Source organism: Buteo buteo, chromosome 18 (genome assembly GCF_964188355.1).
Source record: "Buteo buteo chromosome 18, bButBut1.hap1.1, whole genome shotgun sequence".
Taxonomy (NCBI): domain Eukaryota; kingdom Metazoa; phylum Chordata; class Aves; order Accipitriformes; family Accipitridae; genus Buteo; species Buteo buteo.
The window spans coordinates 28,820,546-28,889,498 of NC_134188.1; the positions used below are offsets into that span (position 1 = coordinate 28,820,546).

Genomic DNA, 68,953 nt, shown 5'->3' on the forward strand with positions numbered 1-68,953 from the left:
CTGCTCAGCCTGGAGAATGGAGAAGAGAAAGCTCAGGGGGATCTCCTCCATGTACATCAATAGCTGCAGGGAGGGTGCCAAGAGGATGGGGTCAAGCTCTTCCCCATGCTGCCCAGTGCCAGGACCAGAGGCCATGGGCACACACTGGAACGCAGGAGGGTCCCTCTGAACATCAGGAAACACTTTTCCCTGTGAGGGTGACCGAGCACTGACACAGATTGCCCAGGGAGTTGGTGGAGTCTCCATCCTTGGAGATACTCAAGAGTCACCTTGACATGGTCTTAGGCATGTGGCTTTAGGTGGCCCTCCTTGACCAGGGGGTTGGAACAGAGGACCTCCAGAGATCTCTTCCCACCTCAACCAGGTACAGCACATCCCCAGAGGATTTTTCTGCTTTGCTGATTATTTTCTACCTTTAAGGGGTTAAGAATCACTTGGAGATGAGCAGCCCCTTGCAGAAGGTTTTATTTTGTAGGGAAGTTGGGGGTTTCTGCCCCCACCAGGGAACCTGGGCGTAAGCCCAGGGCCTTGGGGCAAAGACGCTTTCTTACTTCATCACATGGACAAAGCTGCATTATTATTGTACCCAATTTATCAGCCTTTCTCTAGTGGCTGACATCTAACTTATTTCATACCTCCTGGCTACCCTCACCAGTGTGTTCTCATCCTGGGAAGAGTCACTGCTTCTACCGCTTCTCACATCAGCCATTTCCTTTGATTCTTCCCCTGACATCTCTGTTTTGCTTAATTTAAGCTGTTTTGTTTTGCAACTTAGCTAGCATTTCTATTTCGAAGACCTACAGAAGCCTGTCAACGTTACTCCATCCCCTCCAGCAGTCTCTGTACATGGTTGTTCCTCCTTTATGCTTGAATAGTCATTACTTTCTGTCTCTTACCCTCCTAAAAAATCCAAAAAAGGAACAAAGCTACCATGGGTTAAAAGAAGACGTCTCCTGTAAATAAATACCTGGTTAATAGAGATGATATTCATAAGGGTGGAAATTAAAGGGGAGACAGCCAGGGACTGGTTTGAGTCCCACGTATTTTGTCATGCTTTTGCAAGGGAGAGAAAAGGAGTAAGCAGAGAAGCAGCAAAGTTTCCCATGATACAAATTATGAAGGGTAGTAAACATCATTTGGGAAGAGCCACAGAGACATGCTGCGATCCTGAATCACTGGGTGATGGAGAAGTCGCGTGTTGGTGCTGACGAATGCAGGGTAATGCACGTGGAGAAAGACAAACCGACACGCACTAATGAGTTGGAAATTAGGTGTTACCACTCGCAAAAGGGCACGAAGACAACTATGGTAGGTCTCTGAAAACAGCAACTCGGCACCATCAGCTGCCTCCGAAATGGAGCAGAATAATCATGAACATGGGGAAGCAAACAGAGCAAAAGCAAAAGCATCATTATCCCACACAGTGCCCTGAATCCTCAGATACTGCACCCAACGATTTTTATCTTGTCATCCACCTCAAAACAGATTATTTGGTGTTTCTCCTGCCACAAACACACCTGCAGAAGCTTTCCTCTGGCCCGGGCTGGCCCTGACCCTTCGTGTGTTGCTCCGATTTTGCTCCTGCAGTCTCACACCATGCTCATCGCGCTTTGTGTCCTCTGCTGGGGATCACCGAAGGGCTCCCACAGGGCTGATCTCTCCCTGCATTTTTTATCTTCCCTCTACATTTCAGTACATTGCCTCTGCTGTGCAGCCATGCCCTCAAAGCCATTTCTCTAAGGACCCACCAGCCCTTAGTCGAGGAGTCACAGGCGACCGAGGTAGCTGGGAGCCTCCATCCCAGGGGAAGCCACAACATGCCTGGGTGACACGTCCCGGAGAAGAGCCTCGTGCCATGGGCAGGAGATGGGCTGAGCTTGGCCCTGACCCCCCCCGCCCAGCGCCGTGCCCCTGGGGGGAAGGAGAGACGGCAAGCATGGGTGATGCAGCATTTTCTGTTTAAATGTTCCGATGGAAGAAAGACAATTTCAGCATTAACGGGCCCCTGATTTCTGGAATTCATTTATGTGCTGCTGGGAAAGGCACAGGATGAGCGGTGAGTTGGGGGCGGGGGGGGCTGGGTGCCAGTGGGAGGGCAGAGAAGTGGACCCAGGTGGTAGGTGGTGGGACAGGACAGGGTGGGAGAGTACGGGTGGCAGCTGGAAGTGGGACTGGGGTGCTGGGAGGTGGCCGAACAGCCCAGGTGGCAGTTGGAGAAGGGATGGGTTGGGATGGCATGGCATGGCATGGGTTGGCATGGCATGGCGTGGCATGGGTTGGCATGGCATGGCATGGCATGGGTTGGCATGGCATGGCGTGGCATGGGATGGGATGACATGGGATGACATGGGGATGGGATTAGATGGGATGGGAAAGGATGGGTGGCAGTTGGAGGAGGGATGGCGTGGCGTGGCACGAGACGAGTGGCAGTTGGAGCAGGGAGGGGAGGGATGGCAGGTCGGAGGGGGTTGGGTGGGTGGGAGGTGGCAGATGGAGCCAGGCGGCAGTTGGAAGATGGCAGGGCAGGGCTGGGTGACAGCGGGGTGAGGGGCTGGGGTAGGGGCAGGATGGGATGGGGGGGACAGGACATGGAGCCCCCAGTGCCAGCTGGTGGTGCAGGAGTGGAGCTGGATAAGGGCAAGAGCAGGGGCTTGGGCGCAGGTTGGAGCTGGAGGGTCTGGTGGCAGTTGGGGGGGGGCCCAAAAAGGGTCTGAGGGAGATGGGGAGTGGGGCCCAGTGGGTGCTGGGAGGGGTGGGATGGGACCACAACCAAGCAAGGTGGTGGGGATGGAAACAGGGTGACAACCCCCCCAGGGTGGGCTGAGGCCAGGGGAGGTTGAGGTGAGGGCTGTGGCTGATGGAGTGTCCCCACAGGGCTGGACCGGTCTGGAGGGACACAGAGATGGGGACGGGGGGCTGGCCACCCCCGAGGGGCGCGTGGGTCAGGGCACTGATCCTGCTCCTCTGCCCAGGTGAGGGGCAGGGAGATGGGAGGATGGAGCAGGGCTGGGGTACCCCGAAGGGCAGGGTGGAGGGGCACAGGGGGGTGCGGGTGGGATGGGAAGCGGGCGGGGGGGGGTTGCATGGGGGGACATGGGATGGGGGACACGCCCGGGGGGATGTGGGTGGAGGATGGGGATGGGGGATGCAAGGGCAGGGATGAGGGTGGAGGATCCAGACCGGGAGACACGGGCAGGGGATGCGGGGTGGGGACAGGCATGGAGGGACACGGGCTGGGGAACGTGGGCTGGGGAGGCGAGCAGGGGGATGATGCACGCTGGGCTCAGTTTCTTGTAATTACTGAAGTCATCTCTTTTTTCCCCTTTTTAAAAAATGTTCTCTGGAGTTTCTTGTATCCTAAGCTTCATTAGAAGCCAGCATTAACAGCAAAGAGCTGCTCAACCACCTCCTCTACACCTCTCATTGAAGACAGATGGACTGGCAAAATTTAAACATACCAAATTTTTCAAACATCCACTTAAAATCCTCCTTCTGCACTGCAGGGGTGGGAAATCCTTCGTTGCCTGTTGTGATTAATGCCCTTTTTTCCCTAAATGCAGAATTCCTTACAGGTTTTACTGAAGCATCAAGAATCATCTACTCTGAAGTTACAGTGCCCAGGCGGCTGGAGGCAAAGGATGGGGTCTTCACAGAGGTCATTTGCTTTTTAGGAAATGCTGTTTCGACCATGGGTCTAGACCATGGCCTCTGCAGGGGCCATGGGTGGGTGCTGAAGGGAGAGTGGGGCAAGGGGACAGATCCAGCTTCCCAGCCAAAATCAGCCTGTAAATAGCATTTCCACTGTTGGATTAATTTCTGAAGTTAATCAGTGCCTCGGCTGTTCCAGGGGGACACGTCCTATTTAATAACAGCAGAAGGAAACCACCATGTCGTCCATCTGGTGCGGGCAAAGTAAGGCTCTTCCCCAGTTTTCCTTCCTCTGTTTATTTTTTGCACGGGGCCATTACAGGGAATTAATAGACCCGCACTGAGGATTTTTGCTTTGCTCTTCAGAAATCTGATAGCCAAGGATATCCCGGTTTTCACATACAGTCCGGAAGGAGACCTGATAACCGAGTTTCCATATATTCAAGTAAGTTTAGGCATCTGTCAAGGATGCATCAACAGCCAGAACTAAATGACCCTCCTCCTCCTCGCAGGCTTATTTGAATATACCAGTGGATCTAAGCAAAGGATGGCTTTCTGTTTCCAAAAAAATTTGTTATTTTTACACTGTTTGTTTAAAAAAAGGAAGGAAATTGTATAGAGACTGATAAAAACTAGAAAAACAATTTCAGATTGATCAGCACACTTGATTTCCCTTTCAAATTTTTCAAGTTTTTAAAATAATTTTACTGAATCAAAAGAAAAATCGAGAAATCACAAAATACCCCCCCGAAAATTCATCATTATCCAGTGATGAGCTCTCAGGCTCCTGTTTTTTCCCTATTTACCTTCTATGCCTTCACTTTTGTTTTGCATGTGAAATACCCCTTTCAAAGTGGTAAAACCTGGATTTGGGGAGGTTTTTATGTGTCCCGTTACTGATGCGGGGGTTTTTTGACCCGGGCATGGGAGCTTTTCCCGAAGCCTGAAGCCACATTCGCACCTTGCAGGACGACTGCTACTACAAGGGGTTTGTGGAAGGCTCCCCGGGATCCGTTGTCTCCCTCAGCACGTGCTTCGGGATCAGGTAGGGCTCTTCCCAGGGAAGAATGGGGGGTTCAGTATCAAATTAACTGGGATGGGCGTATAGCCTCTCTTATAAGACCAGGCATGACACTGAGTTTTGGTAGACCTACCTGCACCTTCTTTCTCAAACAAGCACCCCAAAAGGTCTCTGAATTAAGTGAGGTTTTTTAGAATGCAAACTTACTAGCAGATGCAGCCTATTTAGCTGCAGTGTCTATGCGAGGATAAACAGATCTTAAAGACAGATGCTCCTTGGAAGAGCCGTAGCACAGAGCTTTTATTGCCTTCTCACTTTCCTTTAATATATAGCATTTATCTGCAACTTCTTTACTTTTTTCCAAAGCTGCACGATTGCTCTCTCAAGGCTCTCTTATGTATCATAAACCTTGGGCATGACACTTCTTTTCCATAAAAGATCTTTTAGGTGAGCTCCTTGTATCTTCTCAGGGGATCCCTACCCACAGGAGCAGTGGTATGCAAGAGCTAAATCTTTCCATACCCCCCCCCCCCTTCAAACAAAAAAAACATAAAATATGGGTTGATCCCAATAGCCCTGAACCCCAGAGGCGGCTCCTGGAGCTTCTACCTGTTGGCAAGATGCACAGGGCTGCCCTGCCTCTCCTGCTATGATAAGCACCCTGCACCTTGTTTATTTTTGTATTTACTAAATAATTTAAGAAGTCATTTAGTTCGCATCTCTTACTGACTCCTCTGTTGGAAAATTCGCAGTGGAGTTTTGCAAATTGGAGATCTGAGGTACGAAATCGAGCCCGTGCAGAACTCCTCAACGTTTCAGCACCTCATTTACCGAAGGGCGTTGGAAGGCGGCTCACATCAGCTATGCCAAGTGCCCGAAGAGCACAAGGACCACCTGCCTGAATTCGGAGAACTTGCCAACAGGAGTCATAAAATCCTTGTTATCGAAGTAAGGACTCCCCACCTGCTTGTGTCAATGTTGCACATTTGTGTGTGTACATACAGGTTATGTTAAATGCTGGGAGTGATCCAACCATAGGGAAAATTCCTATTGCATTCATAAAAGCATGACAGGGGTTTCACGCGGTAAAGCATCTGCAGGTCTGGAAGCAAACAGGTTTTCTGTATAGTGACAGTGAGCAAAGCACCCTCACATGATATGGAAACCATACCTACAGGCATGCCTAAGCATCACACCGTGAAATGAAGACCCCATTCTGTTTCTGAGGAGTGTTAGGTAGCGCTTTGTCAGGTGCAGATCATCCTGCCCTGGGTTTGCTTCTCTCTTGAGATCCTTTCCCGCTTGCCAGTTCGTCTCACAAACCCTGAAAAAAATATTCAGGTCTTAAAAATGGGGGTTGAAATGAAAGTGGAAGTAGCAAACAAGAATTTTTTTAAGATGGCGATAAAGAGCGGAGTTGACATGTCTGTCAGCTCCAGAGGTAAAAGCAGCTGAAGATTTCAATAAACAAATCTGAAACGATTAATTATTTTTAAAGACAGTTAGAGAACATTTCTAAATAAGCTGTGATCAGAAGCTGTAGAAGCAATGATTTCAATCGTTGCTGCCTTTCTATTATAGATAATCTATCGACAATCCAGTATTTTACTGCCTGGCTCCAGAAAGAAAAGTGTAGACTCGTGGACCAGGTGTCTGCATCCAGAGCTCTTCCCTCCAGACCCTCTTTTGTAGGGCTGCCCGGGCAAAGAGCCTGGGAAGGACACAGCTTGGGGGTGGGATGTGTTCCTGGGATGTGGGTGCTATCAGCCCCTCTGACAACCGTCTTGAGCTCCATCTCATGGGGTCACAGGATGGCCCAGGTTGGAAGGGACCTCAGGAGGTCTTTGGTTCAGCTTCCTCCTCCACACAGGGTCGACTCTGAGGTCAAACCAGGTTGCTCAGGGCTTTATCCAGTGGGATCTTGAAGACCTCCAAGGATGGAGACTGCACAACCCCTGTGGGCAACTCCCTGCAATGCTTGAATCGTCTTCCTTATTAATGTGTCAGGAATGGAGGCTCTGGGGTTGTAATTCGTCTTGTGTGGAGAAACCTCTGAACGCCTCTCAGTGCTCTGTCTGTGCTGCCTCTCCCGTACCTCCAGAGGGACCTGGAGGTGCAAGTCCTCGGGGCCACGGCTGGGTGCCTCTCTCCCCACCATCGTTTTTGCTGAAGTCCTGTGAGCACCGAGTAAGGGGGAAGGTTACATCGCCTGTCTTACTGACGCGACTCCTGCTCCTACACCCTATTTGTTTGCCTTCCTTTTCCCTCATTGGGCAGCAGAATAATTTCGAGTCTCATCACTGTTCATCGTGCCTCTCTGATGGAGTTGTCCGCAAATCTGCCAGCACGCTGTGTTAACCGCAGGCTGCTGGGATTGATGTTGAACAGCTTCTCTTCTGGGTCTGACTCTCCTGGGACTCCACTTAATGCATCTTTACATCTAGGCAATAAAGATCAACAACTTCTCCCTCTGTGTCTTTAGTTAGTATTCACCTTATGGTAAGAAAATCTAAACTCTACTCCCCAGTTTGCTCAAATTACACACACCAAAAAAGCTTTAGCTATGCCAAAATGCACACTTCTGTTGATTCTTTTCTGTTCAGAAACAGTTTCCATATTTTCAAAGGAAATTAGTTTGTTCTGACATCATTTGATATTGGATATTACTGATGCAGTTGTTATCAGAAACACCTTGGTTAGAAAAATAGTTTATTTGCTTTGATTTGTGAAAGCTTTTAGAGCTTGTGAGGACTTTTGTCATTGCTGTTCCTGCTTTCAAAAGAACTGAGATAAAGTGTTATTTTTGTACCTATGAGTGTGGATTATTTATAGCGACAGCCTGGCCTATGCCAGCGTACTGTGACTGCATTCACTGAAAGAAATAGAGTGACATTCAGAGATGCTGTCTTCTGATAATAATATGAAGCATTTAGATGAAAGAATTACTTATCAGCTCCCATGGGAGAAATATTGTTTTATAAATTGCTACAATTTCACTGAATTTACTGAGAACCTGCCAGGGAAAGGGGGTAATTTAGAATAATAATAAAGTGGTATTTGTTCACCGGAGAGGAGAGATGAGTCCCCATGCTTAAAATTATTTAAGCAATAGCATTTTTTTAGCCATGCATACTTCTGCAAGAGCTAAACCATTTAGAAAGTTGTCTTTCTCAGAGATAGAGACTCATCCTCCTCTCTTCTACCACCAAAACTCGTGGGAACTACTCAAGAGAAAAGCTAACGTGTCTTCCTCACCCCCACCTGAGCCAATGCCAAAGCTACCAGCCAGGTTGTTGTAGGGTCAGCTGCTTTTAATCCTCGCCGCTTCACCAAACCTGCAGATCCTGCGTGCCCTCACAGTCTCACCGTGCGCTCACTCCGTCAGAGATGGGACGTTGCTGCCAACGAGCAATACCTGCTGCGAGGAGAAGACTAACCCCCCAGATTACCCATTAACCAATTGCTACCAGCAATTAATGTGCTGGATGTACATAGAAGAAGTCAATGAGCTCTACCCAGCCCAAGACTGAGTGCATCCCACCTAGAGCAGATTTTCTTCCACCTATGGAGCTGCCCATGCACAAGTAAACACGCAAAGGGCACAGTACCAAACCCCTTATTTCCAGAGGCTGATGGATCCCAGGCACGGCCCACGGTGCCTCTCACTGCCTGGGTCTATCGGTGGGCACGCTCCCATTTGCTGTATTACGCAGGTGTGCTGGGCAAAATGGAGAAAAACTAAGTAAGAGTTCTTTTCGTGGTTTTCGTATGGCTTGAACAATTTTACTTCAGGACCAGTTTTTATCTGCAATTATCTGTTCACCCTCCTGGTTTCTAGCATTGAGCTGCTTGATGCAGGCAGCTCGTGTTGACCCCACTCGATTCTCCCTTTGACACAGTTTTTGTGGTGCCAAATCTAAGGATTAAAAAATGGTCTGAGCACGTGCAAAAGTCTGCAGCTCATAGTGAGCTGATTTAACATGAGCAATGCCAGGTAATCCCCCTCCTACCAAGAAAACCCGACCTACAACTGTGTTCTGTCTCTGAATGTCTCTGCTCTCGCCCTGATTACTCATTATGCTCATTAATCCTTCTCTAATGCATAATTGCTCTGTGTTCTTGTACTTAAGGGAAATTCTGGATTAGTTTGAGTAACACCACTTTGGTTTTTTACAGTGCGGTGTAAGCTTTAAAGCTCCTGAACATATCTCAATAACCACAGTGTCATTTGTTCACTACCAGGAGGTTCCTGGTCTTCAGATGCTGCCTGTGCCCACCAGATACTTGGAGCTGGCCCTGGTCACAAACAAAGAGCTGGTAAGCATCAGAAATTATCACCGTGCTACGGCCGTCGTGTTCTATTGGAGGGAATCCTTGGCGTTCAGCATTGTAACGTAGCCCTTCTCCCCTTTCAGTTTAAAGTTAAGAACTACAATGAAACCCTGATGCTACATCTGTTCATTTCCATAAGCAACCTCCTGAACATGGTGAGTTTTAATGACGTGGTAATTACAACTGCCGTTCCTCTCCCTCAGCTGGCTGTCTAACCCGCGACCCTGGGAAAGAGATGAATGATCTGTGCCTGACTGCAGCTACTCTACCAGGAACCAACGTGTTCCTCGATGCTATAAAACCCACCTCAACTATTAAGAAGTTGCTTCAAATATGAGTGAAGCCCGTTTAAAAATAATTTTGAAATCATCCCTATAAAATGGTTGACTTAGAATAGGCATTATTATTACTAAATGCTTTCTGGTAGCTCATTACGACCTCCCTTTCTCTCCTTTACGATCATCCCCCTTACGAGCCTCTTCTTGCTCCGAACCCTCCAAAACAGCACAAGAGTTTTCCTCTTCTGCTCTGTGAATACACCAACAAGGAGCCAGTGCATCAGCCACCAGCTCAGCCGTAAGGCACTCAAAAATGAGCTACACAGAAAGCTCCATTAAATTAGTACAATGCACAAAAATAAACGGCGTGCTCAGCTCTTTCAGCTTTAGCAAGAAACTGGTCCTTGCACGAATAAATCACGGCGGCGGGCGCAGTGAAGCTGCGCGCCCCGTGGGCTGCAGGGGATGCAACCCTCACCGCCTTCCAGGTGTACAGGCGCATGAAGCTGCAGATCGTCGTCAGCGCGGTGGAGATGTGGACCAGGACCGACCAGGTGACGGCCGCCCGCAGCCTGGCCCGGACGCTGCAGGTTTTTGCCGCGTGGTGTCAGAGGGATGCCGTCGGTCGCATTAATTATGACCATATCCAGTTACTGCTGTAAGAGCGCTGCGGTTTAATCGCTCAGCTCACGTGCCGGCTGTGGGGAGATAAGCAGGGAGCGAGAATATTTTCATCTCTTTCTTCTTCTAATTTTTACATATATATGCTGATAAGTCTTTCGTCCTGGTGATATCTCGTGGAAAAAAATGTAACAGCTTAATCGGTTCTTGTACTAATCAGCACATACTTGTCATGTAAATTGGTACAAGAATTCTCTTTTGCGTTTCATTGTCCTCTTTTATATTTTTCCACACACGTACACACACAGAGCATACAGCTTATTTCCAATTTTGATACAGTTGTCTGTAACTGAATTATTTCAATCTCATTTTTAGTTTTTACTTATTTTTATATATACAAGCCACTCATTTTTTAGATAGAATAATTCATTGTTATATGGTTTACAACTCTATATTTCTGTTAAACCTTTTTGCTAGGACAAGGGAGTTAGATCTCAAACTGCAAGATGTTTAATCACTTATTTCACTCATTTGCTTTTTAAGACCTAGCACCTTGTTTCTGTTTTGTCTGTTCCTTTTTCCTTTATTTTGGGGGAAAGAAACCTTCAACATATTATATTGCCAAATCTTTTAAAAATCATTTTGAATAATTATTTTTTATTGAAATAGCCTATAGGCCACTCTTCCCTTTAAAGTAGGGAGGATGCCAATGAGTTTATAAACCGTGGCCCTGCCTCCTTAGCATGATGCATCGCTGGTGCTTGCACACCTGATCTGTGGGTACCAGCCCAGCTGCATACAGGGCTCCCATAGGAGAAATGGGTGATGCTGGGCTTTTCTTCAAGAAAGGAGCCCCTCATTACCCAAAACCATTATTTTCCAGCTGTAATTCAGGCGATGCATCCCATTATTGACACAAAGTGGTTCTGCATTTCTTTAATGTTCAAACTTTCCCGCTGCAGTGGCCAGCACTACAAGGAACGGGGATTTGCCTGGAAGGGGACGATGTGCCAGACGAACTCCATGGGTGTCATCTCGGTAAGGGGAGACCTCGCGGGTTTGCACTGAAAGGAAAAATAAACCTTTCATATTCACAGTGAACCTTGGGAGTTAATTCTACATAACTCCTGGGCTCAGGCTTTTACCAATTAGCAGGTAACACCTAAACTGGGCATCTAAAGGAGTTGATGTTGGTCTTGGTTTTGCCATTTCTTAAAGAAGACGAGACGGTGAAGGAACAATTCTCCAGTGCTTCCCCAGACCAACTCTTTAGGGGTCCTTTGGTTTCCCTAATTGGTTTTTTGCCAGTGCAAGTCCCTAGTGAGCACAAATTGCACAATCACTGAGCAAAACATTGGAAGTCTGGATCTGAATTTCTCCACATCAACATACACTGACTTGAGAAAATGTGGACCTGTGGTTTTTCTTCCCACCTGCAGTTCCCTGGCCACGACACCATCAGCGACATGATGATGCTTGCCCACGAGATAGGCCACAGTTTAGGCTTCAGCCATGATGACGCAAAACAATTTCAAAACAAATATTGCAATTGCAACTGCACCCAGAGAGGATGCATCATGCGAACATCCCCGGGGTAAGTGAAGCTTGGCTTTCCCTACATCACTGAGGGTGAGATTTGGGTCATTGCCTTCAGCTGTCCACCTCTGAGCAAACGCTGTGTTTCTGTAGGGGGGGTGTATGCCCTTTCCTCCACAGCATCTTTTAATCTTCCAGCTCACCTTGGCAGAGGAATGGGAGTCTAAGCTGCCCCTGCTTTGTGCAGGTGGTTGGACTAGGGACTTCCAGAGGTACCTTCCAACCTAAATTACTCTACGATGCTTTATCAAGTGAAAATAGTTATTTAGATAAGACAAGAGATACCAGTTCTCCCTGAGACACAAATCCACAGAAAACTTGGCTTCCTTGGATCCACTGGCCACAGAATATTTATTTTCCATCTGCTTTCTTCAAGCGCTGCTTGGTTTTGGCTTCCTCATAGCAGGAACTGCTCCTCATACCTGCTCTCTCGATGTAGGATCATCATGAAGAAAAAGAATTCCACTAATTAACTAATGTCTCCTGAAACCTGTGAAAAATATTTGGTAGACATCAGCTTCTGTTGTTTTAGCATCAAAGAAACCATATGATATTGCAGGAGCATCCTTGCATTGGTCAGCTCCACGTACTGCTGATAATACAATGTCTTTAAAAAAGACTCATTCCTCTTAGCTCTAGAGGTCTGCCCAACACACAGTGGACTTCAGCAGGCAGTGAAGGTTTCTTCATTGCAGATTGGTTTGCTTCCAAGTCCTAAGATCCCTTTTTTGGTGTGAAGAAGTCCTCATCTCTGTTCCACTCTCTGCAATGCACACACTGCAGCAATGAGAAAGACACAGGCTCCATGCTTCATATTAGACCCTTATCTTTACTAGAGACCAGCTAAGCCTCCCTGAAGACATTAAGGATTGGAGAAACTGAAGTCTCCTAGCAGATTTGTCTGTTCTTCCAAGAACATCAGGATTGAAACCGCCATTTCAGTGGGGTCACCAGCAGACCTGCTTCACCCTGTGATGTCCCTCCCATCCCGTCCACCTGGAAGTCACCTCTATGGTGACCTCAAGGGGACTGTGACCCAGCACACAAGGGCTGGGGTGAGAACCTCAGCAAGTCAGAGCACCATGTTTCATGGCTCTTTGATCCCTCAGCTTTTGCTGCCATCCATTCCAATAGTAACCTCATTATCCTAACGTACTCATTAAATTGATCTGTTTCCAAACCGCTCACTTTAGCCAATAGTTCTTCCAGAATTCCTAAACGGCGATTAATCAATATGTTCAGCTGAGTTGTTTCCAATTTGGCCACAGTAATTTCCATGCCCGTATTTACACATGAAAAAAGGAGAGAAAAAAGACTTATTCCTACTAAAACTGTCCATGTTCCTCTTTGCTAGTTAATCTATTTGTTCTTTAAGTCCATCAATTAATTTATAAATATGGTATGGTCATATATAATTTTTTTTTCTTACAGATCTTGCTTGGCATTCAGTAATTGCACTATGGGAGAATATTACGATGAAGTAATAAGAAAAAATCTACCTTGTCTACTCAACATACCATCTTTAAAACCATTTCTTCTTGAACTCTGCGGCAATGGTGTCTTGGAAAAAGAGGAAGAATGTGATTGTGGCAGTGACGAGGTTAGCAACTAAAAATTTCACTGCAATCTACATGTTAGAGTAGTGTTCATAAAACTGTGGTGGTTTTGCAACTATGAAAGCTCACTGACTCATGGGAAGAACTGGTCTTTGAAGTGTTACACATTCAAATGAGCCCACTGGCTTCTACTTCTGTGAATTCTGTGAAGTGGGGTTTTTCCCAAATATGGCTTTATTTGTGGGCAAAATATGCATGATCTGTGTAAACATATGCAGAGCATATCTAGAGGTAAATTCAGGGTTTTTTTCCATGACTATGGAGGGACCTTTCGTGGCAGACTCTGTGCAGAGCTGACGGTGAACTCTGCAAGTGTCTGATAAAGAGTCACGCTGCTAGGACAGAGATGAGACCTCTCCATACCTTGTCCAAATGGAAAGGTGTTTTCCTTCTGGTTGTACTAATGTTCCTAAAAATGAGGGGTCTGAAGAAAACAGAAGTATCTGAGCAGTGCTGCAGACAAAGAGGAGACTCTTCAGAAGGGACATGTCTTTGCCTCCAAGCCGCTCTATATACAAGCAAGTTATGAGCACTTGCATCTTCTTGTCTGTAAAATGAGAGTTTTTCTATTTCTGTTCTTTCTTATATTTACTCTGAAGCCCATGAAAGAAGTGCTTTTCTGAAGCACTTGCAATTTGGTATCTTTGCAGCTCTCATGCCAGGATCCATGCAGTTGTGACACGTTGGAAAGTTTGAGTTTTCCAGTGGAAACTCTCATTTGTGTTTTGTGTAATCATTATTTGTACAAAGATTCTGCAGCTTTGTCAAAACCCAGCCATTGCACTGACACCTCCCACACAGAGCAATCTGCATGTGTATTATATCCAGGCTTGGGTTGAACATCATGCACCTTGCTGGTAAAGAGGATTCACCTGCTTTAAGAAATTATGCTAGGAAAAACCAAATCCTACCACCTACAGCCCCCAGAACCTTGCTCTCTCCAACCACTCGTCCCAGATTTCTTCTCCTTAATCAGGCACAGGGCTCAGCCATACAAGTGCCCTGACCAGGAGACCCTTTTTATCACCCTCTTTTATCCCCCCTCTTTTCAATTTTCCCACACTTGTTCCTCCCCAATCCACCTTAATCTCCCCCTGCCTTTTGTCTTTCCCCTCACCATCCCCAACAAAGCTTTGCACATCCCCACATTTGCCCCAAAACATCCCACAATAAGTTTTACGCAACCCTACATTCCCTCTCAAATACCACATTATAAGTTTGAGTCCTCTTCAGGAGAACCAAGGAAATCTTGTTTTCCACCAGTGACCCAAGAGCTCTGGTCTTTGCTAATGTTCCTATTATCTCCTCTTCATCAGCATTGTGTGATCAATTCATTCCTGTTCCTGTCTCCTTTCCTTGTTTTTATGCTAAAAAAACATTAACCAGCTCTCCTTCCAAGGCAGATACCTTTACATCCCAGGTATTCTTAAAATTTGGGTAATTAATTGTGTTTATGTGCCAGAGTTGAGAAATCCATCAGCTCTAGCACCTTGAATGGTTTGGGATTGGGAATTTCAACTTTAAAGGAAATGGTGGATCATTGCTGAAAGAGTTGAAAAAGGGAAGGAAGGAAGGAAAGTACAAAAGAAGGAAGAATGGATAGAAAGGGAGAATAATATCTCCTGCTGTGCTCAGAAGGGTTTCCAAGTACTTTGGAAACATTAATGGGCCTATTCTTAGAGCACCCCTGTGAAGCAGGTAGGTTGGCTGATTAACAGAGGAGATGAGATGGAAGCACTAGTGTTTAAAGAAAAATGTGAATTGTTTTAAAAGTGTCTACACAAGGCATAGTTCCCCTTGACACAGAACTCCAGAAAGTCCAGAGTCTGAGGAGCAGCAGAAAACAGCAGATTTTTTTCCCCCTTTATTTCCTTTAATTCTGTGTCTCTTAAGCTAGGGAAGCTGATCCAAATAAAGAAACTCTTAACACTGAGAAGGTGCAACATTATTTACTTCCAGGCATGCCTCCAAGAAGGATGCTGCTTCTCCTCCAGCTGCCTGCTCACACCAGGGGCTTCTTGTTACAGAGGTGAATGCTGTCACAAATGTCAGGTAAGTCACAACAGCAACAACCACTATTGGCTTTGTCATCTAGGGCAAACTAATGATTTAATTGTTCTTCAGAGCTGTCGGTTAGGTGCTATAGTGTTTATTTCCTGTATTTCTCAGTATATTTGGTCTGAAAATATCCATAAACTTGATTGGAAACTGCTCAAGCTGAGGTAGAAAACAAATAGCTTAGATACACTGAACTTATGTCAGACAAAAAACCATCAGCAGGAGCAGCAAGGCAAGGGTGTAAGGACAGGACCAACTAACCCAACACAAGCAACAGTGTCATGGACCAAACATCCAACTATCACAAGTCTGGCTGAAAGGAAAGAGATTTTAAAACCTCATTTACATTCCTGCTGATTTTGAGCTTTTAGGGAAAATCCAGCAACACTATTTGTAGAGGCATTTCAGATTCAATCTGAAATGCACAAATAAAACCACGAGTTTCTCTGCTGGAGTATCAGTGATCATCATTTGCAATGCCTCAATTTCCATAGGACAGCAAGGACTTTAGTCCCTTATACCTTCCTTCAGTCCTTATTCTGTCCGACTTTTTGCAAATTCAAGTTGCTGTTCTTCATCTTACACTTTTGGGGCATTCCCTAAGATTTTGTCACATGAGTTTCAGTTATTTGGGCCAGCCACTCCAGAAAAAAAAAAAAAATCCATTCGAAACTAATTTTGTGGGCTTTTCTTTACAGTTTCAGCCAGCAGGAAAAATCTGCAGAGAAGATAGGAACATATGTGATCTCCCCGAGTACTGCAATGGCTCTTCAGAGAGCTGCCCCATGGATGTATTTAAGCAAGATGGAACCCTGTGTGGTGACAACGACCGCTGCTACGATGGACACTGCCACAGCCACGAGGCACAATGCAAAGCTTTATTTGGCAGAGGCAAGATACCTCATCCAAGGAACAGCCAGATCATCTCATAGGGAATTAGCCCTCACCTTCAGATAACACTTCGTCTCGTGTCTCCTCCCCCTTCCCTGCCCTCTGCTTTAAAAAAGTCTGGTTTTTCCACAGTCACTGAAGATTCGCTGTTTACTCTTTATAAGGCAGGCAGGCTTCAATAGATGGGCCAGTTACTTAAGAATATAAGTACTTGCATGAAAAATACTAAAGAATACTTCTTAAATACCCCATGATTTTATAACAACAGCTATATAACTACACACATATATATATTAATGTGTATATAAAACATAGTATTGGACTTGATGATCTTAAGGGTCTTTTCCAACCTAAATGATTCGATGATTCTATATATTTATAGTAGTTAGGGTAACGGAAAAGGGGTTTTCTCTGGCAGTGGTTGTTGCAGTGCTGTTTAGGAACATCCCATGCCCGTTGTGCAATGGGAACAGCAGACGTGGCCACCCTCATCCATTTGCCAGTAGACGGTCCCAGAAACAAAGACGTGCTGGAGACAGTCATTGAGATCACTTTTATGCCTTTGAAAGCAACCCCAACCTATAACTCAGGCACCTAAATTTCCCCCAGTTCAAACTTGAAGCATGCATGTGATTTTTTTGAATACCCGCCCACATCCTCTTTCAGATTATTTCAGTTCTGTAGGAAGTAACCAAACTTCCCCAGTGCACGTGTCCTGAAGCTGCAGCAGAGCAGATCTGTTCTGCACTCCCTTCTTAGTGATAGCAGTGATGCCCATCATGATCTGAGACCTAGGTTTCTTTATGAACATATGAAAGTCTTCTGCAAGTATGGCCACAGTTCCTCTGTGATCTACCACATTTATGAGAAGTTTGGAGTCTCTGGGAACGCCTGCACATGAAGACAGTAGCATTTCTCATGAAAGGCATTGCTGGGAAAGGCAAGGATATTGATCAGGCAGAATATTTTTGTCATTATTTCGATGTGGGGCACCAAAGGAATTGTCACGCGAGTATTAAATGGTGCTAACACAGCCAGCAGTGATCTCAGCCACCTCTGCAGGACAGCTGGGAAGTCTGGCGGTTGGTCTTACCTTGAGAACATTTTGGATGCTTGAAAACTTCTAAAAATGCCTGATGGGAGTCCTGCATTGACCACAGGCTCTCCCTCTTTTCCCTCAGTGGTCTGTTACTCTTATACAACACTCTGTGAATATAAAAATGTTCTGAAAAAACTGGGAGTCCCCTGGGTTAGAAATGGTTTTGCTTTACTGAAATCCAGATCTCTGAGCTGTTTCTGACATCTAACAGAAATTAGTGTTGCTAATACTGAATATAATGTTGGTGATTCTGGTTTCATGATAAATGTAAGATACATTAACCTGTGTCACCCAGCAAGTTAGAATTAAAGAAAAAAATAGGTTTGGGAAAGATTTTAGGCTTTTAATCCAATTTTATGCTCCATGTTGTTCTGGATAAATGACCATAGACCATTCTGATCATTGGTTGATCTCTTGGTGGCAAATCTGTTCATTTAGCCACTTTAGTCTCACATTGACTATTTTGGTCCAAAAGAGGACCAGAACCAAAAGGGGCGGGGGGGGGGGGGGAATGCCCATAAAACATGGCAGGTCAAATGCAAGCTGTGGTTGACTGGAACTTCATTTCAGAAAAACCACAAATATCATCTGGAGGGATTATGGGGGTGCAGATAGTCCCTGCCTCTCCGTGAACATCTCCTTCTGCTCTCTCGCTCTGCAGCCGCCCACCGTGCCCCGCTGAGCTGCTTTAGGGAAGTGAATGTTCGAGGCGACCGGTGTGGGAACTGTGGCTGGAACGGGACACACTACACTAAATGCCTGGAAGAGTAAGTGCTGGTTACTGGTGGTTACTGGTGTCCCACTCCTGCCAGTAGCCAGGCAGGACTGGGACAGCACTCTTGTGCGTTGTTATACAAGGCATACAAACAGAGCACTGCTTCTAAGGGGTTTTCAACTTGAATTTTTTTTGTTGGGATTAAGCACAAGAGAGGCAAAAGCAAAAACAGTGTCGGGAAAAGGAGTGCAGCTTTTTTGTATGACCTGGATGCTCTGCTAGGCTTTTCTGGTTGGTTTTCATAGGTGAAGGTGATGTACAAGCATTGCTGAGAGCCTACCTGTATAACGGTCAAAGTAAGGGAAAAAAGCACATGGCAATAGAAGGAATTTGAGGCAGCGTTTCTTCAGGTTGGGTTCTTCTTGCACTTTCAACCCAGAAAGTTAAGTGAGGACGGTCTTCTTTTTACAGGAACTTACAGATTTTTCTTCTTTGCTTGTCCAGAACAGCCTTAAATCTTATCTCCCAGCATGAATGGAAGTTTAGCACATGATACTTTCCAGCTTTCCCACAGTAAGGGGTCATCCCATCACCAGGCGAGGGCTGAGTTTTCCTGTTCAGTTTGATAACAGGTTCTCTAACCCTTTTTCTCCTTTAGCATGAATTCTTTTCATGTTGCTGTCATGCACAGCAGTCACCAGTCAGTACATCTTAAAAAACATGCCTAGATGAGACATTGTCGTAGAGTGCTGTCCCTTAACCTTTGAACTCATCACTCTCCAAGCCCTCCTCTGTGCTCCTGTCCTGAGAGCAGGACCTGCTGAGAATGACCCACATCTGAGTGCGGATACGGATAATCATTGAAAAGGGAGGAGATTGTTTACTGGGACCATCCCTATGCATATTAACATTCACTCAAAAATATGCAGTTGCTGGTACCTAACCTTCATGCTTGCACTTTGGCAGTTCACCAAGGAGGGGGACATTGCTGTCATTAGAGGAGATACTAGGTTGCACATTCACAACTTGAGTTTATTTCCTATTTTCCTACTGAGCACTACACAGGCAGCACCTGAGCTTCACTGTTGCCATCTCTGGGCACAGAGACAGTTTCTGAATAACTACACTCAATTCTTCCTGGCATAAACAGCAGTATTTCTCATACAGTATATAAAATGGGCAAAACACATGAAAAGTGAGGGTCAAATAGTCAAATGGAAGTAGCTCTGCAGCTTCTGGAGAGATACACCAAATGGCTGTGTCTATGTGTACTGATACCAACAGGCATAAAAAGAGCCCGTGTCAATACTAGTTAAATGACTTAACCTCAGAAAAGGGGTGGTTGGGTGCAAACTGCCTAAAGGATTGGTCCTGGACAGTGGGAACCTCTGACCATGCCCAGGGTTGTTCCCAGTGTCCCAGCACCACGGATCACCACATCTTCAGATGTCTCCATAGACCCTGCAGCAGGCTGTTTGTCTACCCCAGGAATGTCCTGTGTGGAAGAGTGCAATGTGCTAACATTAAAAGAGTACCAGTCAGGCAAGACGGCGAGACCGTGGTTCAGACTACCATGAACGATCAGCTCTGCTGGGGACTCGAGTTTCACCTGGCTCCAGACACTCCTGACGAGGGATCCGTGAAAGACGGCACATCGTGCGGTAGAAACAAGGTACTCTTAGTGAGCTAGGAGGAGATATGAATAGTACAGGACAGAGATTAAGTGAAAGGATTTTGTTCCTAAAGGAGATGTTCTTGGTCTCTGACATAAACCCCATAGTGCCTTCTGTTAAAGCCTCCTTTAACAGCTGAAAAATAGCAACATATTGTATTGGTTTCGGGGGGGGGTGTTTACCTCAGACTGAGTGGCTAACACAATAGCTGGTATTTTTTTCTATTAGAAGGGAAAAGAAATAGATTGTACTCTTCTTTTGAAGCTACTAATCAAAGTCAACGTTTATTTGTTGTATATACAAAAGAATTTGAAGTGTTTTTCCAAGAATAGGACTCACTTCTTCCCTTTGACCCACACAGAAGACCAAACTCCTGCCAAGCTGATGACACACTAAAGGATGAGTTTCCTGCTATTACATGGCAGGGAAAATATTTCTAAGAAAAACAGAGGCGCTGAGTTCCACCAAAAGGGAAGGAGTTGCTCAGTGTTGGCTTTGGTAGAGTTCTCCTTTCAGGAGACATGGGTTTCACATCAACAAATGCAAACATTAATTCCAAAAATAACTAATTTGCAAGGCAAAAAGTTGAAAACATACCTTCTTCATTCTCCTTCTGCACAGAAGAGATGTGTTTGTGTCTCCTAGAGCTAGGAAAATGCTCCAAGTTATTCACTGCACAAACAAACCATCTTCTGGAGTTCCAAGGTCTTGTTCACGTCAGGGACTGGACAAGACAAGACCAGAGTTCCTGAGCCATAAAGTGCCAGGAGCGGGAGAGCATGCTGGGGAAATAGTGTTGCATTTATGTACAGAGATCAGGATGGTTGTGCAGGGTCAGTCCAAGAGTCCATCCAGCCCAGAATCCTCCACCAGTTGTGGGCAGGTACCTAGGGAAGGGTATGAGCGGAGCAGGCACATACGGTACTTCCTACTAATACTGGCACTACCTTCAATTTTCAGCTCTTAAGTACTCAGTTCCTGAGGTAGAAGTGGGGTTTGTGCATTTCGTAACCCTCAAGGGTTTGTTCAGTCTCCTCTTTTGTTTGCCTTGAACCCAGAACTTGAGATCTTCATTTTATGCTCCCCTAGTGCTTGCTTGGAGAAAGAAAATTAAATGAAACTTTTCATGACTGAAAAGACTTGGCCTGCTATTTCTCACTACTTTTATCCCTACTCACTGGTCAGTGCCCTTTCCTAGTATCTGTCATTTTATCATTTCACTAATATAAATCTGCCTCTTTCTGCAGATATGTATGAACAGGACATGTGTCAACGCGGCTTTTCTCAACAGTGATTGTAGGGAGAAAAAATGCAATGGCAGAGGGGTAAGTAGAAAACATCTAAGTATCCTTTGAACAGTAGAGTATATGAAGTGTAAATTTGTCTCTCAAAAGCAGCATTAGAAGTCCAGAATCATTCCTGGTTCAGCAGCACAGAGATTATTTTTGGTTTCACCCATGACTCTCCTCCCAGATTCTGCTCTGGCCCTCCACAGCTCTTCATAGCAGTTTTGTTGGTTACTTTACCATTCTTCTTATTTGTTCCCTCAAATATTTTGAAAACCAACTTCCTCATCATAACACTTCATCCTTCATCGCACCTGCCAGTGCTACTGAATTTAAATGAGGTGGAGTTGGAGAGATCTTCTAAAAAATGCATGCTCAGTTCTGCAACTTCGCTTTCTTTACAAATACTACAGAAATGGCAGATTTTGTACAATATTGGCTGGACTTATAAAACCTACATTCCAGACATTAATACTGGCAGAATTATTTCACATGTGGCCTTTTTTTATGACATCACTTCCAAGGTACCTGCCCCTTTCCAGACAGATATTATTGTAGATGAGCAGAAGATCTGTCTGGGTGTTAGTGTGGATGCTAAGGGAGAATATTAGGAAGATTTGCCATCATCTGTCTTTTATCTGTAGTATTGCCAAGGACCAGTAAGAAGTTACTGGCAGTCTGTCAACCTGTAACTGGCAGTCTGTCAACCAGGACAGAAGGGTCTGAGGTCTGGTTTTCTTCTGCTCTGTCACCAGCTGCAGGTGGCCGAGTCCTTCAGAAGTTATGTTCTTGGCAACACTGGTCTCAAAGTAGTTGGAATAACCATGTCGTTGTACTGTGTTCAGAGAGAAATGTTATAACCCAAAAAATGCACACTTTTTTCTTGGGAAGCCATTCTCCAAACTAAATAGACATCCTTGAAAATTAATAATTACTGCTCTATGTGGTTTGGGCTGCATAAATGAGTGAAGAAAGCTAGCCTCAACCCTGTGTCCCCAGAAGAGAGAAAATGTTACTCAAAGCGGACCCGCTATATTTGGGTGGGAAACTGTCACTACCTACACGGGTGTGCAAATTTGAGATGCAGGGAGCGGAGCTATGGGTCCATACTACCAAGCAGTAACACAAACCTAGACTAACAACATATAATAGGAAATCAGCCGACAAGCCTCTAAAGAGCATCAACTCGGTGCGTGCCACTGACACGGGCTGACCGCAGACCCACACTGCAGCATGACCCAAAATCGGGGCAGTAGTCCCAGGGGAGCTCTTCCCTCTGCTCCTGGTCGACAGTGAGGATACTCAGGCTGCTTGGCAGCCCTCACTGCGCCCCATGAGAGGTTCAGCTGTTAGGGACCGTGAGTGAGAACCGAGGAACGCAGGAGCTGAGTAATCCAGCCTGGACGGGACAAATAAATGTGCAACCAAGGGAGTTATGGTCCTATCTTGCAGGAAAACCCATAATTTTTGAATCACATGAAGGTGACAAATTCATTTTGGACATATTTGTGAAATATGTAGTCACAACAGAAACAGTCAAAGCATTCAAAAGGGCAGGGTAGCTCTGCAATTAATAAAGACTGCAAAAAGGCTTTCCAACTTTCAGATTAAAAATGGCTTGAGAAGTGCAAAAAGCACTCCTACTAAGTTGGAAAAGGCAAATGTAACCATCTCTCGCCTTCTGTATGCTGTCATCTCTTCCCTGCGGTGTTTGTCGCACCTCTTCCAACAGGACCATCACCTCAGCGATGGATGGGGAACTCCCACTGCCCTCCCTGCACAAACATAGCAGACATCTAACGATCGGTACAAGCCACGCAGCCCACGACAGCCTGTGACCAGGGGCACCAGCCTATCTATCACCTTTGCACAAAACAGGCTGAACATTTCCACAATGGCAGCTAAAGCAGAGTAACAAATTTATCTTAGGACACGCATTCCACCCAGCCTGTCTCTGCAGTGCCTGCCAATAAACTGTGCTAGCAGCCTATTCCCCAGGGAAACACAGGGCCACCTCATGATTCCTTTATTTTTCATGCCATAAAGTGTTTTCTTTTAGGTGTGCAACAATAAGAAAAACTGTCACTGTGATTTTGGATGGGCCCCTCCGGACTGCAAGCTGGAAGGCTTTGGAGGCAGCGTTGACAGCGGACCACCTCCTCCTTCGCACAGTGAGTGCCGTGGGGTGGGACCTCTCTGCACGTCGCACTGCCTGGCTTAGCTTTACTTTTTCTTCAACGAGTTCAGCAGTTCTCCATCTATATTTTCAGATCACTTTAGACTTTGTTCAGGCGTCTCTTTGTCCCTTGCTATTTAGCCATGTCAGGTGTTTTTTTTTCTCTTACCTCACCTTCTTTTTTTATCATGCTAGTTGTGCTTGCCTTGCCTGACTCTCTCAGACCATTCTCAGGGCACCCACACGATCTGCAGATCGATTCCACTAAGCACAGGGGCCAAGCAGCCAGCACACATTCATTAAGATGGTTTATGAGGTGTGTCATTCTGAGCATTCAAAACCCTCTTAGGAGAATCTTCCTCTCCTCTTAACAGAGATCTCCAGCAGAGCTCCAACCCAGAGAGGACAGGACATAAATAAATATGATCCCGGCAAGTACCTCTGAGAGGTGTACTTTTGCCTTCCTATACATTCGCTGTTCTAACTGGCTGATTAAGAAATACCACACAGTCACTCAGCAGTACTCCACAAACCCATCAGCACCCGACAGCTGACAGCCTTCAAGCTCTTCCCCAACCCTCTTTGCTCATTAGTTCTGCTACTGACAAAGAGCTAATAGATCCTTCTGCTCTTTATTCGACCAGGCAAATGGCAAGTCACTCAGGCAGTAAAGGGCCCACGGCACCGCAGAAATATAACTCTTTTGAGCAGATAACTGTTTATATGTCAAATCAGCTGCTCTTCAAATATCAACCCACTCTAACATTTCACCTGCCTGTGAGGAGGGGAAGGTACCCAAGTGGTAACGTTCTGCTCCTCTCAATTCACAGAGAAAGGCCGATGCCAAGTTTTAGGCTTCTCCTAGGGTCTCCTTAACAGTTGCTTATGTGTGCTGGAAGAAGCCAACCCTTTTACACTTTCCCTACGAAAAATCTCTCATACCTACTTATCCATACACTACCTACACATTGGAGCCTCAGCCATTAGCTGAAGTAGGTGTTCAGCTCACATTACTCATCCTTCAGTGCTATACTTGGGTATTTCTTCATCTGCGTGTCCTTATCAGGGAACCCCATTGGAAGCCTTCCTGCTCATTCATTATGTCCTCAAACTCCTTACCATGCCAGCCCAAAGACTCCCGTTTCCAGGCCTATATAGCATTACTTTAGCCTCTACACGGTATACCTCAAGGCTTTTTATTGTTTCTCAGAAAGCTAAGAATGCTGGTAGCTCCCAAGTCGCAGTGGTGGAGGTGCCTTGGAGACCCAGCCCGAGAGCAGAAGGAAGGCAGCATGCAAGTGAGCATCTGCTCGCTTGGGGTTGAGTGTGTGCAGTAATGAATATCCGAACATACGTGACAAACTGCTTGTTTCCACTAGCGTTCTGTTGTGCCAGAAACGCCTGGTGTGCACAGAGCATAATGTTCTTTCTCTCTCTTCCATTCCAAGTGTCGAGAGTTGCAAGTATTATGGGAAAAGCTACCGGAATGCTCCTTTTACTCTTCTTGATTTTGGCCTTTCTGCTGCACAAGAGGGTTGCCATTGCTCAGTGGATCCAAAGGTAGGTAAAGCTCCACTAATCTTTGCATCGCTTGGCAAAACTCAAGCACATTTAACAATTTCTAACCAAGGTTCTCAGCATCCCTTTCCATGAAGGGCCTTCCTGTGAGTTCATGGTGCAATGCCGGCCACCTTTCTTGCAAACCAAGATCATCTTGCTTCAGAGACAACCTGCAGGTCTGATCGACGGCCAGAGCTTTGTCACAACTGCCTCTTCTCCAGAAACGGCAGCTAGAGCTTAATAGTTTTTAATCCTTTCTGGCACTTTTAAAAAGTTTTCCATAGAAATTTTGAAACTAAAATTTTTGTCTAACTTCAGGATAATTTTTCATAAAATTTGGCTTTTTCCTAAATCACTCTTCCTTTTTTCTCCTTTGGAATGCTTAACCCTTTTTTTTTTTTTTTACTTTTTCCTTTGATTTTCACTTTTTTCATTCACTGAAAAATGTGAACAAAAGTTGAAAAAAGAAAGATTTTTAAATGGTGTGCAGAGGATAAACACTCTCTTATCCTCTTACTGTTTTTTCCACATATTTCCCAGGTCAAATGGGTTTATAAGCTTAACTGAAAGAATATGGGAATGTGACTGCAGGGGGGGGAGAATGTTCAAAATCCCAAACCAGAAAATGAACGATGACATTCCCCTCGATGATCTCTGCACATCCACATGCTTCAGATTTGCTGGGCTAATTTATTGTGCCAAGAAGTAGGAAAAACCACACGGTTTGTTCTGCTCTTTGCAGCAAGACTGTCTAGTACCCAGCTACCTCATGTACTACCAATTTAAGTACCTCTACCCTATGCTACAGTCTTCAGAGCAGATACAATAAATGCTTTCCCCTTACCACGGTGATCTGTGGTATCTCTGGAACTCAGGTAAGAGACAGGATTTAACTCGCTTCATAGTTTCATTTTCTTGTCATTTTACATATCCATGTCAGAGGAGACAGTTTCAAAAAGACACCCAATATTTCTCATAAGGTACTTGTCCATAAACTAGACCACCTTATTTTGCATGAAATCACTGTCCAAAGTTCATGTTCACTGAGCACTTTGTTATAGGTGGCGACTTAGAAGACAGGAAAAAAATAATAGTACCACTCCTCCTCCTCCAAAAGAAGTAAGTATATTCTCCCATCTCTAATATAAAAATGATGTTCTTGAAGGGGTTTGGAAAACTTTAACATCTCAGTATTTTCCAAACATCTTTTTCCTTTCTCTGTAATTCATGCTCCCCCAGTTATTTCAGTGCAAGTCAAAAGCTGCCAGTGAGGACATACCCAAAGAGTGTGTGCAGCATACCTGCAGAAAATTGTTTTGGTTTATGTCAAAAGACAGTTTAGGGTAAAAATACCAAGTTCCTATAAATAGAAGTGCATTCAGATTGACTGCTTCAAGAGCTGGCATTAGCATGATGACACAGCTGAAGAAAGCACAAACAAAACACTAGTCAGAAAATAAGAATTTTGTCTACATTGGGACAAATATGAGATCTCGCCCAAAATTGGCAGTATGAGGTGGCAGACATCATAGTGTCCTTGCAGGGAGCCGCCAGGCAGGAGGGACAAGTTCAAGCCTCTGCTCTCATCCTGGCCATGGGGCTTTTCTGCGGTGTCTGCCGCTGTTCAGCAAGGCTGCTCTATCCTCCAGGAATCTGGCTAATCTAAACTACGTCAAAGCTGATGCAGTTTCATCAGATCAACTTTTCCAAGGAAAAGCTCCCTGGAAAAAAAAAAAAAAAATCCTGCCTCTTCCAGTTAGAAAAGCAGGAGAAAACAGATAAGGAACCAGAAAACAGAAAGCATAGTAAGAAAGAAGAGCACCTAAGGTCTCACCTCACACCACATGCACAGGCATCACCCATCCATGAGGCCCAGGGAAGAGCCCCGGGGTCAGAAATTCATGGTCTTTAGGGAAAAACTGGAAGACATGAGTTCTATAATTTGAGGTGACTGAGGGGATATTGGATAATAACACCCCAATACAGTCAAGGCAACCATAAATTCAAACCTTGCTTTTTAGGTTTATTGCAGGCAGAACAAAAAAATTATGAGACTAAACTGCAACACAAGAGATTTTCGCTAAGAAGTGAAAAAAAGCTGTGCTGCTTTTTATATAGCACTGAGGAGGTCCACCACATCTCATAGAACAAGTGAACCTAAAGAGACAGATGGGGAAAGTTACTTTTTTCTGTCAATAGTTAATTCAAGTATGGCAGTCATTGTCACAAGATGCTGATGAAATCAAGCACTGAACATAATGTAAAGAAGATTAATCACATGGAGAGATAACAAGATTAATCAAAATGTTAACAGAGTATTAGCATAACCCACAAAATAAGTAAGAGGAGAGCAGAAGAGGTAGTCTAGGAAAAGTATGTCAAGTCTGCCACCTTTGCTCTTAATACATTACGTGTGGTCTCTAAACACCACAGGAGTCTAGAAATGACAGATTTGATAAAATGCATGTAAATTAATTCCATTGAAGCAATGCAGTTTAAGAATTTTACTACAATTTTTCAAACATTATAAATGAAAAAAGCCACTGAAGACTGAAAACATACATTAATTAAGAAACCGAGGAAGCGCTGAGACACCAGGGCAGAGGTTGGAAACTCCAGCCCAGGGAAAAGGAGCAAAGAGAGGAGGTGCCTTGGTTACATTTGCAGGCAATATGCCTAGAAATGTAATATATCGTGACAACTAAAGGAGTTATAAACAGAACATAAACTGGGCCAGATCAAGACCCATCCAAAGCAGCATCTCCTCTACAGCGTGCAGTAGCAGACTGGGGAAAGCATCATCACCAGGACACGGTGAGCTGATCCTGGTCTCCTGAAGTTCTGCTGATGGCCAGTTTGCATCCAGGCCACTGTATTTAAAGGTCCTGTTGGACTCACCCTCCACAAATGCGTCTAATCCCTCTGAACCTACTTATCCTACTGCCTCCCCAGGATTCTGTGACTCTGAATTTCACCAGAAAAGAGTCTTCATCCTCTGTAAATGCATCCTTCCAAACAGTTCCGCTGTTCCAGTATACATTCCTTAAAATTGTAAACACTGGACTCTGCCACCAGCATGCTAACAAAATAACCTCTGTTTAAGTAGAATATGCTGTACTAACCTTAGCATTTTATTTTTCAGGAGAACCTAGCAGAGGAAGAGGAAAGTCCTTCTAAGGATTAAGCCAGAGCAGTGCCTCTTTGCAGGACACAAGACCTCAGAGGGCTGAAAAAAACCTAGGCATGGCTCTGAGAGCAGCCTCACACATCGCTGGCTCTGCGGGAACCGTAGGAAGCCCTGCTTCCCAAATCTGTTACATTAGTTTCGGTGGCATTCAGCTTTAAATAGGAATGTTACCTTCACTGAAATAAAACAGGTTTTCTTCCTATTTCTGTTTACAGCAAATATCTTGCTTTCCAGGAGGAAGCTGGACTCTGCTCCTGCAAGGGTTTCCATCTCCGCTTCCTAGGCACTTTATGTCTGCTGCCCGGGTCATCACTTTACGGGCCTTGCAAACTCTGTAGGCAGGCACACAGCAGGCTGTATCTCGACATTCTGAATTTTTTAGGCTGAGTGTTTTGATCTGTGAGTCCAGAGCAACTGACTACAACACACAACCCTAAGAATGCAGACCTTGCCTGTGGCCAGAGCAAGCTCAACACTACAAGCCAGTGTGTACCTGAAAGGATGCATGGATTGCGGGATGAGTGGTTTAGAGTTCTTAGGATTCCTCAGTCTCCTTTTTTAGACTGACTGATGGAAAGTCCACCTCCCAGTTCCCCACTGTCTGCTTGGTAGACCAAAGAGCAGACACATTGTTTCTTTGGCTTCTCAGATATAAAAGAGAAAAAAAAATTGCATTTCTGTTTGAAATACTCATCCCTGAACATACTGAGCCATGCCGTTGCCTTGTATGGGTCTGGATTTCAGAGTCACAGCAGAGGACAGGGCTGGATGGGCTCTGTGGCCATAGGAATGTCCACAAGGTCTGCTGCTTTCAAAAACTGAGTGAGAACAAAGAACGGGAAAAAATATTGTATCAGTGTGTTTGCCACAAATGGTCTGAGACCAATTCTTGGTATCCATTCCTGTTCTAAATATCAGCTGATCTTCCCCCAAAGAGTACAGCAGACCCTTGTGACTCAAAACAGCTAACTCGAAGACACAGTTTTGAAGAAATGGCCTTCCCAACTCTTCCTGAAGATAAGCAATGACTACAAGGGAAATACAATAGTCCCAAAATTACATTTTTCTTGCCGGGCGGTCCTGAAAACAACACTGTCCACCACCTTCTCCCTCATTTTCATCAACATGTCACAGTGACTGGCACCGTCTTGGCCAGAGTGAAACACTCTGGCTTGGTCCAAAAGATAGGCTCTTCAGGGCAATGAGCCTGCAAGAAAGGCAGGTCTACCAAACTGTCCAAGAATTCATCTACATCACTTTGAAGTTTACTACAAATGTACAAGGGGTGATCACTCTTGGCGTGTGTCGTGGTTTCAGCCCAGCCAGCAACAAAGCACCAGACAGCCACTCGCTCACTCCCTCCTCCCCGGCCATGATGGGATGAGGACAAAATATAAAGAAAGGCTCATGGGTCAAGACAAGGACTGGGAGGGATCACTCACCACTTATAGTCATGGGCAAAAGACAGGCTCAACTTGGGGAAGAAACAAAATCAATTTATTTTACTACAAATCAAATCAAAACAAAGATATTAGGAAGTAAAACCAAACCTGAGCCTCTGAGGGTGGCTCAGCTATAGAAATAGCAACTGGAAATACTCTTTTTATCCTTGTGAGTAGCTACTGTGTAACATTCAGACCGCAGACTGCTCAGACATCCAGTAGGCAAATACCATTTCGTTTCACTTAAAGAGTATACCAGTTCTCACAGTGACTATTTCCATTCCTAGCTCCTTCACAGTTTCCTTTCCCAATGTACATGTCTCCAAGGCTGCCCAAGACCAGACACAGTGCAAAGCCAGCCGGCAGAGAGAAGCAACTAAGGTTGTAGGTACTCTCAGTCTCCTTCACTTTGCCAGGCTTTCTGCATGCACAGAACCTGCTGGGAAAAAAAAACCAAAAAAACACCCTACATCGAACAAATGGGTTTTTGTATTTTTGTAATATATATATGGCAAAGCCACACACCAAGGCATAACAAAACAGCTTAGCCTGTTCCTATTATTCTAATTCTGTAACAAATGTTACCAATTTTATTCTTTCCTCTTCAAAATTTTGAGATTAAAATATTTCTTTTCCAGAGAGATTTTGAAAAAGCCTTAAAATCTTTATTTTGTTACAACTTCAATGGTCATTTCAGTTGTTATCTTCATTCAAGCCTTGGTACTTCAGAAACACCCTGCACTGTGTGTAGTACTGGAGGGCTTTTTCTCCTTTCCCCCCCCACTTATGCACTTAGTACACTCAAAAGATAAAGAGAAGATAAAATAAAAGGCAAGAATGTGCAGAGAAAACTGTTTTCAGGCTCTCTGCTTTCCTCACGTGGACTCCACAGCGTTCAGTCACTCCCCGCACTATTCTGCCTCATGCTCCTTCCCCTCAGACAGTGGCCACCAGGAGATAATTTCCAAATACTTATTACCACCCCCTAAACCAGACGCTGGAGTTCAGGAGAGACACAACCTGTTCCTTTATGGATTATAAGCGATGTAGGGCAGTACGAGAGCAAGGTTGCCCCACGGCTTACAGTCAAATGTCTGGCTCCCAGCCCTTCCTTTGCTATTTCTCCTTCTCTCTGTTCTCACACCTTGCTGGAGGAGCACCTTGAGCTGACTTGGCCACTCGTCTGCCTCAGGCTAAGCTCGCGTCCTGCAATCAATGCACACAGATGAGAAAAGAGTTAACAGGAGGTGACAAAAGGCTGACATAGCTCTGAGCTCACAGAGTGCCACACTGCTGTATTCTCATGTGCAGCTGGTACTGTCATGGCTTTACTTAGGAGCAGCTGAGGGAACTGGGGTTGTTTAACCTGGAGAAAAGGAGGCTGAGGAGAGACCTTATCGCTCTCTACAACTGCTTGACAGGAGGGTATAGTGAGGTGGGGGTCAGTCTCTTCTCCCAAGTAACAAGTGATAGGACAAGAGGAAACAGCCTCAAGTTGCACCAGGGGAGGTTCCCGGCTCACTCCAACATCCCTCACAGGCTTCTAACAATCAAAAGTATTAAAACAATCATACTGTTTGCATTAAAAAAAACACCCTGCAGTCAGTTTGTTTCAGATTCTTCACAAGATATTTACTCAACACTTTTCTTTTTGAATCATAGTATGTAGAAAGAATTGCTAAGACAAGGGGTTTAGTAAATTTCAGATTGTTGGGCTATTTTACAAAAAAAATAACATGAATGAAATACCTCTCCCTCTGTACATGAGAATTCTTGCCATCCTTTCTCTGAACAGTTCTAATACCAACATATCCTGAAGTGACAAAGTGGAGAATGTCAGGAAAGTAACCACAGGTGAGAAGTACTTCTCACATCAACCAGCTCCAGTTACTGCTTCCAGAGCAGCACGCAGCCTCTTAGCTGAAGGAAGGGGTCTGGCTTTCCACCCTGGTTTTCACAGCACTTCTACCTCTGTACCTGCTTTTGCCCTTGCTTCTTTCTCACTCACTTCTGTACTGAGAGCCCTGAATTAGCCCCGAGCACAGAGCTCAGACAGCACAGCCCAAGTCTGAACCCATCATGTCACCCAGAATGTCCTACCCCCTCTCCAAGCACTGCAGGAGCCCAGGAAACTGCACTACGAAACCACCCGAAGCACCTCTATTCCTCTCTGACAACTTCTGCAGGACTGCACGCTGAAAAGTGAGAGAAAAATAAACAATACAGAATATCAAATAACATAGGAGATACTGCACGGACTAAAAGATTCACGTTCAGATGTATTTCTGTAAAAACAAGTCATTTTCCTGATTACTCCAGAGCCACCTCAGAAGCTGTAGGCTGCCACCTTGCAGTGTTACAGAAAACAGACACAGCTTGCCTCGCAACACTGTGCATGCCAGCTAAAACCCAGCCAGAAGACAGAAAAAGCACAACAATCCGTAATAAACTCCCAATTATCGCCACTGATCCTGAAGCGTCACTGTTACTGGCAGTGAACCACAGCCAGAAGCGAGTTAGCTGCACTGATCCCTCAGCACCTGGTCTGAGCCTACGCTGGAGAGAAACAGAGAGGAACGTAGAGCGATCGCCTTCTGCAAATGTGGGCTCAGACCTGCAGCCTCGGTTTGAGCAGCACCCTCTTGGCAGGGGGAACTGGAGTCAATGCAACTATACGCAGCACTTGTCAGGAAAACAATAAAGTACCTGAGAACGACACACATTTAGTTGTTAAAAATAAAACAGCAAAACCTACATAAGGAAGCGTTGGTTAGGAACCGTCATGTAACCACGTTATACAGAGGCACCGGCATAAAGGGCAGAGGTTAGGCTGCTTTTACAAAGACCGGGGAAACCTCTGAATTTATCACCGCAACTGCACATGGGTATTTCTATTTGAGAAGACGCACAGCCCTGCGCTGCGTCACCACCCCTATTACGCTTACAAACCTGCACGTCAGCCTGCACCGCCACCTACACCCCAGCGCTCCGAGCGCCAAAATCAATTATTATCATCAAATCCGATTAAAGACGACACCTCAACGTGACCCAGCCTTCCACACACACACACACCTCCCCAGGTGCAAGACTGCGAGCCCCGCTCCCCGCGGGAATAACGCCGCTCCCCGCGGGAATAACGCTGCTCCACACACCCCGCTGCCTTTTTCCCCTCAGGGCGGCGGCCGCGTCCCGCCCTTTCCCTCACAGCCGCCGGCGCCGACCGGTTTTAACCGGCCGCCACCCGCCGTCGGCCATTTTGCGCCCCCTCCGCCTCCACCCGCCCGACGCTCGGCAACGTCACCGCCGTGCGACGCCGCGTGACGTCAGAGGCGCGCCGGGCGGGCGTTGCTATGGAGGCGATGGGCGCCAGGGAGGAGGAGGAGGAAGAAGAAGGAGAAGAAGAAGAAGAAGAGTGGCTGCTGCAGTCCCTACGCCTGTGAGAGAGCCCCAGCGCCGGTCCCGGTCCCGGTCCGGGTCGCCCGCCCCCCCCCAACCTCCCCTCCGTCCTTCTCCCCGCAGGTACGAGGACCTGCACGCCTTCGAGCTCCAGGCGCCCACCCGCCTTATCGAATGGGCCCGGGGGAACCGTGAGTGGGGGGGGGTGGCTGAGGGGAGGAGAGGGGACCGAGGGGATGGGACGGGCTGGGGGGTGCTGGGGTGGGGAAAATGGCCGCGGGGCCGTGGAGGAGCGAGGAGGGAGGCTGTGGGGTCGGGCCCCAGAGGGGAGGCCGAGGCGCAGGGCCAGGACGCCAGAAGTGGGGCTGAGTGGCTGGGGCTGGGCCGGGGTTCAGCTCTGGGTCCAGGGTTGAGGATGGTTTGTACCATAATTCAGGGGTCTAGGCTCGGGGGGCGGGGGGGATCCCTCACCATGTCCCTGGTTCTTCGTGCCCACCCCCAAGGTGTCTGTGTAGCCGGGTACGGACAGTCTGGTGGGAACGAGATCCTGCAGCTTCTCCCGCCGCCAACGCTGCAGGTGAAAGAGACCCAGGTGGGTGTTGCAGCCCAAGTGGCACCAGAACTCTCCGTCTTCTTCGGCACGGTGTCTTCAGAGACCGGGCTGGGCTTCAGAAGCTGTTACCTGGTCTCTGTTGCTCTGACAAGGGCTTGGCCAGGTTTTGAGCAGCTTTGGTCGAAAGGTAAAGCACGAAAGTCACCCAGCTACTGTCCAGTTGAGGTAGCGCAGGTTGGCGTGCCAGTCACGCAATCCTGTGGCTCTGCAGGTAGCTTGTACCATGAACGCTTCATCTCCAGGTGTGTGAATGAAAGCGTTTCATGGGGAAATAGGACAGATGAGGACACCAAGGCAAATGAAGAAGGGACTTGCTGAGGTGCCCAAGTCTGGGGGACCACACTGCTGAACAGTGAGGTTGGCCCTTGGGTGGGTGACCTCTACACTAAAGTAGAAGGTGGTGTTTGGTCACTGGGTAAACAGAAAGCTCCTGAGCCAGACATGCATGGATGGCAACGAACCCAGGCAGAGCTCTTGGCAAGAGCTTTCTCCAGATTTTTTTTTCCCTCTTAACTATTTTGGGATCCTTCAGTCCTATAGCTCCTGTTGAAATAGGCATTACTGGACAGGCAAGAGCTTTACCAAGCGAGAGTGTGTCTTGTGTCTTTGTCTTTTTTCATGGTAACTGACCGCACCAAGTTCTGCGCCATTGAGTGTGAAGAAATGAGTTTGCCTCTGATTTCTAGGGCCTGTGTCCAGAGAGAGATTTCAAGGTGGAATGTGGTGGATTTTCAAACCGCCCGGTGTACAGCCTGAAATATGTGCCGGATACCAGGTATGGCCACAAGGTCCTTCCAGGGTGTGCTGGAGATGGAGAAGGGGCTTGTCCACTGAGAGAAAACTCCTTATCCTTGCCTACTTACCAACTCAGCTGGTCAGTCCTGCCAGCTCTGAGATCAGCGTGAGTCTGGGTGGGGAGTTGCTGGCCAGTGGTCCTCCCAGAACTCTGTCTTAGTGTTTGGAGAGGAGCCGTCTATCAGGGCACTCAGCAAAACGGAGTGCACCCTGCTGCTGCTGTACTGAAAGCTGCAGTGGGGCAGCTGGCAGGGAAACTAAAACTGCTGCTGGATAAGTGGAATCCTCAGCTTCTTCCAGAAGTGAGCTGCAGGGGCTGCTGACATTGATGCTGGCTCACCAAGGATCCCTCCCTACCTGACTTCTGAGCAACAGGGGCCTGTGTAGCTTCCTTGCTCTGCCTTCTCCATCCCTTCCTTCTGCATTTGGCACTGCGTGGAGGTGCTCAGCAGGCAGAGCAGGATACTAGTGGCTGCTGCCGCTGCTCTGTAAGTCCCTGCATATGCAGGTTCGGAAGGTTTTTTCCTGCTGTGGATTGTAGGCCAAGCAAACACGCTTCCCTCTGGCTGATTCATTTCACTTGTTCAGCCCTCTCCTGCGCAAGCCCCTGTTGCTACTTTGGGGCTTTTTGCGCCATTCTTAGTCTAGTGCTTTTGGAAAATGTGCTAATTAAATGCCGTTGCCTGGGACTGTGTTTGCCTGGACTGCATAGACCACCCTGGCATCAGGAGTTCTGGGGTTAGGGTCCTTATGGCCCCTTCTCTGCTCCAAGTAGAGGCCAGAGCTCCTGAGCACAGGAGGAGCAGCAAACCAGTTTGTCCCAGGCTGGGGAAAAAAAAGGCTGTTCTCTGCTCCTGGAGAGTTTTGTGGGGTTCTTTTTGTCTCCTCAGCTTGCTGGTGACCAGTGGCCCACCAGACAGCTCCCTCCAGGTCTGGCAGGTGTCAGCAGAGGACTCGGGTAAGGGAACATGTTTCTGAGCTGGAGTAGTTTCTCAATGTAGTTTTTGCATCAAGCATCTCTAGCTTCCCCTTCTTCCTGGGCATAAAATGAGGAGAGGAGTGCCAGTCCCATTGAGTGAAGTCCTGAGTGACTGTCCTTGTGTGGCAGGGGCTGGAGAAAGGCGTGAGACAAGCGTCTACCCCAGTTCTGGTGGCTTGGAAAGATGTGGACTTGGCAGCACAAACCTTGTAAGGGAATTAGTAGGTTTAGGCCTGTCACAGCGGCTTTCCACTTATTTTTGAGCTCTTAGTGATACAAACGAAAACCCTGATCATATAGTTAGCATAATGACTCCCAAGGGTTAGAAATAAATTGCTCCATACCACCTTGGTTCTCCAAGCCTATGTCTGCCTGCTTCTAGAAAAGGATTGCCGTTGCTTTGTCTGCTCTTGTGAAATACATTGAAACCAAACCACCAGAAAGGAAGTGCAAAATGCATTAGAAGTTTTCTTATGCTTCTTCATTGAAAGTAAACATCTTGATTCACAACTTTCCATGCATTTTGCTAGATTTTAAATGGCTTCTTGTCAGTCCTTGCTGGATGTGTTGGAAAGAGTGGTTTTATTCTGGAGAGGGGCTTAGTCATAATTGGATTTCTTATTGGTTCAGTAGGTCACTTTTAGCTTTGTGAGGCATCTTTGTGAAACAGATTGATCTCGTGGATTACTTGACTCCTGATGTGTTTTACAGCTGCTAACATCTCTTTCAAATAGATGTTATTAGACCTGTAGGTGCCATACCTACAGTAAATGGCACTGGGCAACCTTGGGCTAAAATTGCAACCGTTTCGGCCAGAGCCCCGTGGGTCCTTCATGGCTCAAGACTCAACAGCGTCCAAATTACAGAGGTTGAATCAAGGAAAAATGTCTACATGGCAGGTATTCAAACCAAGTCTAATGTCTGATTTAAGAAAGTTAGGGTTTGTGTAAAGCAAGGGTAATTGCTCAAGTGGCAAACGTTTCACTGGGTGGGTACTTCCAGACATGTGCCACAGGGTAGAAAGATATTTGCAGAAAGTACATTGTCTTGAGGAAAGGGGTTACAATGCTCTGGTCCATCTCCAGCTTCTCACTACTCCTGTGACAGTGATTTCTCGGGCTTCTGCCCCAGATCTGTGCACTACGAGAGCACCATAGATGGTGTCAGTGAAAAGAATTGGGTTAGCAGAAGGCTGCTGCATATGTCGTCCCAAACGAGGGAGGTACTGGCCCCAGAGTCACATTGCTTGGGGTTGTTGAAATCAGTATCCGCTTCTGAGCGAGCTCTGTGTTACTCTGATCTGTCCATGTGCATGGGAGGAGGGATCATGCCAGCCCTGCCTTACCTCAAGGTGGTTAATCCAGGTGTGGTTTGTTTGGGGGTGCTGGAGACCATCTGCCTTCACTTACAAAGTAAGACTCAGGCCTCACACACCTCATCCCCTGGTGAGGAAGATGTGTGTGTATGCATCCAGTGGCTGTAACAGTGAGCTGAGCAAAAGGAAGGTGTGTTTGTCACTGCTCTGCTGTGTCCCCATGCCACAGGGACTCATGTGGCTCCCGCTGCTGAAGGGTAGGTAGCACTGGAGGCATCTACTGTCAGAGCCCTGGTCTGTGTCACGTCCCCCATGGGAACTCAAACAGAGCTAGTGTTAGTCGTGGGCCGGCCTGTCTCCTCTGCCTGGGTGCTAACATCACCTTTTGAGGGGTACAGACTGTGCCTGCTCCACGTGGATCCTGTGCAGTGACAGCTCTCGAGCGAGCTGTCAGTCTCTGCTGCTGGCTTTCCTGAAGAACTAAGTAGCATTGCTTGAAAGCCACTTCCAGGGACAAGGCTGGAAATCTGCTTTCTCAGGCAAGATTGCAGTAGAAAAATCATGTGAATCCTCCTCATGGTGTCTGAGATCTGCCTTTCTTTTCTAGCCTCCAGTAACAGCGAGGAGCTCAGCGGCCTGGCATTCCTGGATGGCAACACGTTGCTCCTCTGCTGTGCCAAGGGGCAGCTGTGCCTGGCTGATGTTCGGCAGCCGCAGAGTCCCTTGGAGGCTGTGTCCGTCCCCTCGGCGCCGTGTGGCGAGCGGTGGTGCATGGGAGTCGGGCGCGGACCTCAAGGCTCTGACTCAAGCTCCCAGCCCGTAGCTTGCCTCTCGAGCGGAGGGCACCTCACCCTAACAGACCTAAGAAAAACCTCAGAGTCCTTGGCCTCAGCAAAGTGCAGAGTTCCCTCTCCCAGCTCAGGTGCAGAGTTCCTGTGCGTCTCCTGGGCTCCTGCTCTGGAAGGCTACCTTGCCATTTCAGGTATGTGCTTTGGGCAGAGATCTCCTTTTCTGGATGCTTTTTTGGTCTGTATTTCTATCAAGGCCCAGTTCACCCCACCTTACTTTAAACACCCTGGTTGGCGGGGGTGGTTCAGAGCTCCTCCTGAAGTCAGCAGAGATATGAGCTAATCGTCCTCTGCAACTGCCTCACTCCAAAAACTACAGAAGGGGCCTGGATGGGTTCTGGGGGACTCTCGCTTCCCTCCTGGCAGAACAAAGTCCCCACGCTCTTAGCAAACGCTGCTCTGATAGTGCCAGTGACAGCCTGGCTGCAGGGATACTGCGCTGATAAGACCAGCTGGGCAGCAAGGCTGCCTCTTGGCCAGAGCTTTGCAAATTCAGGCTAGTGGATCTGCAGGCTTTTTGGATCTGGCCCATGTTCTCCCCAGCAGCTGTTAGCTTGAGACAAGCTCCTCGGAGGCTTGGATGCTCTGCTGTTGCAGATTGTCAGTCTGGGCCTTTGTCCTCATTTCTGTCTCAGCAGCCCTGCAGGGAGGTGAGCATGAGGCCGATAGGACTAGAGCAAAGCAATTTACTTCTGTGGTCTCTCTGATTCCCTTTTATTGAAGGTTTTGATGGGACCGTGCACGTGTATGACACGCAGAGCTGGGACAGCTCTGGCAGGGAAGCAGAGCCGATCTTTGTTCACAGAGGCCACGCGTTCGGCGGATCGGACAGCAGTGGAGGCCCTCCCCTGGTCACAGTGCACACGTGGCATCCGCAGAAACCAAGAACTTTATTGTCAGCAGCAAGCGACGGTTCCCTGCACGTTTGGGACTGGGTTCAGTCTTGTGGGAAGTGTGGGTAGATCATACTTTCGGTGAGATGTGGTGTGTTTCCTGTCTATGTTCTAGTTTGTGTAGGCTGTGAGGTATCTGTTTGCATGCAGATACTGTTTTGAGACAGTTGTAGTGAACAGAGCCAACTGTAAAGAGTGCTATTTTAATATAGTAAAAAATTTTGTTGGTGTTACTTGTTGTCCTGTGTACCAGCCTTCAAATGATAGCTGTGACTGTGTAGTAGCCTGTAGTTCTGGTTGCGTCCGCCAGCAGAGAACATCCTGCTGTCATTTTATCGTAGACCCATGTCGTGTCTGCACCATACTTTTTAGAAGCAAAGAGACAAAAAAGCATGAGTACAGTTTGAGGAAATGGGCTAATCTGTGGCATACTTAACCCGCCGCTTTCCAGGCCTGCAGCACTGGGGGGAAGGCTGCACACCCCACAGGGTGTTGGCATTTCATCACATGTGTGTGTCACGAGCAGTGGCCTCCGCTCCGGAAGCCGCAGTGCAAGTGCAGCCTGCTTGCAGCCTGCAAAAAGGAACAGGAACAAACTTTTGAGCCCCAACCTCCTACAAGCTTTGCCCTCCCCCTGTGTAACTGGAGAGCACCCAGTCTAAGAAAAGGCCTTGGTATCTTTTGGCTCTTTTCCCACCACCTGAAAGTTTAAATTTGATTGAGCTAATATGATTCCTGGGCTTGAGGAAGCCAGGCAATGACTCTTGCCAACGCCTACACTGTTACCAAGGTGTTATTTGGGGGGGGGGGGGGGGAACTGCTCCCTATCCTGAACATGAAAAACAGCATGTTTCATCGAGGAGCTGGGGAGGGAGTCAAGAGCCGGGGCAGGGCAGGAATGCGGGCAGGGGGTGCTCACCCACAATGTGGGGGACCCCAGCGTGCTCTGCTGCTGGGGGTTGCTTGTACTGGAGCAGCCAGCCTGGATCTTGCAGTGCAAATGCTTGCACAGGGCCTGCCATGCTGTTTGCCTTCTGTTCTTTGTTCCAGCACCCAATGTTTGCTGTCCCCTTGTGCTTCTAAGTACCTTTTCACAGTTATTTCTGGGGTCAGGAACTGCCGCTCTGCTTCCCTCAGAGGAGGGGTGTGAAGAGCTCCCCACTTTTCTGGGTGTAAGCTGAGGTGGGGGATGGAGGTTGAGGGCAGGCAGGATGCTGGGCAAGTCGGGGTGAAGGTTGTATTTTGTGAGGACGGTGCTTGAAGTGGCTGGGGAAGCCTTGGCGCTGGGAAGGCGGTGTGCTGAACTGCTCTGGGTCATGGCAACAGCCCTTTGCCTGCATGTGCTAAGGCTGAAACCTGCTCCCATCTACACCATAATGATAATGCGGGGAAGCTCCACGCTGCTCGCCTCCCAGCACAAGCCATGCGGGCTCTTCCATTCCGCACCCAAAACCATCCCTGCCTACGTGGCAGCGTGTGAAACGGGGGGAGTACGTCCTGCCCCAAGGCCGGGGGGTTTGATGCTTCGTCACCTACCAAAGCCATAGGTCTGTGTCACTGCCAGCAGCAGCAGTTGCTGTACCAGCAAAGAAAAAAGCCTGTTTGAGCCCAGGAGGGAATGCCTGGTCCTCCTTTCCACCCCTGGAGGGTCCCCAGCAAAACCAGTACAGCTGCGCCAATGTCAAACTGGTGTGAATGGGTTCTGGCCAGGGGCCTGGGAGGATTTCTGCCCTGGAGAGGGGTAGCTAGGAGGGCTCCTGGCTTTCTGGTCTCTCTACCTCTGCTATTGATTGTATTCCTGCCTGCTGTGGGAGAGCACAGTGTGCCCTTCCCCTGCACTGACACCACTGGGTTTGAGTTTAGGACGTGGCTTTTCTTTTAGGATGTGGCTTTTCTGGCCCGAGGCTGGCATTAGGTACGGTCCCAGGAAGGGCAGCGTGTGGCTGATGGGTACACAGGCATGGAGGATTCCCCAAGCAGGATCCTGGTGCTTACGGGATCTTTTCCAAGCATGCCTGGGAGCAGGAGATTTGGCAAACTCAGGTGAGCAGCTCCACTGCTCCAGCTCCTCTTGGCTCCTCCACAACACGCGGTTTTTAGATGGAAACACCCACCAGGGTGAGAGTCTGGCCCTGGAGGAGGTGGGCTCTGAGGAGGAGAGGTGACCACTGCAGTCTTCCCAGCAACCAAGGCTTCGCCTGCCTCGCCGTCTCCTTTGCAGGGACGTGGTGGAGGAGCTGGCAAGCAGAAGCAGCAGGGCCAAGCCTGACCCCATCCCACGTCATGGTGATGCAGGTAGTGGAAGCAAACTTGCTTAGCTTTCCAGAGAAATGGGGCTTAAGCAATAGCACAGTTTGTACTCATCTAAACTTCCCCCTTTTTTTTTTTCTTTCTTTCCCAAAATAACTTAAGCCTGCTTGTCCAGCTTGAACCAGATTTGACAGGGGACTGGAGATGTCCAAAATATTAAGTACTTGCAGCTGCCATAGAAAGGGATTAGGCACAGAGGAGGGATCTCCCTTTAAACATGACGCTGGAGAACTCGCACTGGGTGGTAAGGGCATTTCTCCCAGAAATGCACCACGTGGACCTTCAGGCAAAGCCGGAATGTTTTATCAGAGAGTCTGGTTGTGTGACTGTAGGGACCGTGGCTTTACTGGAGCCAGATTTGCCCTTGGTGGGGAAGGTTGGGATGGCTCCTGCCCCCGGCACAAATGTTGATGCCCCCGAGACGGACCGACTTAAGAATCGTCTCTCCTTCCCCACGGCATCAGTGTGGCAAGGGGCAGCTCACAGCTGCGTTGGACATGGATGTGTCCAACCTCTGCTCTCCCTGGGACCTCAGAAAGGTCGTCCAGGACCCCCGTCTTCACTGAGGCAAGCTGCCCACAGAGCTTTCCTCTCTGGTTTAACCTAACAGAGCTTGTGAGAGCAGAGGGAAACTTAATGCCACTATTTTTTGCTACACCAGGGGCTGGGAAGAGGCTGATGCTTGCAGCACTGCTGCCAACAGTGCTTTTGGAGGGTGTCTGGATGTTTTTAAGGACTGGGGACTTCTGCTTCGAGGCATTGCATTGCCCTCTAAAAGTGCTGGGCCATATTTGTGGGGAGAAGATGGGCACGGGCTGGCCTTGGCTGGATTTAACAGGGCAGTGCCTGTCTGTGCCTGTTCCCCCGGCAGCTGGAGCATCCTCTGCTCCTTGAGGCCGGGACACCTCCCTTTGAACCAAGGGCCATCCAAATTGCCCTGTCCCACAGGACAATGACACAGGGATGGTATCCAGCTCTCGGCATCACCCCTGGGAGTCGTTCCTCCCTTCTGCTACCCTGGGTACAAATGCACAGCAGTGGAGAGACCTCAGCTTTTACAGCCGTCGGGCTGCTGCAGGAGGTTGGGTTTTATGATGAATGCTGTGTTGGTTGGTCTTCCTTCATGTTTGTGGGCGCCAGCTCCTGGATGTATCGAGCCCTGCAGTGCCAACCTTTAGGGCACAACTTCTTAAACCATCAGCTACGAGGAGTTCCTCAGCAGGATGCAGACCAGACATTGCTTGTTTAACAAGGAGCTCGTTAGTCCGCCGTGCTCGCCAGGTACCGCGTGGCCTCGCATTTCATCTCCAAAATCATGCCCAGTCCCTGCTGCGGGATACAGAAATCTTCGTCTCCTCCCTGGCTCCCGTTGAAACGTCTGCATGTCTCTGCACCCCGGGTTGCGGGGGGAAGGCTGTCATCAGGGCAGCAATGGGGACAGGGGGGTGCAGGGGGGCTCGGCAAAGCGGCCACAAGCAGGACAGGAGCAGGATCCCCCGTGGTGGCCGCGTCCATCTGCGCTGGTTTTTTAGGACGGCATCCCAGCCGATGGAGAGACGCCGGCGTTTCTGGGGCAGGGTACAGCCCGTCGTGAAGAGCGACGCGTTGGTTCGATGCCTTGCCCTGGATGTCTGTCTCTGCTGGCAGGGAGCCCAGGCAGGGAGGGCTGAAGCTGCGTTAGTCATTTCTCACCCAAATGACCCAAGATTTCAGATGTTAGCCGAGAGCGACGAGGGTGCTGGGGTGGTGGGAGCTGTGCGGATCATGCCTGGGCAGGCGGCTCTCCTGTGCTCCCTCCGTGTAAAAGACAGCTTGGTGCGAGCCTTGTGGCATTTTAGCATCAATTTCTGTGGTTTCTGCTGCAGCCTGAAGCTTGCAGAGCGCACACACAGACGGGGACATTTGGTGTGAGCCGAGGACAGAAGCCAAGCCGGCACTTACCTGCTGTGTCTGTGTCAGCTTGGAAGCCAGGACACAGCGGGGAGCAGGGGGGGCACGATGACCAAAGTCTCCTCCAGCCAGACCAGAGGATCTGGGGGTTTCAGAGGGGCAGCTGAGGCAAACACCGAGTCCCAGAGAGCGGGCAGGGGTGTCCCAGCACCGACGTACAGGCAGGCAGCAGCCGCAGGGGTGCTGGAAATGCCGGGGCTAGAGTTGGGACGTTGCTGGAGACTTACTTACATGTTAATGCATAAATAATTTGCTAGTGAGGAAACGTGCAGCTGAGGAGAGGAGCAGCAGGACCGTGAGATGCTGCGACAAGGAAATCTGCTCTCGTGAGTTTGCATTTGACTTGCTGGGGTGGGACAGAGCGGCAGAGAGGGGGGGCGAGAGCTTCCGTACCCCCACCGGCACCATGATCGAGTGCCACATTGTAGAAGACCCCAGGACTGTGCCAGCTCCCCTGTCCTGAGCCAACAGAAGTGTCCAGGCGCTGGGACTCTTTTTTTTTTTTTTTTCTGAGTTTAATAAACTAGAATAATTTATTTGACAGAACACAGAAACATCACAGATATGGTGGAGAAACCAAAGAAGCAAGTATCCATGAACAGTACAAAGTAACCACTTTACAAAAAGAAGTACCACGCTGCCCATCAGCTTTACCCAAAAATAACAGGGGGGGGTTCAGCTCTGCATCCCCCCTGAACAGGGCGGGATGGAGCTAGCCCCACGGGTTGCTCTCAGATGACAACGCTGACCGCAACGGCACAATAAATAGTGAGAACGGCCTCTCGGGTGGTGGTGGGAGACCCGAGACCGCTACAGACCCCGGTGGGGGTCCGTGGGGTGGGATGGATCCCGGGCACCCAGCAAGGGAGCCCCAGGACGGGCACCGCCAAGCCAGGAGGCACAAGCATCTGGTGAAACACTGGTTAGGGTGGCAAACACTGTGTTCCCCTTCCCCTCCCCACCCCCAAATAGGTGCTTGACCCCATGCAGGCACAGATCGGGGGGAAAACATCAACCAGGGGAGCTCTGCAGCTTGGGGGAGGGGGGGCAAGGCATCCCCGGTGTAACCCCGCTGGGAAGAAGGTCGTTACGCCGTGACCCTGCTGTGGCTGAGAAGAGGCGTTTGCAGCCTCTTCCAGAGCAAGTGTCGGACCCACGGGGGCTGCGCTTCCCCGCTGCCAGCTCCAAGCCCGCCGGCATTACCCGGCGGCTCACGGCTCTGAGCTCGCTTCCTCCGGGGAGGCTGTACTGGTGTAAAAACCAACGCAGCTGAAGAATAAACCCCCGGGGTTGGCCACGTTAGGGGGATTTGAGGGTAAGAGCAGGGGGAGCGATGCCCATCCGTCTTGCCGGCTCCAAACCCCGGTGCCGGGTCGAACCTTTGCCGGGGAGCAGCTGGGCTCGGGGCTCGGGCAGGGTCCAAGGGCCAAAGCCAGGCTCGTGCATCCCGGGGAGGGAACGCATGCAGCAGGGCCAGACAGGAGGGACAAAGGAGGGGACGTTCGAGGTGCGTGGGTGCCCTTTCCCACGAGCAGGCTGCCTAGAAAAGACCCCCCCCCCAGTTCTGCTGCGACCCACCCCCCCCTTCCCTGTAGCAAACTGGTGTTGAGACTGGACTTATATAAAACGCATAAAAGAGGCAGCTCATAGGAAAGGGCTCTGAGTGCAAGGGAGGGAAGGGGCAGGGGGCTGGACGGGGAGCGGGGGGCTAAGGTGAGGGGTGCCGCGACCCCACAACCCCCCCCCCTTGCCTCCAGCACCCCTCCGGCCGTGCCCTGCAAGGGAAACAGCAGCTCTGGCAGCTGGATGAAGAGTGACAACACGGCACAGCTGGAAGGTTATAATTGCTGTCGCCATCGGGCGATCCATAGGCTCCCGGTACAGGTAGAAAACAAAATTAATAATTATACAAAAGAGAAGAAGCCTAATGCACGGGTGTTACTGGCGCGTGCCGGCCCGGCGAGCTGAGGGGGGCTCGCTTATCTGTCGTTGAGCTGCGGGGAGTTTGTCCGCTCCTCCTCATCCTCCTTGTCGTCCTTCATACCTTTGAGTCGCTGGCGGGCGAAGTCTTCAAACACAATGTCATCGTCACTAGCGGAGACACAAGGGAGAGGGGCTTTACGGGGGGGGACAGGGGGCACAGCGAGCCCAGGATTTGGGGGCACCCACCGCAAGGCTGTCCCGGCTCGCACAGCGAAGGCAGGCGTGCTCGATCCACACCGCGGTATTTCAGCAGCTCAGGGGGCTCTTAAAACCCCATCCCTCAGCAAACAGCCTCGCTTTTCAAAGCTTTACCATTACCTGCCCTCTGCAGCCCCCAAAATGCCCCCAAATAGGTGGCTGCCTCGGTGCTTGCTCAGTGAGCAAGCTGAGCAGCCCAGGAGCGATGTGTAGCCCGAGAGCGGTGGGTGCAGCTCCGCGTCGGCAGCCCGCGGCATCACCGGGACTGTCCGCGCCGTTCGCTCCGCTCCTGGAGGACCGCAGCCCCGCAGAGAGCGGCTGGGTTGGCGGAGCACTGCAAAAACCTCCCCAAACCACTAATTCCAGTACGAACTGGGATTAACCCAGTCAGTGCAACGCGGCCGCAGCATCACCAGCCCCAGGGCATGCACCCCCATCCATGGGGACACCCCCCCCCCCCCTCAGCCCCCCAACACATGATCCCGGCGGACGCTTTTTTACTGCAGTTTCTCCTGTGTTTTGGAAAGCCGTGCAGGGAGATGGCGAGGGAAGAGAAGAGAGAGGGGCACGGCATGCGTTACGGGTTACGCGTGCAGGGTTAGTTATTGTGTGCCGATCCCACGGCACGGCACAGCAGGTGTTAGTGGGTTAGGGGGGTGCCATGCAACCTCTGTAAATGCTTCGCGTCCCCACACAGCCCCCGGGGGGGATGTTTTTTGTCTCTTACTTTGTGTCAAGCTCTATCAGATTTGTATCTATGGGCGCTTCGTTCTCTGGAACTGAACAGAGGGAAGTATGGCACAGGGTTAGTCACCGCGGACACCGGGGTCGTCACTGCCGTCCCACCGGGTGGGTGCGACCCCCCCGGGGTTTGGCTGCACTGGGGCGATAGGGGCACCCCAGTGGTTTTAGCCCCAGCACTTGCTGCCCTGTGAATGGATTACCACGGGCTCGACGAGAAGAGAAAATCTCCATCAGGCACCACGGCAGCCTCGCTGGCACGGATAGGGGAGTGGGCTAACCCCTCTGTGCCCCCCACCCACCGCCACCCCAAAGTGGGGCTGCCCCACACCCAGGGCCAGACACTCACCGTCCCGGTGTGCCGGTTCCTCCTTGGGTTTGGGATGCATCAGCGTGAAGGGCAGCTCCACCGCGACGTCGCTGCAAGAGATGCCGGGGTAAAGCACGGGGCTGCCTGCGCTTTGTAGGCAGGGCAGGGCAAATCTGGGGGCTGGGGGGGGGGCACAGAGCAGCATCCCACATTTCAGCTGCTGGGGAGACCACAAAGCCGGGCAAAAACCTGTATTATCCTCCGCATAGCCTCTTTACAGCTATCGTGCTTCTTGCTTGAGCTTAACGCCGTGGTTTGGGATCAGCAGAACCCCCCCACCCCGGCTGCGGGGCCGGCAGCTGGGCCAGCCAGAGAGCACGAGGGAGGAGATCAGCGCAGCAAAAAATCTGCCTTTTAACAGCTTAGCAGCAGCTGGGGATCCAAATCCCCCGGGTTTAGGCTGCGTGCCGGCAGCGCCATGTGAACGGCAGCGGGGTCTGGGGCAACCCCGGCGCTGCGGGAGGGATGGAGGAGGTGCACCGAGTTTCCAAGTGCTCAGCGGGCACAGCGATGGCAGGGTGGGTCAGCCCAAAGACAGCCCTGAGCTCCTCTGGGGATGGGGTAGGACAGAGCTCTGCTTCTTCCACCCGCAGGCGTGTTGCAGCAGGGGGAAAAGCTTGTTGTCAGTGTCAGCTACAGCCCCGGCATCCCCTGGGAACAGCGAGTGGGGACAGGCAGGCGTGGGGAGCTGTGGGACCCCACGGGAGGGGAGCGATGTGAGGATGGAGACCGGGAAAGTCCCGGAGACTCTCCTCCCCACGGCCAGAGATGCTCAGCCCCAAGGAGCCACCTCCGTGCTCTGCTCACTGTCCCCACCAGCACCCATGGTCCCTTCTCGCACCGGCCCCGCTGCTCTGGCACAGGGCAGGGGGGATGCAGGATCCGACCCCCACCGACATCCCCAGCCCCACCACCCCAGCCCCATCTCTGCGGGCTGCCTGGCTTTTGGCTTCGCGTGAGCCAGTGATCCCAACGGCGGTGGCATCCCGAAGACAAGTGTGGGGTCAGGGTGGCAGCGGAGGGGACCCAGGGGGTGCAACGGGGGGCTGCAGCAGCGATTCGGGGGTGTTCGGGGGGAGCGGTGCGAGCGTTACCTGGAGGCGAGATCTCCCAGCAGGCTGGCATGGGTCAAAGGAGACAACAAATTAGTCACCGCTCCCCAAGGACACGCGACCCCCCCACCTTGTGTCCCCCCACGCTGCTGAGTCCCAGGGGACGTTTGGGGGGGGCGACGGGCCCCATCCGCGGCATGGGAGGGCTGCAAGCAGGGCCCCATCCTGCAAAAGGGGCTGCGGCAAAGACAAGGGGGGGAGCAGGGTTGTTGTATGGATTAATGACACACGCCCCCCGGCAACGACCACGCTGGTGTCACCAGAAAGGGCCACCCTGCCCAGAGCTGGGCTCTGCCACAGCTTCGCCATCCCACCCCCAGGAACCGCGCAGCATCCCGGGGGGAATGCGCCGAGGCCGGTCCCAAGCCTGAAGGAGAGAGCAAGGGAAGAGAGGGGGTGCGGGGGGGGGGGTGGTCCCCAACACTCACCCTCCTCGTGACACCACCAGCTTCACCTTCACCTTGTAGGAGACGATAATGCCCAGGATCTCCTTGTTGGCTCCATCTCTTAACCTGGAGGAAGGGGCAGGTGGGCATCAGCAAGGGGATGTCCATGGGGAGCAGCCCCCCCCATCCTCCTGAAGGTCCCCCCGCCGGGTCTCCTCTACCCTGAGCATCACCCCTGGAGCAGGAGCTGGATGCCCACCCAGGCTCCGTCCTCCCCCAAGCCCCCCCAGCACTGCTGGAGGGAGCAGAAGCCCCAGGGGGGGTGTCGGGGGGGGCTCACAGCGTGCTGGAGGCCAGGTTGGTGTCCTCATGCTTGAGCTTGCCATCCAGCGCCAGCCCCCGCTTCTCCCGGTTGTTGGCGAGGAAGGGGGTCAGGGTGTAGACTTTGCAGAACGTCGAGCTTGGGGCCACCATGTCGCTGGGGATGACAGCCACCATCAGCTGGAACCCCAGCTCCCCCCCAGCTCCAACAACCCCACCGGCCACCTTGGACATCTCCACCCCAGCCCGGGGAACATCTCCTTCCCAGGACCAGCCTGGAGGACATCTTCTTCCTAGCCCCAACCTAGAGGACATCTCCAGCCCCAGCCCCAGCCTGGTGAACATCTCCATCCCAACTCCAGACCCAACACAGCAGACATCTCTGTCCCTGCCCCAGCCTGGAGTTCATCTCTGGCTGGGGGAGACATGGAGGGTGACGTCCCCCAGGGTGCCATCAAAAAAAGGGTCTCCATCTCCCCGCTCCTCCCACCAGGACCCGCTTGCCAAGCACAACATCCCACTGCTTTGAAGGTGCTGCATTGGGGCAGGAGTCCTCCAAGGCTCCTCTGAGGTCCCTGGGGCCCCTCGCGATGTCCCCGAGCAGCCGGTACTCACTCGGCGTCCTCCACGGCCACCGGGCACTTGTACTGGGCGGTGTTGAAGAGGCAGATGTCGGCGTACTGGCGCACTGGGGCGAGAGATGGAGAGACGGGGGTCAGGGAGGGCCCCCATAGGGATGGGGACAGCAGCCGGGGGGGGCAATGTCCCGTTCCTCACCTGAGATTTTGATCTTCTTCACTGTTTTGTTGGTGTTGTTGGTGACATGGACGTTGACACTGATGGGTTCTCCGTGGTAGTAGATCTGTGGGGAGCAAAGGAGGGGGGACGGTGAGGTCCCCGTCCTCGCCGGGGTCACCCCACCGGTGTCCCCTCCCTGGTCCTTACCCACCTCTTTGTCCAGGGACGCCTCGAGATGCAGCGGTTTGTCCGACATGAGGAACTGCCGGGTGGTCTCTGCCATGGGCTGGGGGCCGGGTCGCTCCGGCGCGTACTGGACCTTACGGATCACCAAGCGCACCGAGTTCCTGGGAGGAGATGGTGAGAGGAGAACTCAGGCGTCTGGCTGCCTGCAGGCACCTCTGCCCGCAGGCTACCCTCTTTCTTGGCCCGTTTTGGGGTCAAATCCCTCTTTTCTTCTGGTCTGCTGGGTCAGGAGAAGGATGGCATGGGAGGTCCCGGCTGGATGCCCAGCTCGCTTGGGCTGCAAGGGGGCAGCCCCACGGCCGTGCCAGCCTGCCTGCGTGGCCCCACGTCATGGCAGGGCTGGGCTCCTTGCCTGCAGCGCAGCCTCAGATGTCTCCATCCCAAATCCTAGATCATCTCCATCCCATCCCTACCCTGGAGAGCATCTCCATCCCATCCCTACCCCAGACAGCATCTCCATCCCATCCCTACCCCAGACAGCACCTCCATCCCATCCCTACCCCGGACAGCATCTCCATCCCATCCCTACCCCGGACAGCATCTCCATCCCATCCCTACCCCGGACAGCATCTCCATCCCACCCCCAGCCTGGAGAGCATCTCTGTCTCAGCTCCATCCTGGTGAACATCATCACCCCAACTCCAGCCCCAGCCTAGCAAATATCTCTGTCCCAGCCCCATCGTGGAGGACATCTCCATTCCAGCCTCATCGTGGAGGACACCTCCATCCCAGCCGCATCTCGCCCACTGTGGGTAGCAAACTGGGGTGCCCCTTTCCCAATACTGGGGGTCATAGCCCCAGCCAGCACCCCGAGGATGCTGCTCCCACCCAGGCTAGATGGATCCTCTCCGCTCACCTCTTGTGGATTTTCTCCTCCAGGTTCTCTGCACAGAAAGCTTTGACCTCGTAGTCCACGCCGCAGGCCTGGAGACCAGGAGGGGGCAGAGAAGGAGACAGAGAAACCCCTTTGCACCCCCACAAAAGGTGACCCCAACCAACAGCCGGTCACCACTGCCCGGTGGCACAAGGATGGGTGGACCTTACCTTCCCCGTGTCCTCCGGGCCCGGCTGCAGCGTGACGGAGCAAGGCAGGTTGGGGGGGATCTGGAAGGGAAAGGGGGGGTTAGGAGCGGGGCTGGGACCCCCATCCCTGAGCCGGCTTTTTGCCGTGGAGACCCACGGCATCACCCGCTCGGCTGTGGGGCTGGGCACTGCATCCCCTCCCGGTGCCACCCCAGCACCAGCACCAGAGCCAGGATTTTCCTGGCGCTGCCAGCATTGCCCCTTCCTGCCTGTCGTGGGGGAGGACAGCCAGGAAGGATTTCCTCATTTTCCTAATTGCATTTCCTAATTGCACGGTGCCCTTTTCCTTCTGGCCATATTTCAACCCAAGTCCCGCTCTGAATCCATCCTGGGCAGCAGCTCAGCCTCGCCAGACCCAAACTCTGAAGGGTTAGGAAAATCCATGGGCTTGGGGTTGGTTTTTTTTGTTAATCTGGAGGATTTGGAGGAATTAAGATTGTTTCACTGGGGCTCAGGGATGTTTGCGAGCCCACAGGGCTCAAGCCGGGAAAATGCCACCAGGTCCCCCCTGGCTCCAAGGGGGACGGGAGCAGCTGCTGTTGCCAAAGCTGCATCAGGAAATTTGGGGTGCGGGAGCACAAAATGGGGGTTTTTCTCCCCCCCACCATTCCCTGCCAGAGCTGCCCAAGCCCTGCTTTGCTTTGGGGGAGCACCCCAGGTTGGTGTCACTGCCCTGGTCACACTCAGGGCATGGACCCGCTGTGCCAGCATGCACCCCATGCCTCAGTTTCCCCACCGGTGGCTGCTTTTTGCTCCTGAGTTTTAAGATCCACTAACAAAAGCTGCATCTTCATCACGGGTAGCAGCATCTCACCCCCAACCATGATCCTACGGGGCCAGAAGGAAGCCCAATGTCCCTGGAGGGGGGGGGGTCACCGTCCCCTCCAGCAGCAAGGGAAGAGCCCCCAGCAGCACTGTCACCCACTGCCACCCTACCTCGAAGGTGAAGGGGTAGGCATGCTCGCCCAGCTTCTTGATCAGCCGCTCCTGCAGCCGCGTCAGGGGCTTCTTCTCCTCGGGGACCGGGGGGAAGGCCTGGGCATTGGCCACGAAGAGGTCCTTGCGGAAGGTCAGCCCCAGCACATCCAGGTCCTCGCGGCCATAGCGGAAGGCGCAGGTCAACGTCACAAAGACTGGGGAGGGTGACAAGGGGTGGAGGTTGGTGGCAGGGTGGCATCATGGCGTGGGGCATCATGGCGTGGTGGTATGGCGTGGTGGCATCATGGTGTGGTGGCATCGTGGCATGGTGGTATCATGGCATGGGGCATCATGGCGTGGTGGTATGGCATGGTGGTATCATGGCATGGGGCATCATGGTGTGGTGGCATCATGGCATGGGGCATGATGGTGTGGTGGTATGGCATGGTGGTATCATGGCGTGGTGGCATCATGGTGTGGTGGCATCATGGCATGGTGGTATCATGGCATGGGGCATGATGGTGTGGTGGCATCATGGTGTGGTGGTAGGGCATGGTGGTATCATGGTGTGGTGGCATCATGGCTCATCCCGGTCCCACCAGCACTGGGAAGTGGTGGTGGCTCCCAGGAGGTGCCATGGTGGGGAGATGGGGATGCAGCCCGGGCACCAGCCAGATGTGCCTTGGGGTGCCCACCACAGGACCCCCATCCTCTGCAGGACAGGGCACCCACCGTGGGGACAGGGGGCTGGAAAACATCACCCAAGGGCCCAGAGATGCCAACGCGCAGGGACACCGGCCGTCCCCTGCGGTGGTGCCACGCAGGGAGCCGTTACCTTTTCTCTCCTTCAGGTACTCGGGATCCACCAGCACCACTCCGTCTGCAAGGGAAGACCGCAGCGTCAGGGGACACGCCGGCAGGGACGGGAGGGGGACACGGCGGGGTTGGGGGGGGCACGGGGACACGCTGGCAGGGTCAGGGGGACATGCCAACTGGGTCAGGGGGACACGCCAACTGGGTCAGGGGGACACGCTGGGATGGTTAAGGGGATGTGGCAGCAGGGTCGGGGGCCATGCCAGCAGGGTTGGGGGGGGACGTGCAGGCAAGGTGGGAGGGGACACGCTGGCAGGGTTAGGAAAGGACACGCCAGCAGGGTTAGGAGGGGACGTGTGACATATAAAAGGTCCCCTTTATACAGAGAGGCATCACCTCAGAGCCACCAGCCAGGGCTGGGTGGGGGACACGGTGGCAGGAGGGGGACAGGCTGCACCCGCTGCACCCAGGGGACAAAGACAGACACGGGGGGGGCCGCGCCAGGGACCCCGGGAGCCCCGCGGTGCCCAGCTCCTCATGTGCAACCAGCCATGCGCCTGCCACCGGAGACAGATACATCTCAATATTTATGTATTTTTTTAAATTTATATATCTATTTAAAGCCTTCTCTCTGCAGGATGAGAGATAGGGGGGATTCGGGCTCTGCCTCCCGAGGTAATTAATCCATGGAAGCTGCAGGCGTCTTAAATGAGTAATAAAACAGGAATATATTCAAAACCGGCTGTTTTCTGACTCCTCTGGCGCGGGTGCTTCGCCAGCGGCTGTCCCTTAGGGATGCAGCCGCTGCCAGTGGATGGGGACGTCCCCAGGGCATCTCCCGGGGGGGAGTCCCTGCTCCCCAAAAACCCTTCTTCCCACTCACAGAGGCTCAAGCAAGCCCAGACCACCCCGGCACATCCCCCCACCCAAACTGAGTTCCCCCCCCGCCCCGCCACCTCCCCAGCCCCACATACCCACGGGATCCACCACGTCGATGTGATCCACAAAATCCCTCTTTCCCAGGTAGACAGTGAGCTGTGGGGAGGGATGGGGATGGGGGGTCAGGGATGCCCAGAGCAGCCCCCCGGGCTCCCATGGCCAGATCCGTGCTGGCAGAGCTCCGGGCGGTGTCCTGGGGTCCCCCCGTCTGGTCACCACCCACTGGGGTCCATCACCCCCATGGTCCCCACGTGGCACACCATCCCTGCAGCACCCAAAAGCCAGCCCCCCCGCTCGCAGCCCCAGTCTCAGGCAAAGCCTGGACCCCCCGATGTCCCCAGACCTGGTGGCATCTGGAGGCACCTGGAATTTGGGGACATTTGGGTTAAGGTCAAGCCTCAGCTGGCACCCCATGGGCTGAGCCCCACGGCACCACCCTCCCGACTTTCTCCTGATGGGGAAACTGAGGCACGGGACACAGACGCATCAATCACTCAAGGGTCAGCAGGAGCATCCTCCTCTGGGAACGCCGGGAGATGCCGGGTGTGATGGAGAGGACCACCAGCTCCAAGCCGGGAGCGAGCCCCGGTGCCAGCGCACACTGCCGCCGGCTCGGACAGTCCCCAGCTCACCAGCTCAGCATCCCTGGCACCAAATCGGATTTGCCTCCCACCGCACAGCCCCGGCAATCCCAGCTGGATCCTGGCTGGAGCTGGTGAGTTCCCGATCCCGGCCTCATCCCATTAGGTGATTGAATAAATAAGCCTTTCCCTCCAGTGCAGGGCAGGCAGGAGCAGGCAGCTGCCAGGCAGGGGGTTACACTGCCAGACCCACACTGGGGCTGCCTAAAAACCCCACGGGCAGGGCTGCCTGCACCCCGGCGCCCATCCGCTCAACCCCATGGGGGGGCTGCAGGCAGCTTCATCACCGACTGAACCCCCTGACCTTGGGCAAGCCCCCCCCTTAACCCCGCCGTGCCTCAGTTTCCCTTCCCGCTGGTGTGGCAGGATGCTCAGGCAGCTTGCAGGGGCGTCTTTGGGTACGTGCCTGTCCCCCACTCCTGGCTGGGCTTGCAGGATTTAGGGGGGGGGTCACCCCAGGAAGCACCGGCTCCCCCCGCCTCCCCTCCATTTCCCCAGGGAGCCACCGGCCTCCCACTTACCTTCCCGTTGGGACTGGCTTTCTTAAACACCCTGCAAAAAGAGCAAAGGGAAGGGGGGGGGGTTAGCGGCTGGGGCAGGGGGCACCCATGGGTGCTGCGGGATGCGTTTCCATCATGCCAGGGCAACACCGGGCAGGTGATGGTACCTGACCCCATAGGGCACGGGACCCACGATGCCCGGCTCCGGGCACAGAGTGAGGGTACCTGACCCTATATACCATAGGGGAGCACAGACAGCCTGCTCCTCGCCCCCATATGGCACTGGGGAGCGGGACGGGACACCCAGGGGCTGCACGGCTCTGCCGCTGGGCAAGGGGCTGGGAGAGGAGCAGAGCAAGGTGCAGAGCAAGGTGCCACGCAAAGGCACGAGTCACGTAAGATGCAAGGTGCCCTGCGAAGACCCTGCCGCGCGAGGTGCTGCCCAAAGGCCCCGCTGTGTGAAGCCAGGCTTTCTGCAAGCTGGGGAACAGCACGGCGGAGGGGCAGCCCCCGGCAAGCGGCACAGCCCCCTGCAACCCCGCTGGGTGCCAGGATCTTGGCCGACCCGCGGCATCCCGATGAATGAGCAGGAGCAGCCGCTGCCAGCGCCCTGCTCTGGAAAACAGAGGTGTCGGGAAGCCAGCACAGCGTATCGCGTGGGGAAGGCGCCCAGATACCACCACGATGGGCAGCAGCCCAAAGCCCGCAGGCTGCAGAGCTGCATCCCAGCACCCAGCTGCCTTCCAGCACCTTCCTCGCTCTTTATGGCTTTAATTTGTTTCTAATTACCTGAAAGCAAATTAAAAATAAGGTTTGCGCCGCACACGTGGATATTAAAAAGGGGGTTGGGGCGAGGCTGCATCGCGGCGCTCCCTGGGGATGGGGACGAGCCCTGTGGGCGCTCGCGGAGCTGGAAGCAGCGTGGGACCACGGGGACGCATCACCCAGGATGGGGCCACCCCGAGGGATGAACCCCCCCACCCAGCACATTTGCACCTGCTCTGGCTGTGGGGTGACAGTCCCCACCGTCACCTCTGCCCCACGGGATGTGGAGCACACGGATGGATCCCAAAGCCACCAGAGAGGTGAGGAGAGATGGGGGGTGCTCCCGTCCCCAGGGCTTTTCATCCATCCTCCATCCCAGGGGCCGCCCTGCATCACGGGAACAGCCCCCAGGCATCCCCTTTGCCCCCCCAAATCCCTCTGCAAGACCCCACGGAGCCGTGGGTCCAACATGCCACCGCGGCGTTGCAAGTGCCGGGAAAGCCAGAGCATCCCCAGTCTGCCTGCTGCAGGCAGGGAGCAGGCAGGGGCAGGCAGGGCTCGCTTGCCCGGCACTGCCTGATTTCAGAGACTGTTCAGAGCCTGCCCTGGCACGAAGCCACCCGTAATGGGTTCTCCTCGGATAATCCCTCCTCGCCTTTAAATTCCATTAAAACCATCCGGGAAGATTAGTGACGGCGGTTCAGGCTGGGAAAAACAATTCCCAGGGCGGCTGCTCGGCTCTGCCGAAATACCAGGGGCTCCTCCAGGCGCTGCCGGGATGGACCCTCGCCCCACGGCCAAGGAGAGCTGCCGGCATCCCGCTGCCTGCGCTTGCCTGCACCCCGCCGAGGGGCAGGCAGGCAAAGTGGCAGCCGGTGGGTTTGCTCGGCCCAAGCAGGGAATTAAAACAGAGCGGTGCCGGTTTGGGTCAGGTCCGATACACGGTGCCCGAGCCATAATCCTGGTGACGGGATGGGATGCACCGGGCTGCCATGGGCACCGTACTGGGGGACGTGTGGGCACACACCGGGAAGGGTCCTGGCACGGCCAAGTGCCGGTGGCTTCGTCCCTGCACCGAGCACAGCCTTGACAGGAGCATCCAGGGTCCTGCTGCCTGTGCTGGGGTGTCCCTTGTCCCCGTGCCAGGGCCATCCTCATCCTCATGCCTACATGCCAGGGTGACCGACATCTCTAAGCCTGGGTGCTGGGGTGACCCTCAGCCATGCCCACGTGTCGGTCCATGCAGGAGGGACAGCAGTGCCAGGAGCACTCCCGAGTGCCAGCAAGCCCCAGCACCAGCCTCGGTGGTCCAGCACAGCGCCGGCATTCGGCACAGCACGGCACAGCCCTGGGCTACCGGGGACATTCACCCCCTTGCTCCCGTCATGCCATCTCACCCAGCAGGCATCACTGCCAAGTCCATGGCCAGGGAGCAGGATGCGGCCCCGCCACGCAGGCACGGCAAAGCGGTGTTGCTCCTTCAGGGAGCAAACTTCCACCATCCCTGAAATCCTAGGGAGATTCCAGGAGGTGGCTGGGATTCCCGGGACCAGAGCCGCTCTCCCCAGCCCTGACAGGGAAGGGGCTCAGCGCGGAGGAGATTTCCTCTGCTGGAGACACAGCAACTGGGAAAAGGGGGGAAAAGGGGGATTACTGATATTCAGCATTCCCTCTGAGCAAAAATGCCTGGTTCTGCTGGGAAAGGGCCCTTCCTTCATCCGCTTCCAGCCCTGCCGCCTCCTCCGGCAGCAGCTCCCATGCCAGGGAAGCCCAGGCAAGAGGAGGAGGAGGGCAGGGGCTGGGCTGGGTGCTCCGGCAAATCCCCGGCATCACCCACTCCAGAGGTCCGGCTATCGCACAGGGACTGGGGGTTGGCTGGGGGGGGGGCTGGCCCGCATCCCCACACTTATTCCCTTGACCCCAGATGAGCCCCAGGAGATGACAAGGGCTGTTGATAAATCGTCTCCCGGGCACATAAACACTCAGGAGAACCCACAGGCTGTCCCAAAGCCACCAGGAACGTCGGGAACATCCCGCCAGCCCTTCCCGGGTGGCCTCTCCTCGGGATGGCGGCGGTGGGGGGGGGTTGAGTTTTCCCAGCCGAGATGGGAGAGCTTTTCCATGGGCGGGATGCTCGGCACAAGGGTTTGCCAGCACCGCGGTCCCCGGCATGCAGGGCGAGGTTCCGGATCCTGCGCCGGCGTGAGCAAAGCCGGCGTTAATGGGAACGCTGCTGCAATTAAATAAATGGGGGGGAATAAAGGGCCTGGGCTCATCAGGGAAGGGCGGCAGCGCTGTTACTCAGCATTTCCCCTTCCCCACAATTAATTAATTAATTGTTTTTTAAGGCCATGGGGGGATCAGAGCACCCAGTCTTGAGAGCTGGGGATGGAGGGGGCGATGCCATCCTCCTGAGAGCCCGGAGCAATTAACAGGGGGATTTTTCTGAGTAATTAATGAGGCGTTGCATAAAAGCAGGGTGGGGAGCATCCTCTGCCAGCCTGTCACCCCACATCCCCCCTACCCAGGGACCAGCACCCAGAGGAGACCCCAGAGACGGCTCACACCGGGGCCAGCGCAGGGAGGTTTCGGCGTGCCGGATCCTAACCCCAAGCCGTGCCGGGAAGCCCCAAGAAACGCGGCCAAAGGATGGAGGCTGAGCCGATCCCACTGCATTGACCCCCCCAGGGACACTGGAGGGGGGACAGGGAGGGAGCGGCGATGCCTCCTGCCCATCCCTCGTTACACAAACGAACTCGCTAATGAACCCCGGCCAAGGCGAGATCGATGGCGGGTGCTGCAGAAGTGCCGAGCAGGAAACAATTACTCACCGCTCCTCCCCGGCACCGCCGGCGTCCACCCGAGCTGGCCGCACGCTGCAGGGCAGGGACCCCACGCAGCCCCACGCTGTGGGTGCAGGAGCCTGGGGTGGCCCCACGCTTCGGGTGCAGGAGCCTCACAAAACCCCATGCTATGGTGCAGAAGCCTGGGGTTGGCTATGGGTGCAGGAGCCCTGTGTGGCCCCGTGCCACGGGTGCACAAGCCCAGGCTGGCCCCACATTATGGGTGCAGGAGCCTGCAGTGGTCCTGTGCTATGGGTGCAGCAGTCCTGTCCAGCCCCACATTATGGGTGCCGGAGCCCCACAGAACCCGAGACCTGCAGAACCCCATGCGATGGGTGCAGGAGCCCCACGCAGCCCCATGCTACGGGTGCAAAAGTTCTGCATGGCCCTGGGCTGACCCCATGCTATGGGTGCAGAATCCTCTCCAGCCCCACATTATGGGTGCAGGAGCCCCACAGAGCCCGAGACCTGCCCAGCCCCATGCGACGGGTGCAGGAGCACTGCGGCAGCCCCATGCTACGGGTGCAAAAGCTATGCACAGCCCCATGCCGTGGGTGCAGGAGCCACGCGTGGCCCCGTGCCGTGGGTGCAGGAGCCCAGGCTGCCCTTACGCTATGGGTGCAGGAGTCTGGGCTGGCCCCACGCTGGGGGGGACAGGAATGTGGGGTGACCTCAGGCGACGGGTGCAGGAGCCCGGGTTGCCCCCCAGAAAGACCTCCACGGCCGCGCATCCCGACAGCCAGCTCTGCCCGAAAGGACCCACGGGAGCAAGCGGGGAAGGTGGCACGCGGGGACACGGTGGCCTCTCGCGTTTCAGCATCCGCTCGACGTCGGGGGGGACCCTCGCCCGCTGCCGGATCCGGAGGGAGGGAAGGAGGAAGCGCTGAGCCTTCCCTCCCCCTCCAGCCCTTCCTGGTGTCGAAAGGCCGGAGACACGAGGCAGGAAGCCGCCGCCGCCGCTGCCCGTCGGTGATTTCCAACCCCCGGTGGCCCCACGCCGTGGGCCAGTAGCCCCGGTGCCCCCCGAGCCCCCCGGCACGCTGCCGCAAGGCCGCATCCTGCTCTCCTGCCTACCCTGCCCTCTCCCTGCCATTGATCTGGTACCTTAATGAGCTCGTTAGGCACACGTCCGGGGGCTAACGATCGCTTTATTTGGTGGCTGATAATTGAGTGGGGTCCGTTTGATCTCTGTTGGGAAGATTTACGAGGATCTGATTCCTCGGGGCATCGGAGCGGGGTCTGACGGCAACGCCATCGATTGCCTTTGAACTTGGGGCGGAGGAGCCGGCGTTTTCACTGGCTCTCACGCTAATGGGGCCGGCGGGCAGATCTAATTAGCCAGAGCCGCGTTAGAAGGGACCTCCGGGGATAACGGAGCCGCCAGCAACCACATCACACACACTGGCATAACCCCGCGGCGGCGGCCGGTGGCTCCGTGCCAGCCGTGCCGGGACGAGCCCGGAGCGCCGTACCAGCCGATCCCAAAGCAAGAGCATCCCACAGGCCGAAGGCTGCATCCCGCATCCCCGTTGCATCCCCACTGCATCCCCGCTGCATCCCCTGCCAGGCTCGGTGGCAGCATCCCCCGGCGGGGCTGGAGCTCCGCCGGCTTCCTTGGCAAGGAAACGCCTTGGCTGTGGGATCCGGGATGTGTCTGGATCCTGCTGTTATTACCAGAGTTTGTTCTCCAAACAACAGCCAGGAAGCAGGAGTCTCCCCTCCTGGGCCACCTTCCAGGGCTCCTTCTCTTCCTAACGGAGATCCCTGTCCCGCTCCCGGATCCTATAGCTTCATCCAGAGGGATGCACAGGATGCCAGGACTGCAAAGCACCCCAGGGGACCGGTTGGCCCCGGAGTGGTTTGATGCTGCAGAGGGGCAGGATGGGACCGTGGGGCCAGGGGGATGGGTGCGGAAGGATGCCCAGTGCCAACCGAAGTGGGCTCTGCCACGCCGGGACCACCACGGTGCCTCCCCAGCTCCAGCTCCAGCTTTGTCTCCACTGACCGCTGGGAAACCACCCTCAGCCACAGCTCAAACCACGGGCCACCGGCCGAGCATCCCACTGGCCCACAGAGGCCAGCGGGTGCCTGTGGGGCCGCGGTCAGCCTGGCTGGGTGCTGGATGGGAAGAGCTGGGGGGCTGATGTGTGTTTTTTTGAGAAGCTGCAAATAATTAGGCAATGTGTTTGGTGGCGGCCGGGGCTGGCCCGGTCCCCGGCAGTGCCAGCAGCCACAAACTCGCCTGTTTACTCCACCGAGCCACTTCCTCCGGCTCTTCCCACCGCGGGGCTTTGAAGGGGGCTTGGCAGGAGGCTGGGAACAGCGGCACGATGACGCACGGAGCCGCAACGGCCGAGCCCCCGAGCACCCCACCAAACCCGGGGACGGCTCCTGCACCCCGCGCTGGGGGTTCGCCTGCACCCTGGATGGGATCTTTACCCTGCGTGGAGCACCCAGGGCCATACTGGGAGCAGGGTGACCCCAAACCTTGTGGCACCGAGGCTGGTCGGTGGCAGACATGGAGATGCGACACCCAAGAAAAGTGAGGTGGCCTCACGCTGGCACCGAAGGAATCAACAGAAATGACGCTTTTGGGGTATCTGATGGTAAATCAGCTCCCACGGCTGAACCCCCCGACCCCTCTCTGGTGGCTTTGGGATGAATCCAAGTGGATTTGGGGTCAGAGCTCTGAAACGGAGCCGAAAGGAAGATGGGGAGAGGGGGGGGATTTGTCAGCCTAATTCCGCCCCCCCCCCCCCCCCCAGCTCCCTCCGTACGCGCTGCGTGGGCAGGGATCAGCTCATGCCTCTCCTGCCTGCACGCCTGCCCGCGGTTGCTGCCAGCCTATGGGAACGCCGCTTGCCCGAGCTCCCCCGGGCACCCGAAAATCTCCTGGGGCTGAACCGGCTGCAACCCAGGGATTCCCCAGCTTTGCTGCTGTGAAAGCGGGGCTCTCCCCCCGGCCCCCCAACTCTGGGGGGCTGCTCGCCTGCTCCAGGGGTGCAACGCGCCGGTTCTCAAGAATTAGGGATGCTGAGCCGGGGGGATGCGGATGCTGTCGGCCACGGCTGGGGCAGCAGCACCCAAGCAGCTTGTCCGGCAGCGATGACTCCCCCAATGCTGGGGGGTCAGCGGGAGCCCCCAAATCCTATCCTGCCACCCTGAAATGCTGCAGCGTTTCTGGAAGGTTCTGCCAAAGCAGGGCCGGACCCCCTCGTCCTTCCCTCCTGCCGTAGGGCACGGCGGTGGCATCGGCTGCACCGAAGCCCCCTGGTCCTGACGCCCAGGTGCCGCGGCGGGGGGGACCGAGGGGAGGGCAATGCCACCCCCCTGCCTGCCTGCCAGGGTTGGGGGTGAGCAGGAGCACCCCTAAGTACCTGTCCCTAAATAATTAATGACGGGGAGGCCCAGGGGACAGAGAGCTGTCAGAAAGGGATCAGGGTGACGGATGGCACCGAGCTGGAGCATTAACCCCTTGGCCACTCCACCAGGACAGCCAGAGCCAGCTGGGGAGGGGGTGTCACGGGAGACACCCCCAGACCCTCCCCAGACCCCCCATGCATGGGCTGGTGGGGGGGGTCATGGGGCTCTCCCCCGAGGTCCTGAAATCCCAGGGTGGGCACCTCCGCAGGTCCCTGCGTTCGCCGCAACCATCTTTGCCGCGCTCCGCACCCGGGGCCCTGGGAAACGCAGGGCGGCCGGAGGGTCCCCATCGGCACGGGGGTCCCCAAAGGCCGGCTCGCCATCGTGGTGGCTCCCATGGGACCAAGGCACGGCATGCCGTCACGGTGCCCGCGCCTCCAGGCCTGGCATGTGCTCCCAAAAACGCTGGGGAGGGAGGGGGGGGGGGGAAAGCACACCAGGGGCTGGCTCCTGGGGGTCACTCCAGGCTCCCACCTGAATCACGAGTGGGAAGAGCTGGGGTGACACCCCCCCCCCCAAAAACCCATCCAGGCTCCAAATCAAGATGGGAAAAGAGCGATAACGCCCCCGAGCACCCGCCTCAGACCCTCAGGGGGGCGGGCAGGGGTGCAGGACCCTCTCCCCAAGCCTCCGGGTCCCGTCCCCCGTGTCGTGTGTCCGTGTCGTCCCCCCCCGCCGGCCTCAAGCCCTGGGCCGGGGCGCAGCCGCTGTCTCCCACCTCGCACCCCAGCAGCCGGGGGACCCCGGCGGGGACCCGGGGGACCCTCCCTCAGCCCCGGCCAGCGGTGGCCAGATGTTGCCCGCAGCCGGGGCGGGCGGGCAGTCCCGGAGGGCTCGGGAAGAGGCAGGCGGCGAGCGGGCAGCGCCGAGACGGACGGCGTCCCGGGATCCCCCGTGCCCTCCTTCCCCGTCCCCCGCCATGCCCGGGGCTGCTCGCCCCGGGGTGCCCCCCCCCCCGCCCGCGTCCCCCTCCCCGCCCCGGCCCACTCACCGGGTGCCTTTGTCTCCCATGGCCCCGCCGATCCTCCGGGCGGCTACAACCGGGAAACGCCGACCGGGCTTGGAAAATTACTGGCTGGTTGGTGGAGGGGAGAGGCGGCGGCGGGGCGGGCGCTGGGCCCGGTACGGCCCGGTACGGCCCCGGGGAGGGGGGGCGCGGGTACGTTCGGCTCCCCTCGGCTGGGCTCGGTTCGGCTGGGCTCGGCTCCGCTCGGCTGGGTTCGGCTGTTTTCGGCTGGGTTCGGCTGGGCTCGGCCCGGCTCCGGTGCGGGCGCTGCCGCCGCCGCCGCCGCCGCCTCCGCCCGCCCGCCCCCGAGCGGCGCGGCCCCCGGGGCGGGGGGCGGCGGCACGCGCGGGGCCACACGCGCGGGGAAGGCGGGGACACGCGGACACGGACACGGGGGGGTTGGGGGGGGGGTGAAATGTGCGCGCGCGGGTACGGAGGGGGAGGTGCGCCCCCCCGTGCCCGCACAAGGCACAAGGCGGAGGGAGGGGCTGCCCCGCCTGCACCGGGGCGCGCGCGCGCGCGGTCACGCACAGGTGCGCGCACCCACGCGCACCCCCGTGTGTGCACGCGCAGAGGGAGGGGGGGTGTGCGCTGCCCCCCGCCCCCCCCTCCCCCGCACGCGCACGCACGCGCGCAGGTGCACCTGTGCACGCGTGGGCCCCCCCCCCCCCCCCACGCCGGTGTGTGCACACACACGGGGGGAGGTGCTTGCACACACACGCGCGCGCGCGCGCGCACCCCCCGGCCCCTTTGTGCGTGTGCGCCTCCGTGTGCGCGCACACACGCACCGTGTGCGCGCACACCCCGTGTGTGCACACACACCCATGTGTACACACACCCCCGTGTGTACACACACGCCCCATGGGCACATACACACCCACCCATGTGCACACACCCCCCCACGTGCACACACACACCCCCCACACACACACGCACACCCAGGTGTGCCCGCCCCCACGTCCGCTCCCCCTCCCGTTGTGGGGGGGACCCGGGCGAGGGCTCCCACGGGGTCACCGAGCCCCGGGTGGGCGGCCAGCGGGCGCCCCGGGGACACTGGGGATGGTCACCCCCGCTGGCAGCAGGACCTGCCTTCTCCCACTGGGGACAGCGGACATGCGTGGGGACATGGCGACATACATGGGGACATACGTGGGGACACGGGGACATAGATAGGGACACGTGGACATGGGGACGTGGGACATAGATGGGGACATGGGAATGTAGGGACATGGGGACACGGGGACATACGTGGGGACATGGGGACACAGGGACACGGGGACATGGGCACACAGATGGGGACATGAGGACATGGGAACATGGGGACAAAGATGGGGACATAGGGACATACATAGGGACATAGGGACATACATGGGGACATGGGGACACGGGAATGTAGGGACATGGGGACATACGTGGGGACATGGGGACATATGTGGGGACATGGAGACACAGGGACATGGGGACATGAGGACATGGCAACATAGATGGGGACATACATGGGGACATAGACAGGGACATGGGAATGTAGGGATGTGGGGACATGGGAACATAGATGGGGACATAGATGGGGACATGGGAATGTAGGGACATGGGAACATGGGACACACATGGGGACACGGGGACATGGGAACACACCTGGGGACATGGGAACACGGGACATATGCGGGGCCATACACGGGGCCATGGGAACGTGGGAACACGGGAACACGGGACACACACGGGGTCACCCACGGGGACACGGGGACATAGCTGGGGACACGGACGGGGACCCGGGGACGCCCTCCCCTCCCGTGCCCCGCCCGTGCCCGCTGCCCCCTCGGTGCCGGGCGGGGACAGGGCACACCCCCATTTCCCTCCCCCCACCAATGACGTTCAGCCCTGCCTGCCGGCAGGCCCTCCCCTCCCTTTCTGATTGGCTGCCTCCCCCCACTCGCCCGCCTCCTGCAACAGAGCAACCAATCAGAGCCGCCGTGGGAACGGGACCCCGTTCGTTCCCACGGGCGCGCCCAAACCCACCCACCGCCCACCCAGCGTGGGGGCGGGGCCTCGGCCTTGGAGGGGCGGGCAGGGACGGGCAGGAGCAGGCAGGGACGGGCAGGGACAGGCAGGAGGAGGCGAGGATGGGCAGGGACGGGCAGGAGCAGGCAGGGACAGGCAGGAGGAGGCAAGGATGGGCAGGGACGGGCAGGAGGAGGAGGAGGAGGAGGCAGGGACAGGCAGGAGGAGGCAAGGATGGGCAGGGACGGGCAGGAGGAGGAGGAGGAGGAGGCAGGGACAGGCAGGAGCGGGCAGGGGTAGGGGTAGGGACGGGCAGGAGCAGGCAGGGACAGGCAGCAGGAGGAGGAGGCAGGGACGGGCAGGAGCGGGTAGGGGTAGGGGTAGGGACGGGCAGGAGCGGGCAGGGACGGGCAGGAGGAGGAGGCAGGGACGGGCAGGAGCAGGCAGGGACAGGCAGGAGCGGGTAGGGGTAGGGACGGGCAGGAGCGGGCAGGGACGGGCAGGAGGAGGAGGCAGGGACGGGCAGGAGCAGGCAGGGACAGGCAGGAGCGGGTAGGGGTAGAGACGGGCAGGAGCAGGCAGGAGGAGGCAAGGATGGGCAGGAACGGGCAGGAGCAGGCAGAAGCAGGCAGGCACGGGCAGGGATGGGCAGGAGCAGGCAGGGACAGGCAGGACCCCCCACCCCCGGTGTGGCGTGGCCCTTCCCGCCTGCGGCTTCGCACCCCCGAGGCCTGCGGGGCGGGCAGCAGGGGGGGGCCCTGCCTGCAGCACCCCAGGGGTCGGGCCGGCCCCCCCCAACACCCCAACACCCCCCGCCCTGCCTGCACCTCGGGGGAGACCGGGGTGGGCACGGGGGCCTGGCGGTGCGGTGCTGGTCGGTGCTGGGGGGGGGGTGCAATCCAGTGGGTCCCATGGGTGCGCAGCACCTCAGGGCAAGGCTGTTGCTGGAGCACTGAGCCCTGCTCAGCACCCACCGACCCCCCCCAAGGCAGCACCAGGAGCCGGGTGCCCCCCCAGGCCCCCCCACCTGCGACCAAGAGGGGCTCCCAGTTGCGTCCCCACGGCGCACAGTCCAAATCCCGCTCCCCCGGCCTCTGTGGGGCAGGAGGGGGGACCGAGGGCTGAGCCCCACGGCTGGGCACAGCCCTGACCCCCCCCCCCCCACACACACACACCCCCCCATGGGCAGACCCACGGGGACCCACCATGCCAGGGTGGAGGGACGGAGACATTTGGGGGGGGTCTGGGGCTGCCCCGGGTCTTCTGCAGGGTGCAAGGGACAGCACGGGCAGGGCCCGGGGGCAGGATGCGACCCCCGGAGCCCTGACACAGCAAGCAGGGACAGAAGGTCCCCCGCTCCCAGGGTGGGTGCTTGGGGGGGGACAGGGACAGGCTGAGGGTGACCCAAATCTCCAGGACACCTGCAGCCCACCCAGGGGATACCTGCGCCCCGTGGGGACGATGCTGCGTGGGGCACGGCCGCCCACCCCAGCACCCTCCTGAGGTCCCCCCTAGGCAGCGGGGACGGGGTGGGGACAACTGGACAGGGTTGGAAGGACAGACAGAAAGCGATGGCTGAGACACGCAGGGGGACAACCCCGAGGCCGGGGTGAGGGGCAAGATGGGTGGCCGTGGCACCCCAAGTGCCCCCAGGAAGGCGAAGGGACATCACCGAGGGCACGGAGCCATCGGTGTCGGGGGGGGGGGCTGCTCCCGGCTGGGGACCCCAAATGCTGCTGGTGACCCCTGGCACACCCCAAGCCCTGCTCCGGGACTTGCTCAGCATTAAAGGTTTAATCCCAGGACTAAATCCCAGAGCTCTCGGCTCTGCTGCCAGGTTTAACCATGGCCAGGAGTGGAATGGGGGACACTTGACAGGTTTTGCAGTTTTTCACCCCAATTTTGGCAGCTCACACAGCGCTGGCGCGTGCCAGCGGTGGAGCATCCGGGGATTTCTCTGGCATTAAATGCCGCTGCCCGGGATGAAGCCATCAGATCGGGCCGGAATGAAAGCGCTGCATTGATCCCAGGTAATAAATTGCTCATTAGCGGGCCGGCTGAACCACAGCCCCGATGCGACGGTGATGGGCAGAGCCGAGCTCTGCTCGGGGCGGGGGGGGGGTCCCGTCCCACGCAGGGATGGCTGCGGGAGCCAGAGGAGCAGCCCAGGATCAGATCCTGCACCCCCGCAGCCCCGTGCACTGGGGGTAAGTGCCCATGGGTGACTCGGGGTGCACGCACTGCAAACGGCAGCACGACCCACGGCTGGCCATGGGTGCTGGGACCTGGCCGGGCCAGATCCTGCCCTCCTGGCTGAAGGATGGGGGATCCCAGTGCCAGTGGGATCCTGAGGTGGGGGGGCTGGGAATCCTGTCCTGGCAGGGTCCTCTCGCCCCATTGCATCCTGGCACAGCCCAGGACTGGGCTGGATACAGAGGGGTCCCAACTGGGGCTGGATCCTGACCCAGTGTCAGGGGAGCTGGAGCATCCCGGGGCAGGGCAGAGCATCCTGGAGGTCTGGAGCATCCCAGAGGGTCAGAGTATCCTGGGGGGTTGGTGCATCCCAGGAGGCTCGGATCATCCCGAGGGATCAGAGCATCCCAGGGATCCGGAGCATCCCAGGATATCCGAGCATCACTGGCAGGCTGGAGCATCTGAGGGGTATGGAGCATGCTGGGGGGGCCACCTTGCAAGGGAATCCCTGCATGCACCCCCAAACCCCTGCCTGCACCCCCGACCCATGTGTCTCCACACCAGCATTGCCCACAGCGTCACTCGCTGCACACGCCTCGCACAGCTCACACGCACTGGGGTTCATCCCCAAACACGAGCTGTCCCTCCCTGGTGCCGCTGCACATCCTCGAGGACACCCCTGCTCCTGCTCCGGAGCATCCCCTGGGACCCCTGACACGAGGCACCCACCGACCCGCCGCGGGGAGATCGACGTATGAAATTTATTTAGGAAAATCAAAACCCACCAAAAAAAAAATAATAATAAAGAAGGAGGAGAAGGATAAGAAGAGGAAGAAGAAGAAGAGGAAGAAGGAGGAGAAGAAGGAGAAGGAGGAGAAGAAGAAGACGGAGAAGAGTTGTCTCCTCCTCAGGCTCTGTTGGAGCCCAAAACAACCAGCGCCGCGAGAGGGGAGGACAGAAAAGCCGGAGGAGGTTTTGCACGCCCGCGCACGCCCGTGCACACTCATGCGTGAGCTGGGCTGGGTGCCAGCCGCGCTCCCCGGTATCCATAGGGTTATGTACAGGGGCAGGAGCCAGGAAAGCATCGACCACCTACGCACACCAGCGGCAGGGGCTGGAAAAGTGAGATACAGCTGGGAAACGGGCATCCCTGCGTGCTCCCCTCCACGGCGTGGTACCCAGGATGTAAAACCCCAGTGCAGGACCCCCCCTTCCCGCATTGGCACCAGCTTAGGATGGCGAGACCCCGGCATCACCAGGCACCCCCAGACTGGCACCGGGCTGGGAATGGTTGTGCCTACCAGCACGTTGGCGGTACGGCCGTGCCGGCGTCACGCCAAGGATGGAGCCACCTTCCTCCTCTTGCAGTTTGGGGGTTTGCTGCCTTCTGGGACCGTCTCTGCCCCCCCCCAGCCCCATGTCCTTGCACGGCGGCGTGGGGAGGGGGCAGAAGGGCTTGAGGGGGTCTCGTAGGCGAAGCCATGGGCCAGCAGCCAGACGTGGTCACTGGGCAGGTCCTACCGGGGTTTGGGCAAAGCATCTCGCTAAAGGCATCTCCGAGTAGGTAAGGCAAAAGGAATTCAGTTCACTTTGTCCCCGGGGAGCAGCTCGGCTTTGGGGGTCTCCTGTTGCTCCCGCAGACACACGCGCTCCGGGTACCCCGAGAAAACAGGCGAGGCGTTGCTTACAGACGAGACGACGAGAGGAGCGGCCGCCCCGCAGCCCAAATCCGGGAGGGAGCCGTCGCACCGGGAGCATCGCTGCACCGCGGGGACCCGCCGCGGCACCGCCGGCACTCGGGCGCGGGGACGGTGCCGTGGGATGCTGCAGAGGAGCGGGGATGGGGCGGCAAACGGCCCCGTGGCTGCACCCGGGCTGCCCTTGACCCTGGTGGGACCAACTCCCGTGGGACCAACCCCGGCAGCGCCAGGATTTCACCGCGCCGCTTCCGTCGCCTTCCCCTGCCATTGTTGTGAACCCACCGGCTCCCACAAGCCGGATGATGCAGCCGGGGGGGGCTCAGCGCACCCCAACCCCTCGGGGCTCAGCATCCACCCTCAGCCCCATCCTCCCCTTTGACTCAACCCTGGCAAGGAGAGCTGCTCACCACAGCTCGCCCTGCCCTGGTTCCCCTGCTCGTGGGTGTTTCGGGTGGCTTTGGTTGGGGTGACAAAGACCTGGGTCATCCACAGCTGCAGGGACCCTGTGGGGCTGGTTGAGCAGAGCCCCCGGGGCTGACGGGGTCCACACGTGTTGGGTTGTGGGACTGGAGAGACCATGGGGAGGCTGGCAGGGTCCATGCCTGGTGGTCAGCAGGACCAGAGGGACCCCAGGAGGCCACCACTGCCCATGCATGGTGGTCTGTAGGACCAGAGGGACCACAGGAGGATGACAGGGTCCATGCGCGGCAGTCAGCGGGGCAGGAGGGATGGTGGGAGACCAGCAGGGTCCGTGCATGGCCAGAGGAACCACAGGATGCCGGCAGGATCCATGCACGGTGCTAAGTAGGAGCAGAGGGACCACAGGAGGTCATCACTGTCCATGCATGGCGGTCTGTAGGACCAGAGGGACCATAGGAGGATGGTAAGGTCCATGCGCAGCAGTCAGTGGGATCAGAAGGACCACAGGAGGATGGCAGAGTGCATGCATGGCAGTTGATGGGACCAGAAGGACCCCAGAGACCATCAAGGTCCATGCATGGTGGCCTGCAGGATCAGAGGGGCCATGGGCACTGGCAGGGTCCATGCATGGCAGTCAACAGGACGGGAGGGACCACAGGAGACCATCAGGATCCACGCGTGGTGGTCTGCAGGACCAGAGGGACCATGAGACGCCGGCAGGGTCCATGCACGGTGGTCAGTATGGCAGGAGTTGGGAAGCCGCTGCGAGCTGGGGATGCTCACGGATATGTTGGTCCCCAGTGCAGCCGCTTGCCGAGAGAAGGCTCCCGGGTGGGCACCACGGTGCCGAGCCAGAGAAACACCCACGTGGTGGGGACACGGCGGGGACCGGACCCCCTGCGGTGTCCCTATGGGAGCACAGCCCCCCTCGTGCGTGCAAACCGGGAGCAGGAGCCCCCCCAGCCTTGGCACGCTTGTAGCCCTTGCAGGGGATGTGGCTGCGTGGGACCGAGCTGGACGAGGGACACGAGTCCTTCCATGGGTGAGTGGGTCCAGGGGTCCCCGGAGGGGGGCTTTTAGCCAAGGGATGCTCAGCAGCTGCTGGGAAGAGGCAGGAGCCGGTTCTCCAGCGTGGTGGGGACTGGTCTGGCAGGACCCGGCTGGGGATGCGGTCAGAGCATCCCCATGGCCATCCCGCTCCGGGTGCCTCTTCCCTCCTCCAGCGAGAGCCAGCCTCCTTCCGTGGGCCTGATCCTGACTCCTCTGTCCTCAGACCTCCCAGCCCCCCTCCCACAGCCTCATACGCCACTCTGGGGTC

General features: G+C 54.2%; 3 protein-coding genes across 3 annotated transcripts; 2 read left to right on the forward strand and 1 right to left on the reverse strand.

Annotated features, from left to right (window-relative positions):
* The first annotated feature begins 2,857 nt into the window (after positions 1 to 2,857).
* Positions 2,858 to 29,549, forward strand: LOC142041614 (disintegrin and metalloproteinase domain-containing protein 20-like). Its single transcript, XM_075050608.1, has 22 exons — positions 2,858 to 2,972; positions 3,573 to 3,655; positions 3,848 to 3,912; positions 4,015 to 4,093; positions 4,617 to 4,693; positions 5,422 to 5,617; positions 8,912 to 8,986; positions 9,085 to 9,156; positions 9,768 to 9,937; positions 10,863 to 10,938; positions 11,340 to 11,494; positions 12,928 to 13,096; positions 15,072 to 15,164; positions 15,869 to 16,061; positions 17,822 to 17,927; positions 19,364 to 19,547; positions 20,796 to 20,873; positions 22,894 to 23,049; positions 24,221 to 24,308; positions 24,390 to 24,570; positions 25,632 to 25,689; positions 27,713 to 29,549. Exons 1-22 carry the CDS (start codon positions 2,858 to 2,860, stop codon positions 27,752 to 27,754), a joined length of 2,511 nt encoding a protein of 836 aa, XP_074906709.1. The 3' UTR covers positions 27,755 to 29,549.
* Positions 29,550 to 32,516: 2,967 nt separating this feature from the next.
* On the forward strand, positions 32,517 to 38,271 carry WDR73 (WD repeat domain 73). The gene is made up of 8 exons (XM_075050310.1): positions 32,517 to 32,635; positions 32,719 to 32,786; positions 33,099 to 33,187; positions 33,895 to 33,983; positions 34,894 to 34,961; positions 35,717 to 35,881; positions 36,905 to 37,279; positions 37,869 to 38,271. The coding sequence occupies exons 1-8, from the start codon at positions 32,550 to 32,552 to the stop codon at positions 38,105 to 38,107; spliced, it is 1,179 nt and encodes a 392-aa protein (XP_074906411.1). The 5' UTR covers positions 32,517 to 32,549; the 3' UTR covers positions 38,108 to 38,271.
* Positions 38,272 to 44,123: 5,852 nt separating this feature from the next.
* Positions 44,124 to 61,683, reverse strand: ARRB1 (arrestin beta 1). Its single transcript, XM_075050311.1, has 16 exons — positions 61,310 to 61,683; positions 53,309 to 53,339; positions 52,182 to 52,242; positions 51,230 to 51,274; positions 50,413 to 50,609; positions 49,438 to 49,497; positions 49,250 to 49,317; positions 48,359 to 48,494; positions 48,187 to 48,271; positions 48,025 to 48,097; positions 47,429 to 47,566; positions 47,131 to 47,214; positions 46,685 to 46,708; positions 45,570 to 45,640; positions 45,207 to 45,258; positions 44,124 to 44,389 (listed from the first exon to the last, which is right to left on the reverse strand). Exons 1-16 carry the CDS (start codon positions 61,327 to 61,329, stop codon positions 44,278 to 44,280), a joined length of 1,257 nt encoding a protein of 418 aa, XP_074906412.1. The 5' UTR covers positions 61,330 to 61,683; the 3' UTR covers positions 44,124 to 44,277.
* Between the last annotated feature and the right edge of the window lie 7,270 nt (positions 61,684 to 68,953).

Coding starts and splice junctions, on each gene's coding strand:
- LOC142041614 (XM_075050608.1), top strand. CDS start 2,858: ATGGAGTGTCCCCACAGGGCTGGACCGGTCTGGAGGGACACAGAGATG. Junction 15,165..15,868: donor AATGCTGTCACAAATGTCAG/GTAAGTCACAAC, acceptor TTTTCTTTACAG/TTTCAGCCAGCAGGAAAAAT. Junction 17,928..19,363: donor TACACTAAATGCCTGGAAGA/GTAAGTGCTGGT, acceptor TGTCTACCCCAG/GAATGTCCTGTGTGGAAGAG.
- WDR73 (XM_075050310.1), top strand. CDS start 32,550: ATGGAGGCGATGGGCGCCAGGGAGGAGGAGGAGGAAGAAGAAGGAGAA. Junction 32,636..32,718: donor CTGCTGCAGTCCCTACGCCT/GTGAGAGAGCCC, acceptor TTCTCCCCGCAG/GTACGAGGACCTGCACGCCT. Junction 34,962..35,716: donor GGTGTCAGCAGAGGACTCGG/GTAAGGGAACAT, acceptor TCTTTCAAATAG/ATGTTATTAGACCTGTAGGT.
- ARRB1 (XM_075050311.1), bottom strand. CDS start 61,329: ATGGGAGACAAAGGCACCCG. Junction 47,215..47,428: donor AACCTGGCCTCCAGCACGCT/GTGAGCCCCCCC, acceptor CCCTTCCTCCAG/GTTAAGAGATGGAGCCAACA. Junction 45,259..45,569: donor GGAACCGGCACACCGGGACG/GTGAGTGTCTGG, acceptor CCCTCTGTTCAG/TTCCAGAGAACGAAGCGCCC.